At 37.6% G+C, this 72,089-nt stretch overlaps 1 protein-coding gene across 3 annotated transcripts; it reads right to left on the bottom strand.

Moving 5' to 3' along the window:
- Positions 1–23,064: 23,064 nt before the first annotated feature.
- On the bottom strand, positions 23,065–69,000 carry DYNC1LI2 (dynein cytoplasmic 1 light intermediate chain 2). 3 transcript variants are annotated; one of them, XM_044663233.1, is made up of 13 exons: positions 68,894–69,000; positions 68,003–68,076; positions 66,040–66,156; positions 61,676–61,906; positions 52,958–53,127; positions 47,015–47,108; positions 45,336–45,471; positions 38,705–38,816; positions 36,950–37,009; positions 33,250–33,291; positions 32,522–32,639; positions 31,012–31,128; positions 23,065–26,052 (listed from the first exon to the last, which is right to left on the bottom strand). In XM_044663233.1, exons 1-13 carry the CDS (start codon positions 68,998–69,000, stop codon positions 25,949–25,951), a joined length of 1,482 nt encoding a protein of 493 aa, XP_044519168.1. In that variant the 3' UTR covers positions 23,065–25,948. The 3 variants fall into 3 exon arrangements, with proteins under 3 accessions (XP_044519168.1, XP_044519170.1, XP_044519169.1); XM_044663235.1 differs by lacking the exon at positions 61,676–61,906; XM_044663234.1 differs by lacking the exon at positions 66,040–66,156.
- Positions 69,001–72,089: the final 3,089 nt, after the last annotated feature.

The raw sequence follows: 72,089 nt of genomic DNA, 5'->3' as shown, positions 1-72,089 counted from the left end.
TCCCAAAGTTTCCCAATACCAATGAGCTTTGGGTGTGTTGGATTAATCATTCATATACTTAATATGATCAAAAAGTGGATTGAGAGCCAGGCCTAGAGACAGGAGGTCCTAGGTTCAAATCCAGCCTCAGCCACTTCCCAGCTGTGTGACCCTGGGCAAGTCACTTGACCCCCATTGCCCACCCTTACCACTCTTCTACCTAGGAGCCAATACACAGTATTGACTCCAAGATGGAAGGTAAAGGTTTTTTTAAAAAAAAAAAAAAAAGGGAAATGATAAATGTTGGAGGGATGTGGGAAAATTGGGATACTATTACACTGTTGGTGGGACTATGAACTGAGACAACCGTCCTGGAGAGCAATCTGGAACCACTCCCAAAGGGCCATAAAACTATGTATACCCTTTGATCTAGCACTACTGCTCTTGGCTCTGTATCCCAAAGAGATCAGAGATAGGGGGAAAGGACCTACTTGCACAAAAATATTTTTATCAGCTCTTTTTGTAGTGGCAAAGAATTGGAAACTGAGGTGGCGTCCATCCGTTGGGGAGCGGGTGAACAAATTGTGGTATATGATTGTAATGGAATACTATTGAGCCATGAGAAATGATAAACAGAATGAATTCAGAAAAAGCTGGAAAGACATACGAACTCATGCAAAGTGAAGTGAATAGAACCAAGAGAACAGTAAAGAGAAATAATATAAGTCGATCAACTGTGAAGGCTTAAACTGGTATCGGATAAAAAAATGCTGCCCGCAGCCAAAGAAGGAACCGTTCGTTGGCCAATTGCAGATCAAAGCGTGCCATCTTTCACTTTACTTCCTTCAAGGATTTTTTATTGTATGTGTGAAGTGTGTTCTGTCAAGGGACAGGGAATATGGAAATATTGCATGGCAGCTCTGGTATAACCTATATTTGACTATTTACCACCTCAGGGAAAGGGGAGGGAAGCGGGGAGAAAATAGGAATTGCAAAATGTCAGAAAGCAATTGTCAAAAATCATTTCTACATACAATTGAAAAAATAAAATAAAAAATCATACATATATTTATTTGATTTTTATTGCAAAAAAGCATTATAGCTATTATTTCAGGTGAACCTCATAGCAAATCTTTGAGGTAGGTACAAAAGGCATTTGGGATTAGGAACTGGACCTGTGATTTAATGGATAAAGGGAATTCCAAGAGGTAGAAGGTCAGGGACTCCCACAAAATCCTTTGCCTTTTTAGGCTTCATTATTATAAAATAATTTTTGGAAAGTACTTTAAAGTCTGCAATCCTTTGTCTAATGAAAATAAGAAAACATTATTAAGCCTTTCTTCAAATATGGAGGAAACAAACCTGGCACAAAATCCTTTTTCTTCCTTACTAAAAGCCTAACCTGGGAATTCTGTATTTTTTTCTGAAGGTAGAATTAAGAAATGACTAGACAAAGGCAAGAGGCCTTCAACTGAAACATTTCAGGGCAGTATACATTCTTTCCCCATGCCTTCACTGAACTGGGCTAATGATTTTATAGCTAATAATAACAAGCATTTATATTGTGCATTAAGAATAGCAAAGCACTTTATATGAATTATCAATATCAACGATTCTCAGAACAATTCTGAAAGGTAGGTGCTGTCATTATCTCTACTTTGTAGATGGAGAAAGTAAGGCAAACAAGAAGTGACTTGCCCAAGGTCACACAGCCAGTGAGATTGGATTTGAACAGTCTTCCTAATTCTAAGTCTGGCACTCTGTTACATATTAGAGCTGCCCATTCTTGCTCTAAAAGGAATAAAATTGTTATTTCTCTAATTAATGGAAACATCTTGAATTTCACCTTTGACCAGGTGTAAAAGAGAGCCTTTGGAGGGACTGGTCAAGAAAGAGGGGATGGAGAGGTTTAGTGTAATGTGTCAGTGCACTTCAGGGCACCATGACATTTTAAATTACTATTGTTCTGAGAACTCTGCTCCCTTGCTAATCTTTTTTTTTTTTAAACCCTTAACTTCTGTGTATTGGTTCCTAGGCGGACAAGTGGTAAGGGGAGGCAATGGGGGTCAAGTGACTTGCCCAGGGTCACACAGCCTAGAAGTGTCTGAGGTCACATTTGAACCCAGGACCTCCCATCTCTAGGCCTGACTCTCAATCCACTGAGCTACCCAGCTGCCCCGCTCTCTTGCTAATCTTGACTGTGGACTTTTGTCTGTTGTTTGAGAATAGAATGGCTTGTGTTAAGATTTTTACAAAGGCATATAGAAACTCTGCTCTGTCTCTGTCTCTGTCTCTCCTTTTCTCCCTCTCTTGAGCTCTCTCCCTTTCCCTTTAGAATGTTTAGAATCCGTTGTTGTTCAGTCATTTTTTCAGTCATGTCTGACTCTTTGTGACCCCATTTGGGGTTCACTTTGCAAAAATCCTGGAGGGTTTTTCCATTTTCTTCTTAGCTAATTTTCCAGATGAGGAAACTGAGGCCAACAGGGTGAAGTGACTTGCCCAAGGTTGCATAGCTGTTAAGTGTTTAAACTCAAGTCCTTCTGACTTTATTCATTTGATAAAATTGTTTCTGGCCAGCTCCGGCTTAAAATGAAGAGTACAGTCTTTTCTTCTACACAGGTAAAGAAATTCTCTCTTATGGCGCAGGCCAACCCTTTCTCTCAAATACTTTGTTTTAGAAAGCTGCCTAGAACAGAGCTGTCACACATGGGACCAACATGTGGTCTGAACCAGATTAAAATGATATTGGGAGTATTTAAATAAGGAAAATGCAGCCAATACGTGGCTCAGTGGATAGAGAGCCAGTTCTACAATCAAGGGGTCCTGGGTTTAAATCTGGCCTCACACTTCTTAGCTGTGGGACCATTGACAAGTCACTTAACCCCAACAGGAATCAATAGTTAATATCCATTCTAAGATAGAAGGAAAAGGTTTAAAAAAATAAAATAAGTAAAATACAATGAACCCTAGATAATCCTGTTATGTGGTGTTCTAATTCAATGTGGCCTCAGGTTCCTTGTGTCCAATTTAGTGGTTTCTTTTTTTTCTATTTAAATTGGACACCATTGACCTATACCATTGACCAGGGTCACCCAGTCACTATGTCAGAGGCAAGTCTTTCTGTCTCTGAGACTGACTCTATCCACTATGCCATACTGCCTTTATAGGGTTTCCCCCCTTATTTTAGGAAAAAGGAAACTGAGACAAAAGTGGGGACATGACATACTCAGGGTCATGTAGCAATGAGGGTCAGAGGTGAAACTCTAACTCCAGATCCATTTTTCTGTCTTCTCCAAATTCCTAACTTCTCCTATGGAGGACTTTCACTGTACAAATCAGGGCAGGTAGGTGGCACAGTGGAATCAGAAAGGCCTGAGTTCAAATCTGACCTCGGAAAATTAACTACCCATGTGACCCTGGGCAAGTCACTTCACCCTGTTTGCCTTAGTTCTTTCATCTATAAAATGAGCTGGAGAAGGAAATGGCAAACCACTCCAGTATCTCTGCCAAGAAAACCTCAGATAGGGTTACAAAGTCACCCATAAGACTGTGATGCCTGAACAACAACATGTACATTTAAAATCACTGTGACGAAGGTCCAATGGTATAAAGAACTGTTTTTGTCCTCAAGGACTTTATCTCACAGGTAGAACCAGATGGTCTGGGTTTGAGACTCAGCTCTTGACTATTTGTGTAGCCACTTCCTTTCTCTAAATCTCAGTTCATCCATCTTTATAATGGGGACAATATGTGTACTCCTCGATTCCCAGGGCTAAGAAGGAGAGAAAAGTACTGTCTGAATGTTGAGTATAACAATTATGAGACAGGATAAATTCTCTATAATCTCTTCCCTTGAACACACCCTGGAAACCGTCTCTAAAAATAATTTGCTGGGATTTCCCAGTTTGATATTCTTTAACTTTTTTATGACTCAGGACAAAAACAGTCAATCTTTTTGTACTGCAGACACTCTGGAGGAGTCCCACGATTCTGTGGGTAAAAATAAGAAATCTAAGGGGGAGATGCCAAGTGACCAGTGAAGAGCCCTTAAGAGTTCAGTGGAAAGAATGCTCACTGTGGGCTAAAATGATCCAGAGGAGCTTCCTAGGAAGAGAGGAGGCCTGAGCTGGGCACTGAAGGATGAGGGGGGGCTCGGATATTCGGGGAAGTGGGACTACCGTTGTTCCGCTCACACAGGCTATGTTCCAACCTACCCAAGTTACTGACACAGTAACTCTAGTCTCCAAAAGCCCATCTGCTGTGGCTGGAATTCACTCCCTCTTCATCTCCTGTTTTTACAAGTCTTCCTCTTCCTTCAAGGCTTACTTTAGGTCCTATAGCCTATAAAGCACAAGACCCTCCGTGATAACCCCTGGCTGAAGATGTTCTTCCATTGCTTATACTGTCCTAGAGCATCTAGTTATTAAAAAATTTGAATTTAGCAAATACCAATGAACATAAATATTTTATATACAAAGAATAGAAAAAGATTATCTATGAAACCAGGACTATCTTTTATGTACACTTTAAAAAAAGTATATATTAGGGAGTAGCTAGGTGGCCTAGTGGATTGAGGACCAGGCTCAGAGATGGGAGGTCCTGGGTTCAAATCTGGTCTCCGGCACTTCCTAGATGTGTGACCCTGGGCAAGTTGCTTAACCTCCATTGCCTCTTCTTTACCACTCCTCTGCCTTGGAACCAATACAGAGTATTGATTTTAAGATAAAAGGTAAGACTTTTTAAAAAATTAAATTAAATAACATATATTAAATTTAACAAAACATTACCATGTTTGCTGGTGTCCCCTTCTGAGCTTCCTTTTGCTCTCTTCTATTGTTTCATTAATGCTTTTTTCTTTCTCTTTCCTTTGTTCCTCTGTCTCTCTGTCTCTGTCTCTGTCTCTCTCTCTGTCTCTGTCTCTGTCTCTCTGTCTTTCTCTCTGTCTCTCTCCCCGCCCCTCCCTCCCTTCCTTGCCTTCCTCTCTTTTTCTATCTCATCACTATTACTACCTATCCACTCTCCTCCATGACATCTTTCCTTCTCCTCCTCCTGAATAAAAGCCATACATTGTAACAAAAACAAGCAAAATGAATAAAAACACTGGTCATGTCTTGGTTCTGTACATCTACTCAATTTGCTCTCTGCCAAGAGGTGGAAAGCATGAGTCACCATTGGTCTTCTGGAACTGTGATAGTCCCCTGCGTCCATCAGGGTTCTCAAGTCCTTCAAAGTTGTTTTCTTTTACATTGTATTGTTGTTCAGTTATTTTTCAGGCATGTACGACTCTTTTTGAGATTTTCTTGGCAAAGATACAGGAGTAGTTTGCCATTTCCTTCTCTAGCTCATTTTACAGGTGAGGAAACTGAGGCAAACAGGGTGAAGTGACTTGCCCAGGGTCACCTAGTTAGTAAGTGTCTGAGGGCAGATTTGAACTCAGGAAGTTGTCTTTCTGACTCCAAGTGCTTCATTGTATCCACTGCACCACCTAATGGCCCTTACATTGTCATAATCATGTTATAATTGATCCCTTGGTTCTCTTCACTTCATTCTGTATTCAAACACGTCTTCTCACTGTTCTCTGAATCTATCCTTTTTATCACTTCATAATAACACTCCATTACATTCATATACTGGATAGAGGAGTACCCTCTTGAATTCTTTGCTATTAAAAAAGTGCTGTTTGGTTTTTTTTAATTTATTTTTTTATTTTTTAAAGAAAGTTGCCTCTAAGTGGATAAAGAGCCAGGTTTAGAGATAGAAGGTCCTGGTTCAAATTTGGCCTCAGACACTTCTCAACTGTGTGACCCTGGGCAAGTCACTTGATCCCCATTGTCTACCCTTACCACTCTTCTGCCTTGGAGCCAATACACAGTATGGATTCTAAGACAGAAGGTAAGGGTTAAAAAGAAACAAAAGATGGGTGCATTTTCTCAGTCTTTGCCCTCTTTGGGGTATATAGTAGCACTGAGACAATGGATGTGCTCAGGTGAGTGTTGGAGTATAGTTCCAAACTGCCTTCTAGAATGGTTGATCAATTCCATTCATCCAATCCATCCAATAATGGATCAATTAATTCACAGCTCCACTTTTAGCTTGCCTTTCCTCCATAGTTTTCTATAGTGTCCTATAGTGTCCTTCCTTCCTTCCTTCCTTCCTTCCTTCCTTTCCTTCTTTCTCCATTCTTTTGGTCATCTTTGCCCATCTACTGGGGGTAAAGTACAACTTCAGAGTTATTTTCATTTGTGCCTCTTATTATTGTCCTAGAATATCTTCTGTGGTTCTCCTTTGTGCCTGTCTCTCTGTACCTCATATCATACTTACCTACATAGATATTGTATTTCCATCCTTCTCTGAGATCCCTCCCCACCTGCAGGAGAATGTAAGCCCCTTTGGGCAGAGACTGAATTATTTTTTATCTTTGTATCTTGGGATGCATCCCAGGCCATTACTAGTCATCTTGACTTTTGTCCTGCCTCTGGACTTTGATGACTCTAGAATATAGAGTGAGATGGATAACTCTGGGCAACTCTTCCTCATTTAAATCCAACTCAAGAGCATGTCAAGACATCACCCTGTAACATCACTGGTCCTCTTTGGAAATGGAAGATGAATAACAACAATCTGCATTGCCAACTCCTTGGATTGTGTAAATGTTTGCTAGAACTTGGTAAATGTGGAATTGAGAACATCCCAAAGGGCAACAAAATGAAGTAGGAATATTTGTGGAGTTCACAGGACAGTGAACACAGAGTCAACCTAGAAGGTAAGTTTGTAATGAGCAATAAAAGAGATGAGCCTGAGAATGCAGGTTGGAGTTAGACAGTCGAGAACCTGGAATACCAAATTAAGAAGTTTGGATTTTGTAGCCCAAGAATTGGGGGAGTCAATGAGGAATTTGTGGTAGAGTGTTTTAGCAAGACTTAATTTGGAGAACTTCGAGAGAAACTAATGAGGTTATTTTAAAAGTTCTGACTTCCAGTACCATTTATTCAAGCACTACCTCTTCCTTTCTGGCCTGAATTATTTAGAGCTAATTATAATAGGAAACCAGGCATCCAGGAATCTCTCTTTCACCATTCTCTCCCTCAGACTGAAAATGGTCTTTTTCTCCTAGAGTTTCTCATAGTCCTTTGGCTCTCTTTGTATTTATCTCATTTCTCTTGGTTCAACAGTTATTTGTTCACTGTCTCATTGATTGTTAACTCTTAAGAGAGCAGGGTGTATCTCCCATTTAAATGGAGTGCTTTCCCATGTCTATTTTTCTATCCCAGGTTCTAGCAGACTACTTTCAATTCAACCAGCATTGTGTTACAAGCATGGCACTGTGCTAGGTGGCAGAGATACAAAGTCAAAAAATAGTTCTTGCTCTTGAGGAGCTTACATTCTGCCAGAAAACATTTTATATACAATATTTCATCCAAGCTCTGTGAAATAGGTATTAGATTATTATTTCCCCCATTTTACAGTAAAGAAAACTGAGGTTGAGGGAAGTTATGTTACTTTTCCAAGGTCACAAACTAAGAAGTGTCAGAGAAGTGATTTGAATCAATTTTCCCCTTGAATCTAGTTCCACTCATCTTTCCTCTATACCAAGATGGCTTATAGTTTGTTTGCTTTACCAATTACATGTATTAATACATTTCCACACAAGTTTTTCCTAAGTTATATGATCAAACTTATCTCCTTCCCTCCCTTTCCTTCCCTGTCCTGGTGCTGGCAGATGATTCAATCTGGGTCATACATGTATGACAGGATACCTTATAGTAAGCACTAAGTGTTTGTTGAATTCAATTAGTGAGGTTTGAGGAATGCTGAAAGGTCTCTTTCCCCACAGATAACTTCACCATCTGTCTGGCTGATTACTGGACCTAAAATCCTATCATTTTACATTTGGCCATTGAGCTGAAGACACGACTTCTCCAGATAGGCCTTCTTAAACAAAAATTCTGGGAAGAGAGAACCTTTGGGTTTCATTCCAGTTCTAACACTAATTTTCTCAGTGAAGTTGCACAAAGCCCTTTTACTACTTCATCATTGGAGGAAGTTAGGGTAATGGATCAATAAAATTCCTTCTAGATCTGATATCCTATGTTCGTCATTAATGAAAAGATGCCATTGAAGCCTCTGAAATAAACTTATCTGATGATTCTCTGCCAAAGTCCTACAACGAATAGGATCAAGCTGGCATATTTTATGAACGAGAGGCCAAAAAGATCCCTGAGAGTTTGCAAGCCAATCAATCAACAAACATTTATTAAGGAGAAGATATGTTAATAGTTTGAAATTTCCCTTTATTTCAGTCCTAACAGACTCTCCTCTACAGTTGTGGGTCTGGTGCTAAGCTGCTAGGACATGCTTCTAAAAATGCTTCAAAGTCATCAATCAACTGAAAAACATCTCCTAAATGCCTACCACTGTGCCAGGTGCTGTGGGAGATATAAAAGAATTACAAAATGTAGTCCCTGCCTTCAGGAGCATAAAAATCTAGATGGGGGTGTCCAAGGGATTTTCTGAGTTTTAAAATCCTATTGCTTTGCCTCCCATTCCATCTCATCTATAAAGATTCATTAAAATCCTTTGCAAATTCCTTGAATGGTGAAGTTGGGAAGTTAAAGGAAGAACAGAATGGGAAAGGTGGTATCTATGGCAATAACACATTTATATGGAGTTTCTTCCCACTGACTCTGTTATTTATATATATACCACATATACCAGTGGTTCCCAAACTTTTTTGGCCTACCGCCCCCTTTCCAGAAAAAAAATATTACTTATCCCCCTAGAAATTAATTAAAAAAAATTTTAATAGCAATTAATAGGAAAGATAAATGTACCTGTGGCCATCACCGCTTCCCTGGATCGCTGCAGCACCCACCAGGGGGCGGTAGCGCCCACTTTGGGAATCACTAGCATATATTCTTGTCTCCAGTTAATATCTGACTATAGAACCCAGTTCTGGGCCCAATGGCACTGTATCATTTCCCTCTTCTCTAAGAAGCCCATCTACCCTGGAGACAACTGAAAGTGACTCAATCAGATTCCTTTTCTCACACAATTTGACTCTGAGGAAAAAAACTGCTAAAGGCTCAGGTTTCAATTCATGTCTAAAGTCTCCCCAGAAAGAGATAAAATGGGGGTAGCAAGTATGAGAAGGTAGGTATATATTTCTGATACATAAAAGAACATGCAAAAATATTAATAATTGCTTATTGAAAGACTTTAAAAGAGGATAAAAAGGATTTGGTAACAGCACAGAACTACTGTCTTAGTCTCCAAAAAGATTGAAACTTAGATATCAGCAGATTATAATGCACTTTGCAAGGCTGCTGCATTTATATTTCACTTGGGCTCTACTATTCTCCCCCTTGAAGTCCATATCTTTAGGCCAACTCTATCAGGGCTTAGGGTCCTCCTCTAATTGGTAGTTGTCTTCTCTGGTGCTCCCAATCACTTCCACCAACGGATTCAGGACTACTGGACCTTTCAAACTCATAAGGTGGTCTCCAAGTATTAGTATTCAGTCATCTCTGGGAAGAAAATACAGAGCTGAAAAAGTAGCCAGGGTCCCAGTCTCAAGTTTGCTTAGTTGAGTCCCTCTGTTCTAGCTGGCCTTTGGGATCAGGACCACGATGTTGGGATAAGGGAGGGAGGGACACTCTGGAGACACTAGATGGGTGTTCATATATTCTAAAACCAGGAGGAAAAGAATGGCTGATAGCTTCCTTTAAAATTCCACTGAATTCATCGGTCCTTCCTGCTTAATATGGCTAAGAAAGGGACTGCTTTTTTTTTTTTTCAAGATCAAAGTAGTCTTTAGAAAGGATTCACATATGGAAGACAGCAAGTAGGGCTTCATCATTCCTAGAGTACCTAAATGCTGAGCTAGTACACCTGCTTAGTCAGAATCTAGAAGTGCAGCTCTGCACAATCTCCAGTTACATATAAATGAGGAAACAGGGTCAGAGATCAACCAAGCGCTTTAAGTTAGTTGCCTATGGTCTAAAAAAAAAAAGGTAATAATTTAGGAGCCAGAATTCAAATTCAGTTGTCCTTTCTCTAATACCAAAAACGTTTCAGCACTTTTAACCATTATGCCACCTTTCTGACAGTATAGCACAATATAAAAGCCTTTAACTTTAGCTCAAGGATCTCACTGCTGGGCATATACCTCAAGGAGGCTGAAGACTGAAAGAAAGATGCTATATAAATCAATACATTATAACAGCACTTTTGGTAGTAGCAATAAACCAAAAACAAAGTGGGTGCTGACCAACTTGGAAATGGCTAAAAAAAAAAAGTATGAATGTGAAGAATTCGGAGAAATGTGGGAGGACTGGAATGAACTGATACAGAGCAAAATAAAGCAGGACCAGGATCATAACACGATGACTATAATGATGCAGATGGAAAGAATGCTAAAAGGATGCTGAATTCCAAATCATTCTCATAACCAACCGTGACCTCAAGAAGAGACAAGGAAACACACTTTAGTTAGATTTGAAGAGGGGTAAGGGTTGGGTGAGTAATCAGTATAGAATGTCACATCTATTGTCTGAAAGGGTTAATGTTGGGTAATTTTGCTTAACTGTTATTTGCTTCAGGGGAAGCTCACAGGATGGCAGAAGACCCAAGAAGAGAAGCACAATTCATCCAGAAATTATTTTGATGTTTAAAAAAAAGGTATCAACAAAATTTTTAATACAAACCCCTGGGACTAGAAGTCAGACATTCTAGATTTGTCCTCGCTCTCTCTGGCTCTGTGATCTTAAGCAATTCATCTTCTTTCTTTAGATTGTAAACTCTTTGAGAATAGGGATTGTTTGTTTTTTAATCTTTTCCCATCTCTAGCATTTAGCATAGTTCCTAGCATATAGTAGGTGCTTAATAAATACTTACTGATTGATGCTTTCCAGTTCCCCATATGTAAAATGAGGGTGGGGATAGAATAGAGGCAATATGGGGGCAGAGGATAAGGCAATGAACTTGGAGTCAGGAAGACATTGGTTCTGAGAATGAGGTGTTTGATAAAAGATTTTCATACTATCCTAGCAGGCAAGAGAAAGACCTGAGTCAGTGAGAGGGATTAATTCACAAATGGTTGAAGGATTACACCCAAAGAGAAATCATTCTTGGTGGAAACTGATGTCACTTTGGAGGGAGGTCTCTAGTTTAGCACCTCAAAGATCAATCCTTTGTCCTTTGCTGCTTAATGTTCTATCAATGACTTGAATGAAGGTGTAAATACATGTTTTTTTAAATGCACAGAAGAAAACTAAGTTCAGAAGGAAACACAGACAAGCAGGAGAGATTTGAAATTAATACAATGAATTAATATCTATATGTAATATTTTTCTGTTCTTCTTTATACGAGGAAACATTCTCTTTTGGGACATTCCTGAAATTCAGAATATAAATAAAATTAAAAAATAAATGTATGCTTATAATATTTGCTAATGACATAGTGGGAAGTATGAGCAGTATGTAGAGAAGACAGGATTTTAAAAGATCTCAAAAGCCTAGTATGATGAGCTGACTCTAATAAGATAGCTAGATATTTTCCCCAAAATGACAACTTAGTAAATATAGGATTTTGGAAGCATAACTAGCTAATAGTTCATGTGAAAGAGATCTGGGAAGAAGGTAACACAGACAGAAAACCCCATTATATACCAAAAGAGACACAGCAGCACTTTTTTGAGGTAGAAAAAAATTCAGAAGCAAAGTAGATGCCCATTGATTGGGAAGAGTTGAACAAACTAAATGTGATGACATGCTCTTTATTACTCCTTAAGAAAGGAAGAACATGAAGAATTTAGAGAAATATGGGAAGCCTGATGACACTAATCAATTCAGAGTAAACAGAATCAGAAAAACAATAACTAAACAATATGGCCAGAACCAACATGAACTCTAATTATAATGATTAAATTTGGCCCAAGAGAACAAGTAATGGCACACATATCCTTCCATTTGGTAGAGGAGGGGAGGCCAGAGGAGAGAATGCTGCATTTGTATCATTTGGTTTTGATTAGCTATTTTTATTTGCTTCAAGGAAGGATTCAATGTGGAGAGCCTGTCTGATGTGAAAACCAGTCATTTGTTTTTGTTTTTGAAAGAAAAAGATCTGGGAATTTTCATGGGCCTCTTGCTCTGTAGAAGTCAAAATTGTGACATGGTAGCCAACCAAGCTAACTTGATAAAGGGAGATGTAGTGCCGTGAAAAGAAAACTGATTCTGAAATGACAGGATCAGGGTAAATCCTGCCTGTGATGATGACTTGGTTGACCTTAGGTAAGTCACTTAAATTCCCTTGGGCCTCAGGTTCCTCATATATGAGGAGATAATAGTGATTGCTCACATTTATATAATGTTTTAAGATTTGCAAAGTGCCTTAATTTTGTTGATATTTAATTAATTCACTTGATTTAACTGATTAATAAATATTAAAATATTATGCGAAATATTATTTCATTAGATCCTTGAAACAACCCTGGAAGGTAGTAGGTGCTATTATTATTCCCATTTTACAGATGAGGAAACTGAGGATGGGAAAGGTTAAATGTTTTATCCAAGATCCCACAGCTATTAAGTATCTGAGACTAGATTTGAACTCGGGATTATCCCAGCTCAAGTTCTAGGTGCCTGGGAATTTGATTGGATGGTCTCCAAAATCCCTTCCAGCTCTGTTGTCCTAGTTTGAACTGAGAGGTGTAAGGTCCAGAACAAGAGAGAAGATAGTTCTGATTAACTCTGCCAAGGCATTGGGAGTTTGGTCCTGACTGAGGAAGGACAAACTGATATGATGGAGCTTGTCTACGTTGAGTGGCCAACGGAGTGAAGGCAATGGAAAACAAACCACTCAAGGAGCAGGTAAAGATGGTGGATGTTTGGCCTGAAGAAGACACTTAGTAGGGAAGGAGAAGCTATCACCTTCAAATAGCTGAAGGGCTGCCATGTGGAAGGAGCAGATAAGAATTATTCAGCTTGTTTCCAAGGGTAGATGGAGGAGCAATGGGTGGACATTACAGAGTCAGATCTGGCTCAAGGTAAGGAAAATACCATCCATGTCCCAACAATGAGATCTAGTCCAAAACAGAATGAGTTGCTTCCATAGAGGGAGGATATCCTATCTCCGAGGGTCTTTAGGCAGATGGTGGACGACTATCATTTGTCAAAGATGAATAGACGAGAGGCAGCTAGGTAGCTCAGTGGATAGAGCTCTAGGCTTGGAGATGGGAGGTCCTGGGTTCAAATTTGGACTCAGACACTTCCTGGGCAAGCCATTTAACCCCAGTTGCCTAGCCCTTACCAAGAAGAAATGATATTAAGACACAAGGTAAGGGTTAAAAAAAAAAAAAGATGAATAGATTACTGTTTAGGTACAGATAGTTTGGGCTAGCTGATCTCTAATCTGAGAATCTAAGAGCACTGGACTTGAAGTAAGAGCATATGGGTTCTAGTTCTAGTTGCAATGTTTATTGGATGTGTGACCTTGGGCATCCTATTCTCTAGATCTTAGTTTTTTCCTCTATTAAAAAAGAAAAGGGAAAAAAAACCTAAATATGTAGAGATAGATTCAAGATATTTTAGGTTCCCTAAAATGGTCACATTCTATATTTAAAGCCAAAAAGGACCTCAGAGCATCTAGTCCGACCCCTTCATTTTATAGATCAGGAAACCAAGACCCAGGGATTGTGCCTTGCCAAAGGTCACACAGGTAGTAAGTGGCAGAGATTGGATCTGAATCCAGTTCCTAAATTTACCACTGTGACATTCAAGGATTCTGTAATTGCCTCTTGACTCATTTTTATCTACTGGTGAAGTTTAAATATAGTTAAGGCATATTTGTTTTCCCACATATTCCAGAGCTTAATCCCAGGCTAGTATTTAATATATGACTCAAAGCTTGTGGGAAAAAAAAAAAGAGTTCTCCATTAAGCTGGGCCAAATATTTGAAATATCAAGGACAGATGTAACATACCACAGGCTGCTGACAGCTCTACCAAAGCAGCAGCAGTATTTAAAAATGATCTGTTGCTTACCAAAAAGCATACACACACACACACACACACACACACACACAGGGAAATTGTTGAACTCTTCCCAAAACACAAAATTAAGATGCTTATAATAATCCGAGTTTAGCACTCAGTTTGCCTGTGGAAACCAAGCTTTAAATAGTTCTTTAAACAGGCAAGTTGTTTTTTCCAGTGTGGGTTGATGCCCCTTGCGACTTAAAAGGTTTGTTTGATCAGTGCCAAGAATGCATACTTCCAAATGTAACTGACAATGGACTTTTCAAAGGCTCCTCTGTGGAGAGGGAAAAGATTCTTTATCGCCTCCTTATTTATAAAAAATAAAGTGAAATATCCTAAATTTTAGGATTAGAGTCAGTCCATCAGTCAGCCAATAGATAAACATTTATTCTCCTGAATTTTTTAAATTAAAAAAAATTTTTTTTACCAATTCCATGTAATACAAATTTCCACACAAGTTTTCCTAAGTTATATGATTGAATTTATCTCCTTCCCTCTTCCCAGTGCTGGCAGGCAATTTGATCTGGGTTTTACATGTATTATCATGCAAAATATATTTCCATATTATTCATTTTTGTGACTAATCTTATAAAACCAAAATCCCAAAATATAAACCCAAATAAAAATAAAACCAAAACCCTAAATATAACCCCCCCAAATCAAATGCTTTCATCTGTATTCTGACTCCAACAGTTCTTTCTCTGGAGGTGGATAGCATTATCATAAGTCTCTCAGAAATGTTCTAGATCATTCAACAAGTATTTATTAAACAGGCACAGAAAATGACAAAAATAGACCTTGCCCTCAGGGAGCTCACATTCTATTTGAGGGGCACGGGTGTAAATAACTGGGTATATACAGGATGGCTATAGAGTAAATAGAGGGTAACGTCAGAGGAGAAAGGCTCCATTAGCTGGGGGAGACAAGGAAAGGGCTCTGGCACAAGGTAAGATTTGAGCTGAGTCTTAAAGGAAGCCAAAGATTGCAAGAAGTGAAGGAGAACATATCAGGTATGGAAGCCGGCCCTGGCAAAGGCACAAAGAGTATCATGTCCAAGGAGGTCAGTGTCTCTGGACGGCAGAGTATATGGATGAATAAAGCGTAAGGAGGTTCCAGAGGTAGAAAGGACCCAGGTGAGGAAGAGCTTTAAATGCCAAATGGATGATTTTATATTTGATCCTAGAGGTCATAGGGAGAGGCTGGAGTTTCCTGAAGGAGTGAGGGAGAAGGAAATGGTCAGACCCATTTTTTTGGCAACCAAGTGGAAGACAGATGGCCTTGGGAAGAGACAAGTTAGAAGGCTTTTGCAATCATCCAGGCTAGAGGGGATAAAGGCCAAAAACTAGAGTGAAGAAGGCATATACAAGAAATGATAAGATTTATAATTGATTAGATTTTGTGGAGCATGTGAGAGTAAGGAGATGAGAATGATGGCTAGCCTGGTGGCTAGCCTGAGTGAATGACAGGATGATTTTGCCCTCAAAAGGAATTAGAAGAGGCAGGTAGGTGGTTCAGTAGATAAAGAACCAGACCTAGAGATGAGAGGTCTCAGACACTTGACCCTGGGTGAGCCACTTAACTCCTATTGTTTAGCCTTTACTGCTCTTCTGCCTTGGAACCAATATTCAGTATTGATTCTAAGACAGAAGGTAAAGGGTTAAAAAAAAGTAACTGGAAAGTTTGGAAGGGGAAAGGGTTGGAATCAAGAATGGATTTCTAATTTGGATTACAGGATAGTCAGTCCTAGATGTACCTCCAGGAACTGATGCTGAGTGAAAGGAGCAGATCCAGGAGAACATTGTACACAGAGATTGATACACTATGGCACAATCGAATGTAATGGACTTCTCTACTAGCAGCAATGTAAGAATCCAGAGCAAGGCTGAGGGGCTTATGAGAAAGAAAACTAGCCACATTCAGAGGAAGAGCTGTGGGAGGAGAAACACAGAAGAAAAAAAACTGCTTGAACACATGAGCTGATGAGGATATTATTGGGGATGTAGACACTAAACAATAACTCTAGTCCAACTATCAATAATATGGAATTAGGTCTTAACCAATGATACATGTAAAACCCAGTGGAATTGTGTGTTGGCTAAGGGGGTAGAGGCGTTTGGGGAGAGGGAAAGAACATGAAACATGTAACTATGGGAAAATATTCAAAATTTTAAAAAATTAAAAAAAAAAAGAACTACCAGCCTAATGAGGGATGAGGAGACCAACATACAAGTAGGTACATAATAAATTAATTTTTTGTTTAATGTACTGGATAATCAATGGAAGGAAGCCACTGACATTAAGGGAATTTGGAAAGAATTCTGGTAGAAGAGGAGATTTTAACTGAGACTTGAAGAAAGCCAAGAAGCCAGTAAGTGGAGATGAGGAGGAAGAGTATTCCAGGCATGGAAGACAAGTCAGTGAAAATCCCTGGAGTCAGGAGATGGGGTATCTTGTTGAAGAAACAGCCAGGTCCAATCTCTTCTTTTGACAGATGAGAAAACTGAAGCCCAGGCAAGGGAGTAACTTGCTTAAGGTCACTTAGTATGCCATAATAGAAAAAAGCTCTGGTACAGTAGTTCCAGAACCTGTGAATATATCCTGGATATATTATCACTCTTGGGTCTCAATATTTTTCATTTTCAAAATGAGGGGCTTGGTGGATAGAGAGTCAGGACTATAAAAGGTCCTGGATTCAAATTTGACTTCGAACACTTCCTAGCTATGTGATCCTGGGCATGTCACTTAATCCCCATTGCCTAGCCCTTACCACTCATTTGCCTTGGAACCAATACTTAGTATTGATACTAAGATGGAAAGTGATGGTCTAAAAAAAAAAAAAAATGAGAGGGTTGGAATGGATCATCTATGCCTAAGCCCCCTTAACTATGATCTAAATTCATAGCAGAGCAAGGTTTAGGAATATTAACGTCAAGGCTTCCTACTTCAGTCCAATGTTCTTCCAGGTTGTTTTTCTAAGGTACTTTTCAGAGAGGAACTGCCAGGGAGAGTCAGGAAACATTAGAAATGACTATCTCAAAAATTATATAGAAGGAAAATGTCTTCTGTTAAAAAAAAAAAAGAGGGGTGTTAGATTGACATCTGTTAGAAATATTTTAACTGCATCTTTTCCAGAACACAGAGAAATAAATTAGAAACCTCTCAAAACCTTCCAATAATTCATCTGAAATCTAGAATGATCTGGAATTTATATAGTTTTCCCTCACAACAATGCTGTGTGGTAGATGATGTAGGTTTTATTATTCTGCCATTTTACAGGTGAAAAAATTGGGACTCTGAGGTTTAAGTATATGCTCTTCCCCCAAGTCTTGTAGCTAGGTTGGGGTAGTGGGGCTTAGTTTGGGAGTCAGGAAGCCCTGAATTAACATATTGTTACTGATGCTTACTACCTATGTGACCTTGACAAATGGCTTAATTTGTTAGTCTCAGTTTCCTCATCTGTAAAATAAAGACAATAATACCTAATTCACAAGGATGTTTGGAGGCTCAGTTGAGATAGTATGTATAAAGCACTTTATAAACCACAGAATACTATATGTTAGCTATTAGTATGCATCCAATTCCAGATTTGAATTTAGGTCTTTTGTCTCTAAAACTAATACTTTTCTCCCATGCTTTTACAATCAAAACTCACACTTACATAGTTGATATTTTTTTTGTTACAAAATGCTTTCTTCAATAGCAATCCTGTGAGACAGATAATATATTATTAACTCCATTTCATTGATGAGAAAATTAAGACTCATATAAAGAAGGTCATAGGGTTCTCTGCTAAGACTAAAACCCATTTCAAATTCCAAAGTCCAATATTCCTTCAATTCTCCTTTTTCTGTCTTGTTTTTTCTCTTGGGCAGGCTAGCCAATCTTTTGCTGTCTCTTTTTTTCATTCAGACTGCCCCATCTCTTAAATCCATCTTCCTTTACCTTACCCATTGTTGACCCACTCCAGCTCTGCCTATCCTTGCCTCTGTATTCTCTGGAATGCTTGTTCCATAATTAATAAGCTTGCTTTCATCTTGAACCTTTCTCTACTCCCTCCATCTTCTGGCTCTCATCAAGACTTGGCTCCCTCCTGATGACACTATATTCCTGGTTGCCCTTTTCAGCACTGGTTGCACTTTAATTCATACTCCCAACTCATTGGTCCCGGGGGTCAGGGAAGTCAGAATACTGTCTTGCTCCTCAGTGACATTTTCACTCTTCCTTCCAGCATCGCAGAACAACCATGCTTTTGGGATTTGAGTTATTCAAATTTATCACCTAATCCAGATCTGTTAGCCATTATCTAATGACCACCCAGGACATATTCCTTCCTTCCTTCCTTCTTCAATTAGTTCAGTGCTTGGCCCACAGTTTCTTTTCCACCCAAATTTCTGCCTTCATATTAGGGGACTTCACCATACACATGTGATACGCCCTCAAATACTAAGTCCTTAATCCACATAGTGCCCATGAGCAGTATACTCCTCCACTCTCCCTTAGCTACCAGCAGTAATACTATTGATTTTGCTATATATAAGCATTCCACTTTGTTCATGAACTCTGAAATTTCTTTATCTGATATTAATCTTTTATCATTTCCTCCCCCAAGCCGTATGATCCCTGAATGTTCTTCCTCCTCATTCCCTTCCTTTGGCCCTTCAGTTTTTTCCTCCAGGATACTACCTCTGTAATGACTACATTCTCCTCCCCATTGCTACCTTCTGATTAATCAGTTCAACTCTACAATATCCTCTATGCTCAACTCATTTTCCTTTATGCCTTGCTAACTATCCCAACCTTGGATTGCTCCCATCTGCCTCCTTCATTCCTATTTATATACTGCTGAATGAAGCTAAAGCAAATCTAAAGACTGCTTGTCAGGGAGAATCTCTTTTAGACATCTGGCAAGGGGCAGTGGTTCCCAAACCACAGATCTAAGACAAAGGACTTATGATGAAATATATCTCCAGAGGAAGAACTGATGGAGGCTAAATGAAGATTGAAGTATATTTTTACTTTATTTTTCTTGGGGTCTTTTAGTCTGTTGTCTTTCACAACATGACTAATAAAGAAATGTTTTGCATGATTGTACATGTATAACCTATATAAGATTGCTTGCTTTCTCAATGAGGGAAAGGGAGAAAATTTGGGACTCAAAAAAACCTCCCCAAAACCTTAAGTGTTCAAAAGTTTTTACATGTAATTAGAAAAAAAAATTTTAAAAGACAGTCCCTACTCTCAAGTGGGGAGGAGCAGGCCATGAACTTGTTTTTAAAAAGTATTTTGATAGATGGAAGACTACCTTAAGATAGGAAGACTTTAGAAACTAGGGAATGGGAAAGTTATCTTGCAGAAGGTGGTTTTCGAGGATCTTGAAGGAAACGAAGGCTTCTAAGAAGCAGAGGGTTAATCAAGAGATCATTCTAAATAAATATTAGAGAGATGAGAAAGTAGACATTTGTATCCATAGTGCTGATCTCCTTGGTTCCCCCTTTGAGGGCAACCTGTACTACTTACCTCATAGAGTTGTTATGAGGAGCAAATAAGATTATATGTATTATGCATAATATATATAAGGCATTTTATACTTTAAAACTCTATATAGATTTCAATTATTATTGTAATATATAAGTATGTGCTTTGTATACATGTAAAATATACATATAAAAATGATTATATTTCAATAAAATCAGTCTCCTTTGTAATTCTATGTTCTTCATTTCATTACTTTAAAACATTATGCTGAGGAGATCCAAATTGCTTCACCAAACTGCCAGAGGGGCTAGGACATTTTAAAAAAGGTTAATAATCTCTGCCTTAACCCTAAGAACCACTGACAAATTGATCAATTCCTTTGAGCTCTATGATTCTATGAAAACAATTATTAAGTATGTTCTGTATGCAGGGTAATGGATGGGATGGGGCACTGTTATGAGGAAAATTAAGAGTACAATACTCCCTTTATGTAAATAAAAACAGCCTCTGCCTCTTAGTAGCTTAAGGTCTAGTATGGGGATAGGACACATATGTAGATATAAGTGGATTGTGGAGAGTGATGGGTAGAGGGGCTTTATCTAAACTTTCAGATGGACGAGGGTAATTGTTCATGAATGCTTTCCTTGCAACAAATCTATGAGCTAACTTTGTGCCATAAAAGAATTAGAATGAGGGAAAACAAATGGTCACATGACTAGGTCTCAGGGCTGGGATTTGAATCCAAGTTTCTAGATTTTAAGTCTAACATGTCTCATGATGGTTACTGGGGATTTTTCTACTTATTGGGAGGATTAATTGACATTATTCCAATAAAAATGGATGTCAATACCTTAATATTATTTAAAGAGGATATTATTAATGCTTATTAATAATAGGATATTATCAATGTTTATAAATAATTAATACTACTTTTTAATAACAAGAAGCAGATCAACACATCAAAAGGAAAAGGTATTTCAGGCATTTTTCCAAAGCAAGGAATATTTACAGAATATTCCCACCTTCCAGCTTTGTGAATGTGCCTATCTTAAAGGCCCAAGTCAAATATCACTTTCCTTTTTTAAATTCCATTAAGCTATGAGTGATTTTTTGCCGCTGCCCTTGTCTTAGGGACTTCTCTCAATTTCCCCGTTTGTCCAAACAAAAATAATATATCCAGGATAAAGAAAGTCAAACAGAAAAAATCTTTGTATCAAATCCTCAAGGATTTTAAGGGTTTGATATGAATACACAAGTGTATGTGAGAATGTGCATGTGTGTATGTAAACACACACATGTATGTATGTATATGTTGTTTATATAAAAGACCAAAAGTTATTCTCAATAAGGTTAAGAACAGTTTCTCAAAAGAACTGCAAATTATTACAACTAAATGAAAGATTGCTCCAAATCATGAATAAAAGAAACGCAATTAAAAGAACCCTAAACAATGTCACAAAACTCACATTCACCAAACTGGCAAAGATGACAAAAAATGGGAAGTTGATGTTGGAGGGTTGTGTAGAAAGAGGAGTACTGCTGGAGGAGCTGCGTATCAGTACAACCACTATGGAAAATAATGTGGAATTGCACAAATAAAGTGTTAACGTCCATACCCTTTGACCATAGAAATCCCACTGGTGGGCTTATCCCCAAGAAACTCATGGATAAGGAAGTTCCCCCACAAAAAACATGTAGCAACACTTTACGTTACAACAAAGGATTAGAAGCAAAGAAGATGATCATTGATTGGGGAAAGACTAAACAAATTGTGGTATATGTGTATAATGGAATATTACTATCTTCTAAGAAACTACAATTAAGATAAGGCTAGAGAAGCCTGAAAGATTCATGGTATGATGCAGAGTGAAATGCATCTACAACAAAGTAGAGAGAATCAGAATCAAAAGAATGTTGCAAAATTAGAACAAGCGTAACTCCAAAGAAAAGATACGACAGCTCCACTTCACTCCTTTGCAGAAAAGGAAATCTGCAGGTGGGGCACAATGCATTTATTTTCAAATTTTGTTTTTGATGAATTGGCCAGTTTTAATTTTTTTCTTTTTTCCTTTAAATATGATTTACTATATGGGATGGTTCTTGTGGAGAGAGGAGGAGAAAGGGCAGTCAGTAGTCATGTTAAAAATAAAGTCCAAAAGGTGAAAAATGTTTTTAAAAGGATAAAGAATAAGAAAAGTCCATTTTAGCAATTGAGACTGCTTATGACTTTGGAAACAGCAATTTTAGAACCTTTTGGCTGAAAGGTAAAGGACTGAGAAATATGTAGAAAGAATCAGAGGCAACCAGCAGAGAGACAGCTTCTTCTAGGAGTCCGTTTAAGGGAATGGTATTAACATGGGAAGATTAAAGATGGTGGAGATAAGAGCTTGTCTAAAGAAAGCAGGGAGAAGCTCATGGACCAAGTGACTGAAAACTAGGGAGAGAAGGCTGTCTGAGAGGCAAGCTGCCACAGCGGAGGTTGGGAACAAGTAGAGATGATGGCAAAGGGCTCTGAGGTCTAGGGAGGGAGCTTGAAATGGATAGGCTAAATGAGGAGGAAATGAGGAGGAAAGGTCTTTTGTTGAGATGGGGTAGAGAGTACAAGGGGGAGGGGAGAATGGAGCTTTGTCACATGACAGTCAGTGAAGAACAGTAAAGAATTGGAAATTGGAACACAGCAATAACCAATGTATAGTGGACCCAGTGAGCAAGCTGGATGACTTCCTCCACTGACACGCAGTAGAATGCAAGTAGGCCTAGAGGTGGATAGTGAGACTGAGATTTAGGAGGGGATGAATGGTGACATGGGGCCTTTAGTAGATAATTGCAAGCAGGATGTGTTGGATAAAGCAATAAAGCTAGATGAAATGAACCTCTGAGAAGACACTATGGACTAATGGTGATAGGGGAAAGTGGAAGTGGGCATGGGCACCAAGAATCATGCCATGTGTAAAAGGGAATGAGAAAAGAGTGTGGCCAAGGGTAGAATACTGAATTTTAGGGGAAGTCAGATTTCTTTAATTGCAAGAAGGAATGAGACAAAATGAATGGAGTGTGAAAATTAAATTTAGCCCACAACAGGACAAGTTCTAGATGTGAAGTCAGAAGCCCTAGGCTCCAACTACAGCACTGCCACTTACATGTGTGACCTTAAACAGGTAACAAGCTATAGGCCTCAGCTTCCTCATTTTTAAAATGAGAGACTAGAATTAAAAATGATCTCTAAGTTACCTTCCAGATCTAACATATGGCTCTTGCTCAGGTATGGATAGGGATCTATGACCTCTAAAAGTCCTTCTATCCCCAAAATGCTCTTCTCCCATATAATTTTTATTTTTCTTTTCTGAACCATTATCTTCTTAGTAATGACTAAGACAGAAGGACAAGGGCTAGGCAATAGGGGTTAAGTGACATGCCCAGGGTCACATAGCTAGGAAGTATCTGAGACCAGCTTTGAACCCAGATCCTCCTGGTTCCAGGTCTGGTGCCCTATCCACTGAGCCATCTACTGCCTCTCTCCCATATAATTTCACTCCTCCCCAATATGACATGCAATAAACAAAATCACACAAAACAATGCCAGCAGTCTGGATTCGTGTTTATTGAAGCCAGTAATTAGAGACATCTCCATTCTGCCAGCACTAGAAAGCGAGATTCCACATGACTGCATACTGCACCTGGTTAAAGCCATACAACTGGATTAAGATTTGTGGCTGATAAATCTGCCGCTCTAACTGTAGGTTAAAAAAGATCAATGAGACTTAGTGTACAAGACAGCATGTATATTGTTAAGATTCATGATGTACAGAGCAGTCACTTCCCACTTAAATAAAATAAAATATGACAGTTTAACGCTGGTTTTTAAGATGCCAATCAGAAACAGCATAAGCTTTAAATGAAAAATAATAAAACGTAAGCGGCTGTCTGCAGCGTTCTTGTGACCAGTCAGTTCTAGCCTTTCTGACTCATTTTCGACTTTAAACAGGAACAGCAGATGTAACCACTAGAATGCGCATGTGTAAATAGTCACAGAGTTTTAAACAGTCTACCACACAAGCGTATTCTGCAGAAAAAAATAAAGGTTGCTTGCTACTTGGCCTTTGGTTCCAATGTTTGGTGACACCCAAAACAGGAGAACAACATGAACAAAAGAATACTTGGCAGCTGCCCAAAGCTGGCTGACTCTGGCAATCACCAAGCACACCAAGTTACTGACAAGTTTCTTCTGACACTAGGAGCACTCACTTGCAACAAAGAACTGGCATAACATGGTTCCATGAGAAACTTTCTTTTACAAGACTGGGACATTATAAGCGTTTGCTCAATATTTTCATCAATCTTATGACAAATAATGAAGATACATTAGATTGATACAGAAAGTGCTTATCATTTAAAATGACAAAATAAAAAATAAAAATATCATTGTGCTAATTTAAAAAACCATACTGCAACAATCAATAATAAACATATGCATTTCCAATAATTCCTTCTTGTTCCTAAAGTTTTCCATATAAAACTGCTGGGACAGAAAGCAATGACCACTCGTGGTATGGTCAGAGACTTTCCAAGTTTCACTTACTCCCAGCATGTATCCCCTCTGGAGACGTCTTAAATCAACCTTCAAACCAGTCAGTTCACAAGTGTTTACCTAGGCAACTTTGTAACTTGAAGCCACAGTACATTTTTTTTAAATGTTAAAAAACAAAACAAAACATATACTGTATTCCCAACAATATAAATGGCACAAGAAAAAGGCTTTTATGTTAACATTTGTTAGAGACAAGTAAATGCTCTTAGTTTTCTAGTTAGCAGTTTTGAGACATTTACAAAATACAATAAAGGTCGGTCTCCTGATAGAACAGGATTCAAAATGATTCCTGGATTCCTATTAGTGGTTAATATAACATAGGAGGTATAAGTAATGATATATATGTACATATATCATATATATACCTAGATAAGTATCAGGGATGTTATGCTCAGACATTGTAAAAACTAGTAAGTCCACCTCCATAAAAAGTAAACGCAACATAATGAAATTGTGGTTTTTTTCCCTTCAGTTTGACAACTAAGATGCTTTGTCCATGACATTCATGGTAGTGTTTTTATGTTTAAACGATCCTTATCATACATGAAATAAAAAGTGCCACCTGAAGACCAAACACATCTTCTATGTCACAACTGATGTTGTGAAGTGACTATGAACTTGAAAAAAAATATACATATATAGTGTTGGGAGACAACTGAAATCCATCTTTCCACAAGAAAAAAAATGCCATGTTTTCAGAAGCACACAAAAGAAAATAATTATTTCCATTTCCAATGTGCAATATCCACACAGATTCTCTATCTTAAATAGCTGCAAAGCAGACTAGTGAGTTGGGAAAAATCTTTCACAGAAAACCTTTGAAGGTTTCTACTATCCATAAGGCAGGAATCCATGCTAGCTTAGTAGCCAGAGTGCAATTATTTAAAATATCTCTCGAACATTCTGTAGCATATTTCATTATGGGAAAATGATATGCCACCCATTACTCTATTAATATAGGCCAGCCTGTTGGTATTAAAAAAATTAAAAATAAATTTAAAAAAAGGCAGTATAACTATTAGAAAATACAATTTTAAATTAAATAATTCCATAATTATTCACTTTAAACTAAAACCAAACAGTGACTGTCTGCATTACAGTGCACATTAAGTCCAAGCACCTTCTAAGCCATCCCACAATGTGCTGGGTACTTGGATTTAAGCAAGCTGGAGTAATTTCCCCCCTGCATCAGGTACACTGAAGGGCAATCCCACATTGTATACATCTTTTAAAAACTAAAGACGTGATTCGTGACAAGAATAATTCCCAAGATGTTTAGTGTTTTGTTTAGACTTTTCTCTAATTTATCTTTAACAAGGATTATTAGACTCCTACTGAACACATAGGGTTTGGTAACACTGACTTCCTTCTATCTTCCTCCATCTCATCCACATTCGGTTTTCCTCCAGGTATCCAATCTCATCCTCCCTCTTTAGGCCTTCTTCGCCCTCCTGGACTCTGCTGCCACCTGCACCTTCTTTCCAGGCACAAAGGAAGTGGTTAACATACAAGTGCTTGGACTCTAGCAACTATCTGAAAGTTGGTCCCTCCTTCTGTCCTTGCATGTCACCATTAGCTTCACTTGCAGTTTTTTCCTTGGTGTTGACCACCAAGGCTATCCTATCTGAACTCTAAGGGGTTATCTGAAACAGAGGGATTTTCCTAGGCAAATTTCCTGAATGTGCATTTTACACTTGGACAAACCAAAGAAGTTGATTGGTTGTGTGTATGTGGGTTTTTGTTTTTGTTTAAAGTTCAATCTCCCCTGCCCCAAGAAAAACTGATAGCATGGGCTGTATCAGAAAAAATCCTGGTCTTGTCAGATCAATATACAGAGTTATTTGGTCATTTACACAGGTATGTTTAAGTATTATCAAGCTTCATTTTCTGTCGAAGAGTTTGCTGTTACCATGGAGTCAGGCTTGCGAGTCATTCGGTCTAGTTCTTCTTGAACATTTGTCAAAACAGTCTTTTGTCCTAAACAGAAAGGAAAATAAAGTATTATGTTACATTTTAAAAAAAATAACTAACAATCAGGAAGGAAAAAAGACACCATAAAGGAAAATTTCTTATATCCTAACAATCTTTGGTGAACCTAACAGGGAAATTAAGGAATCCAACAAGTACCCTTTAAACTCCAATTACTAGGCACTCTCTGCTCTTAACTACCACCAATGACAGAACGTCTTTTTTAAAAGTTTGTTAAAAAACATTTGTCTTTTTCAACCAGATGATGTCGTATCCTTTTTGGAAACCATTTTTCTCATCAATGGGCAGTAAATATCAATTCAGTCTGCATTACCTAATGCTCAATATGAGACCAGCTGGCAGGCAAAAATGCCTAAATCACCACTCTCGAGAATCTCGTGATCCAAAAAGGAGGCTCTGATGTATTTACCAGTAAGTATGACCCAAGGTAGGCTGTTTACAGTGGTGGTGGGTGTCTCCAAAGTACACAAATGTTTTCCCATGCACCATGTGCACTTAAGGGGACCTTCTAGAGTATGAAAACTGAGGAAAAATGCCCAGAAATCCTATCTGTAGCTGCCTGCTACCTACCTCAGATACTCTTTCCCCTGGCACTCTCCTAGTATAGGCTAGACTAAACCAGCTCCTTTTCTCTTCCATCTCCCTATTCCTACTCCCACCTACACCTCAGAAGCTCTCCCAACAATTATTCCCTGTTCAGCCACATGCATTTCATCTTCTGCTCCCATTGCAACAGCAAACCACACTTTGTGCCCTTTGTTTGAGGCTTTACAGACCACCAGGACCCCAGGGGCAGCCCAGGATATCACAGGGACAGGTGGGTACTTCTTCCTATAGAGCAAGGACCCTGACTGCATCTAATGCTAGCAGAGAACAAAGATGAATGCTTCTTTGTGCACCTAGCACCACCCTCAGAATCATGGAGAAGCTCAGGCTATTCGGGAAACAGGGCGACCCTGGCTTGCCCAGAATAGGTACCCTTCTAGAGTGTCATCCACAGATGGAGATATTTGCTCCACAACCTGATACAGATAGGACACACAAGGAAGAACCTGCTTGCCTTCTCAAGAGATAGGAGAAGGAAGGACAAGAGAGAATTTAAAACTCAAAAGAATTTTTAAATGAACACTAAAAATAAAAATAATAATTAAAAAAAAAAAGAAAAACAGAGTGATCAGCAGAATCAGTGGGAACAAGGAGGAAGAACCAACTACTACTAACAGGCATGTGGCACAAGGAGTCAAGCCTAGAAGCCTTTCAGATCTCCAATGTGTTCCTAAGATTCCTTCCTCTCCAATCCATCAATTTCTGTAAGCAAATGAAGACCATCCATTCCCAGGAAATACAGACTACAACAACACCTCATCATTTACCCTTCCACTGCCCTAACCCAGCCCATGACCTCCAAAGACCATATTCCTCCTCTCCAGATATCAAGGAAGATGGTAATTTATTAGCAAAATTTAAGCAAAAGTCTTTGCATAAAGCTATGGATGGGGCTGAAAAATGGATGTTATGATTTAATCTGTGTAGCCAATGAGGCAATTCTCCATCTGGAGTTATGTATCTATGTATCTTTTTTTTTCTTTCTGAAGCTATGACGAACAATAAAAGCCAAATGTCAAAATACATCAAGTTTAGAACCTGACCTTGAAACCAAAATACCACAAACTGTTAAACCCAGATTTAAAACAATTTAAAATATTTAATTTTCTTATCCTTTTTTTTTTACAAATGTGCTATAATATACAAAATATATTTGCCCAGCAAGTTATATATAATTTACATGTAAATATATACCTCTGATAGGAGAAATTATGTACTCAAAAATTGACAGGTGACCAAAAGAGATTGGATTTCATTGGCATAGAAAGTCATAGGGACAAAGGTGAGATTCAGGAAAAATGATTGAGGAAAATTTGGGAAGGAAAAAATCACTTTCAATGGTGAATATGTGTGTGTGTGTGTAAGGAGAGTGGATTTGATGGAAAATATAGCAGATGAGAAGCAGGCCTTAAGGGTTCAATAGGCAGAAATAAGGAAGGAGAATATTGCAAGGAGTGTTCAGGACAAAAACTGGAAAGAACTAGGAGGCATCACATGGGAAGAATGAATAGTGTATGAAGGGTAGACTAGTTAGGCTAAATAAGTAGGCTGCAAATAGTCTGTGGTAGCCTTTAAATGCCAAAAGGAGCTTCTATTTTGTCCCAGAAGCAACAAGAAGCCAATGGGAGTTTGCGGAGCAAAGGAATTATATGTTAAGAACTGTATCTTGGGAGCCTATTTTGGTAGCTGGACCAAGGATGGATTGGAGAAAGGAGACGGAGGCAGGAGACCAGGGAAGAGACATGTGCCCAAGCCAGAGGTGGAGAACCTACTTCTTCCTCCCACTAATGTGAGCCTAGCAAATACTACACTGCTTCCCAGGCCTCTCAAGTTACAATAAATACATGCTATGCAAAAGAACAGTCCAGAAATACTTCTTCTATTTCAACAAGCAAGAAATGATTGACATAAAAAAGGGGTTAATAGAAATGTCAACTGACACTGGACTCTGAGAAAGCGGTGGACTCAAAGTCACATGATCTGAGTCCTAGGACACACTCAGCCAATAACTAGCTATGTGGTCTTAGTGTATTACTTACTATTCTTCCACACCTCCTACCCCCGCCCCAACCCTTACCTTCTCTACTAAATATTACTTCCAAGGCAGAGGAGTGGTAAGGGCGAGGCTGTGGGGGTCAAGTGACTTGTCCAGGGTCACACAGCTAAGAAGTGTCTGAGGCCAGATTTGAACCTAAGATCTCCTGTCTTCAGGCCTGGCTCTCAATCCACAGAGCCACCCAATTGCCCCTTGCATTCTTGATGCAGTAACTCCTCTGTAAAATGGGTGCCCTAGCCCAGATAATTTCCAAGGTCTCTTTCAGCTTTGACATTCATATTTTATATCTTCTTCTGTACTTTAATCTTCAAATATTTTTCAGGACACCAAATAAAGGGAACACTTATAAATCATCATGTCTATAATGTGCTATTTGAGAAAAGCACCACTTTTTAATCTAAAAGGTCATTATCATTAATCAAAGAATTTTTCCCTTAAAAATGTGCTTTTTAGTATAAGATAGAGTTTTAAGTTATAAGAAAGGAATAGCTGGTTAAGAGGCACAGATCACAACAGATTCCACTAGGGAAGGTACAGTTGTACTATTTTAATGCATGTGGTCAAAAATAATAAACTGGCAAGCAAGTTTTCAAATGGCTCTTCTACTTATAAGACAACACAGGTAAAATAAGCCTTTCCTTTCCTTGGCCTCAACTTCTGCCCCTAAAAAATGAGGAATGCTTTATCATTCACTATTTGTTGATAGATTAGAAATAATTGGTTTGTTATCTTAAAGAATTATTTAAAAAATTAAAAATTATAGCATTATCTTTAACTTTAAAAGAAAACAGCTTTTAAAAAAAGGCCAAAGAATTTAATAAGCATCTGTTTTCCAGCTTAGACTTGTGTGTGAAACATTAGAGGTGGATTTTTTCCAGGAGACATGGTGAAAACATTAAGACAAGACTAGTTTGCTGAGTTGCAAATGTTTTTTCCAAAGTAAATAGACAGCAATTTATAAAAAACTCTTACTTCAATGTAGCCTCTTCTACTCCCCCTACTTCACAAAATGAAACTAGGTATAAGGCTTGGGGTAATAGTATACTATAAAGAGTGCCTGACTTGGACCCAAGACCTGGATTCACACTAACTCTGACAACTATTATCTGAATGATATTTGGCAAGTCATTTTCTCTATTGTGCCTCCACTTCTCCATCTGTAAAATGTTGGAGTTGGACTAGATGGTTTTTAAAAATTCCTTTCTAGGTTTATACCCCAGGAGATGATGAAGGCATCTTCAAAACCTTAAAACACTGCAGTTATATGAACTACTATTATTACTTAAAACTGAAAAGAAAAATGATTAAATATCCAAAAAAAGGTACTCTTTAAGAATATTTGATTCAGGGGGCAGCTGGGTAGCTCAGTGGATTGAGAACCAGGCCTAGAGATAGGAGGTCCTAGGTTCAAATCTGGTCTCAGACACTTACTAGCTGTGTGACACTTAACCCCTACTGCCTAGCCCTTACCTCTCTTCTGCTGTGGAACCAATACGCAGTATTGATTCTAAGACAGAAGGAAAGGGTATAATAATAATAACAACAACAACAATATTTGATTCCACCTATGAGTACAACCTACAGCTTTAAGGAGGTAACAAAGGGACTTCTGTTTTCATCTCTATTACACTCTTTCCAAACTGTTTCTGTTTGCAAACACCTAGAAATATAATCTATCTTATTCTGATAAGAATAAATTTTTTTTTTAAAGATTTCCAGATGATTCCACTACTTCAACACATGCTAAACAAAAGTATATCTAACTTGTTAAAGGTGTAGCTAACTCAATTAACCTAACAGGTTCATTCTATAAACTTTATGTTAGTAATTAAAACACTATTTCAAATGCACCTAATTTAGATGTGGTACATTATAGTGGAGAGCATACTTTGTTAGAAGTCAAGAGGACCAAGGTTCAAATTTCAAAAACCAAACTACCATTTATTTGTGTGTAGATGTATCTCCTTCTCTAGATATCTCATCTTCCTCACTGATATAAATAAGAAATTATAGTAGATGATCTCTAAAGTTACTTTTAGCTCTAAATTTTGATCCCATGTGAAGAATTTTATAAAAAGAAGCATCCTTAAAAAAAAAATACTGCCTATCTAATTTAATCATTTTTGGTAAACGTGAATTTTTCCTTTGTTGAGTTTGTGTTACTGAGTACATATAACTAGATATGGTCCAAACCAAACAGTAAACAAAACCAAACCCCAAGACCACCCACTAAACCAACAAATCAGTCCAACATCAACCTTAGACAAAAGGAAACCCTTCAGTACCTGACTTTTTGGCTGTGCCTTGTACTCCCCCAGCTCCAGGACTTCCAGGAGAGCCGGTCTTTTTACTCAGGAGGCTATTAAAGAAGCTGGCCAACACTCCTTCACTTGCGGCATTATCTAAAGAGATGCAAACAAATAACTAAAACCAGAGAAACCGGTTTTTAACTTGGAACTTAAACATCTTACTGTGGAACTTCTTAAAAAGTCCAATTCCAATATATGCTACAGATGACAATAAATCTAAATGCAAAAGAAAATATATACTAAGTATGATTTGATGTATTTTGTGTGGACAGCTACCCATTTGTTGGTTTTAAGTAAAAGCAGTTCTTATGACAGAAATAGATAGAAACCTGGCAGGTGTATAAAATTCGTTATTAGTTTTCAAACCAGCAGCCAAACTGGGCCAACACTGTCATGTGCAGGAACCAAGGCTTCTCGATCTTTGGGAGCCCTAATGCCCAATAGTGACTAGATTCTGCTAAATCCTCATGCAAATGCATGGAAATGGAAATGTAGTGATGGATCACTTATGAAAGACACCTAAACAAGGCATAGCAGGAAGTGGATCTGCATCTATAAAGCAATCAACCACACAAATAAATGCAGGAATCTTTGGAATACAAAACTGGAATTCTCCAATATAAAAACCTATAAAAGGTTCTATCATTATACTATGAAGCTGCTAAGCATTTCTCTTTTGCAGCAAAGAGCAGAGTTCCCAGGCCTATACAAGTAGATCAGCATTAAACAAATCCAGCTATACTATTACCAATAAATTAATAACCAAATAGTAACTATTAGTCATTAAGGTGCTGCTTGGCATGGTAGCATACACCTGTAACCCCAACCACTGGGGCTGATGGGTGGGTCTCTCTGAGTTAGGGAGCTCTAAGCTGCACTGGGCTATAGGGACTGGGAATCAGTATTAAGTTTGGCATCCACTTGAAGCATCCTAAAGTTCCCAGGAAAAGCTAAACCAATTCCCTTATCACATGTGCAGCTGGACTAAATGTTCTCTAGGACTTTCTAGCTATAAATCCAATGAGTTAGATATAGTATTTTAGTTAGAAATAATAATTTTTACTTTCAGATTGAATGTTTAAGTCCAACAGAAGAATGCGGCAGAGAAAGCATTAGATTTGGACTCAAGAGACTTGGATATAAGGCCTATCCTTCTCACTTATAAAATGAGAGAACTAAACTAGATGGCCTTTGAGGCCACTTTCAGAAATAAAATCTATTAGGATTATTAGTAAAAACACCCCAGGCCTGTGTTGGTGAACCTATGGTACACTGTGCCAGAGAGGGTTGCTCCCCTCCCCCTCTCCACATCACCTGAGGATATTTCTCACATGATCTGTCCCTCTGCCTAGCATCCAAGAAGTGCTTCCTCTCTCCCCTGTCTGGGGAAAGGTGGGGGCTCACATGCAGCGAGAGGATTGGGGTTTGGGCACCCAGTCTCTAAAAGGTTTGCCATTACAGCCCTAGTCAATTCTGAAATACGTACTTTTAATATTTGGATCAGCCTTCTTAACAGATGTGATTGGTGAGGCACTGGGGACATTGGTAGGTCCAGCTCGGCCCTGTGTTCTTGGAGAGCCTGTAGGTCCTCTAGCAGGAGATTCCTTAGACCAAAGACAATTTATTAGTGTCAATAGAACTCCAAAAGGCACAGAGATTACAGAGAATGCAAATTCTGAAAATGATTAATATTTTTTTGTTTTAATTTAAAAAAAATTATACTTCCTATGTGATTTTGATCAAATCACTTATCTTTTCTAAGCTTCACTGTTCTCTAAAAGGAAGTGGGGAGAAATGGATAACCTCTGAGGAAGTCCCCTCTTGCTCTGAGCTATAATCCTACAATGATTCTATCATACAAAAAGATCATTTTCAATAGAGTTCTGTGTTATATAGTCAAAAAAGAACAGGAATCATCATCAAGAAACTTGGAATCCTGACCTACTGCCAAATAGTCTGACTTCAGTTTTCTTATCTGCCAAATGGGAAGAATGATATTTGTCTTAGTCTCTTAAATGAATATTGTGAAGAACAAATCAGAAAACTGAAGCATTTTTAACTACACAAATGCAAGATATCCTAAGTAATGACAAAAGCTGAAAGATCTAAGATAGTAATTCACTTGATCAACATTACTACTTATAATTTTGCTCTATTTGTCTACTGTTCATATTATGCAAGACTTTTCTTCATTGCAGCAGAAATATTACTTACTGATGCTCTTGTAGGGGTGGCGGGCTGCTTCGCAAGGAATGACTGCAAAGAGAAGGACCAGTTTACTATCAAACATTATTATTTTACCATAAATTAAACAAAATAAACTCTTAGAAAATGTGCTTTAATGAAACACACTGAATCCTGAACTGGAGATTCAGGAGAGCTTTGGGTTCTAATTTCTCTCAGGGGAAGTCACACCCCATATTCTGACCCTTTACTCCCTTCTGAACAAACTACTCTCAAAATCCCTGCAGCTCTGTCACTGAGTCAAAGATTTGTTGGATCCCAACAGGCACTGCACTCTTATTACTTCCAACTACAGTTTCCAAAGGAAAACAGTAGTAATGAGGTGCAAATTGCAATGAAGCAGGAGGCCAAAGGCCAGGACTTGTCTCTTATCTATAAAATAGGGATGACAATACTAGCATCCTTTATTTCATTGGGCTACTGCAAGGAAATGGTAAACTAGGAAGCATCATAAAAGATGAGGTATTTATTATTTACTTTAAAACACAAGGCTTCATCCACATGAGAACAGCTGGAGAAATCCTCAACAATCTGCTTATCCTTGCCACTACCAGTAAGCAATATTTTGCAAGCATCTCATAAGTCTTAAGATAAAGAGAGAAAACTAAAAGGAACTTTTTCTAGCCCTATCTCCTAGGTTTCTGACTGTATATTAGAAGTTCTTCCTGAGGTGATAGTAATTATATATAATTCTGTTATAAGCAGAATTTAAAGCATGCAACTCAGAGCTTATTTATAATTCATAATTTATATCCAGGATCACTAATCATGATCATAGTAGTTCAATACCCATTTTAAAGTGGTTGATTAGGGGCCAGCTAGGTGGCTCAGTGGATTGAAAGCCAGATATAAGAGATTAAAGCTCCTGTGTTCAAATCTGGCCTCAAACACTTCCTAGCTGTGCGACCCTGGGCAAATCACTTAACCCCCACTGCCTAGCTTATACCTAGCTATGTGACCCAGGACCTCTCAGCCTGTTTCCTCCAAGTATATATAAAGTTAGTTATTATTATTCTCCCTTGGAGTGAGAATCCTGGAGGATGGTGAGTATATTTGTCCTGTTTGGTTCCCTTTTTTATTTTCTGGTTCTAGGTTTGATGGAATGACAAAGTACAATACATTTTTGGGGGCCCATTTCTTCAACTGTAAAAACAAACAAAAAAACCCAATACAAAGTATTGATTAAAAGAAAAAAAGTATGGGCTTAAAAAAAACCTGAATGATAATAGAATTGATGCCAATTTAGAAAAGCACTCTTAACCTTAACTTACATGTCTACTTTGGTAAATATTGTACATTTTACAAGGCAGATAAAAGATTCGGCCTTTTGAAGGTATCTCTATTAGATACAGAGTTTAGATAAAGAAACAGTAAGAGGTACATAAAAACTTGAAAGTCTCAAATGAACTATAAGTTCCAAATTTGACATTCTTATAGTTCTGCTATTGAAAGGATTAGAATCATAAGGCTTGAGCTAGATTTCACTATGTGAACTAATTCGAAAAGTAAAATTTAAGATGACTATGAAGTGTATTCAGATCAATTTAATAAAAATTTTTAGCAAAGACACCTAAGAATACAAGTTAACCTGAACCAAAAAGCAACTCTCTTCAGAACTTCTCTGAGAATAGGCCTATTTCAGAATATCCAAGAGTAGCTGCTTTCAGAGATCAGACAACTGCATGGATCACCTAGGGACCTAAGAGAAAATGTGCTGATTAAATGGACAATGGTAGTAGGTTACTAGGATACAAGGAGACTTGATATTAGTTAATGTTAATGATCATTATTGAATTGCTTTGACTTTTTGCTCCACAACATCTGTTTGCTGAGTTTTCTTAGTTATTTCAGTGACTTATCTCTCCTCTAATGATTTTAGATATTCTTATTATGGCTTATGCAATGACTAATCAATCTTCTTGTTCTTACATTAACTAGTAAGGGAAAATTGTGACAGGCCTACAATAAGATTCAAAAGATTCAAGAAATTAGAGCAAAGACTCTATAAAATAACTACCCATTCCAGGTGACCACTGATGGAATCACTCTTTGTGATTCACTTGCCTATTGGGAAAACAGCCTATTACCCACCCTTGGTAAACTGGCTCTTTATCTTATTATTCCTTTCACATTTTCCTTTGTATTAGTTCACATATTCCTTTGTATTAGTTGCTATATAATTTGTTCTGAATTTACACAAAAAAACCTTTGTTAACGGTTTCTACTGGCAATGAGTTGTTCAAGATCTTACAGTATTAGCTTCTAGAGAAGTGAAGGGAGACACATCTCCAAATGATCAAAAGGGGGAAACTGAGAAAATCAAATTGATTCTGATTCCATTTTTAATTGATTTTACTCTGTATCACCCCTAATATATTGTAAAATTGCCTAAGCCATGATTCTTTGTTTCTGAACTAAGTTCAGCTTTCTTCTCTGAGTTAAGGTATCCTATGAATCACCTGAATTCAAAGGAATATGTAGTCTCTACACATCTTCCTACTCATGTACAATTAACTGTTATCTCACTAACAAATCTTGCATGATTCAGGTGGGTACCAGGAAGTCTGTTATCTTTGCAATGCTGACTGTCCTTCCAAGTCCTAATCATTATTGCTGTGATTCTAAGTAACTATGCAGATGGACACCACAAACGAGCTTTCCATAGCAACAAAATGGAAGGAGCTACTACTGCTAGTCCTGTATTCTTGACTTCCATCCAATAATATTATTTTCCATTGTCTATGATACTTCAGATTTTGTGACCAATCATACTGTTTTATGCTTCCTGTATTTGTTCTCTTGTACTTCCCAAAACTACATGGTGGCTAGTAAGCTCTACGGGTCTTTGGCCTGAGAAGCTGAGATAGCTTTTTATTGGTAACAGTTAACCTTACCAATAAATTGAATGTTCTCTGAATTTTGTACCTCAGTTTACCTTAATTGTAATTTTAACAGAAGGACTTTAAAGGTGCAATGTGGGAAGTCGTTGACTCCTTTCATAATTCACACCTTTCTTTAAAAAGCAATATAGTCTTATCGAAAAAGCTTTGAACTCTCAGTAAACCAGTAGGAAGAAGATTAATACTGTTGGCCAGAAATGCAGCTGCCTGGTACAGCCAAAGCCGAACCCTTAGCAGGGGCATTTTGCGCAGATTTAAAGTAAACTAATGGGTCTCAAAAATATTGTTTAATGCCATCAAGGCTGAGAAAATTCATGGGCTTTCCATCCTACCAAAATGCCCCAGCCTTCGCTTAATAATAACAAATATAGCTGAAAGTCCAGCCTGGTTCTTATCTTCACCTTCTAAGCTTCTAAGCCTGTTGTATTGTCTATGTTAAAACTACAGCTTTGTGTAGTTGTGGATAACTATCCTTGTGCTTTTGGGTTAAAGGGAGTTTGAATTTCTTATGTAATAAATTTGTGACTCAATGGCACTTCGGAGAAGCAGCTATGAGTTAACAGTCAAGATTGCCTCCTGTGTCCCGTTATTTCCTTATCAGCTAAGCCATCTATCAGAATATCTGGAGATGATAAAAAGATCTCGAGAGTGCAATACTTACTGAAAACTAGATAGCACCCATGACCCTCCATGCCCCAGAGAGGTTATGAGGTGCAAAAAGTGACTATTTGTATAATGCCAACTGACTTAGAACTCTTGAGTGCCATTACCTGCTGCTTCATTAGAAATACTTGCTCATCTTCTGCTGCCAATTCTTTATCATGGACCAACTGTGGAATGACATGTTTACTTTAGTCAATAAGGCATATAAAAATATAAAAATATCACAGAATTTTCTAAAAAGAACAGAGAATGTTAGTCCTACTATGCATCTGGGAATTAACTTACACATAAAGAAACTCAAACTTGAAGCCAAAGCTCTCAATAGGCTTATCAAATTAAGTGGTCTGAAGTATAATGGAAAGAGAGATGAAATAGAATCATCTTACAGTTTAAAAAAAAGGAAAAAAAGGGCAATGTAGAGAGAATGATGGAGTCAGGAAGACTTGGTTTCAAATTCCAACTTTAAAACTTATTAGCTATATGATCAGAGACCAATATAAACTTGTTTCCTCATCTATAAAATGGGGATAATACCTGTAGTACCCATTTCAATATTGTTGTGACACTCAAATAAGGTAATATATATAACGTGTACATCTGTAAACCTCGAAGTGCTATGTTAATGATGGCTATTATTAAATTTGTGAGAGCTGCTAGACTGAAAAAGCTTAAGACATTCAGGATAGAACACTTAAATTTTATGCAATGTCAGAGAATTATATTTATAATTTTTTTATAATTCTGAACTTAGTCAACCCTAAATAAAAGCAACATCTCCATATACAGAAAGAGAACCATATGCGAAACTACCAATCTCTACTATAGGCACAGTTTGTTAAGAATTACATGAGGCAAGCGTGAGTGAGCAAAAATTTAAACAGATTTCTTTGGTGGAAAACTGAACATCACAGGAACTCCAAAACACTAAAAGAATCATTCCCAGACATTAAGAGATATAGAGAGGGGGCAGCTGGGTAGCTCAGTGGATTGAGAGTCAGGTCTAGAGACGGGAGGTCCTAGATTCAAATCCAGCCTCAGACACTTCCCAGCTGTGTGACCCTGAGCAAGTCACTTGACCCCCATTGCCCACCCTTACCACTCTTCCACCAAGAGCCAATACACAGAAGTTAAGGGTTAAAAAAAAAAAAAAAAGATATAGAGAGGCAATAGCATGGTATGGTGAAAAAGCTGGAAGTCCAGCAGTGAATAGCTATGAAGCCATGAACACTTTCGGTTTCCTCACCCATAAGATGCCCTTTACTGTCCCTTCTGCCTATCTCAGGAAATCACTAAGTAATACTACATGAACCTGGAGTTATTATTAATGACGAGAATCAACTTAATGTTTTCTGCAGAAATAATACCTACAGCATTCAAAAAACTTTTTTTTCAGAAATAGGGCTTCCAATAGGTATAATATAGATAAAACCTTGTATTACAAAGTGAACATCCTAATGTTAGCATAGAAAAGGCTGACTCTAGGGCTCCCAAAACTAGAAAACCAATTTATCCTGCAACATAAATTCAAACACTGTCACTAGTGAGAGGTCAGGTAGACTTCAATATTATTTTGAATTTAAATAAGTCATTTTCATTTAAAATAATTATAATGATTATGACCATGAAACTTTATCTGGTGGGTGAAAATACTAAATAATATCTCCAAGTTTTGATCTAATTAGTAATTTATAATTGATACTGAAGTCTGTCTTAGTTAAAATCTCTCTTTAAAATAAATAACAATTATTTTATTCCATAATATCACAATGAATAAGAAACCAAAAAACCAGTAGATAATTTCCCTTACTATAACATTTCCTTGAAAACAACTATGTGAAACTCTTTAAAATAAATTTCAGTACCTTTCTTACAGGAGGTTTTACAATGAAGTCTTCATAAGCATCATCTGGTTTTACTGTTGTGAAATTTTCATGTAAAATAGCTATTTTCTTTTCATTGTCCCAACCAGCAGGTCTAAAAGGAAAATAAGGAATGATTTTTTTTTTTGTGGATATAATTCAATATATTAATGAGTTTGAGGAGAACTATTATATAAGATCCCAGCACAAAGGACAAGTACTTGTTACCTAACAATCACTGAGCACCTGGTATTTTTAAGAACTAGAGTGAGTATATTTCAGTTCAATTTAAAAATTATTTAAATGGAACTGAGGATATAAAAACAAAAACTATGTTGCACCTGTCCCTATAAACATATGAAAGCCAGGTTCCTAACCAAAAGGAGCTCACACCCGCAGAGGACAGCATTTTATGGGCTAGCCCAGACAATAAAGCTCAAACAACCATTTCATTTGAAATGAAAAGCCCCTTAAGATCAAGCTTGGCGCTGCCTTTTAGAGATGATGAAACTGAAGCCCAAAGTGGTCACATAAGACATGGAATCTTGGGAAGGCAGCTTGTTCCACTGTGAGACAGATTCAAGTTTTAGGCAGCTTTTTCATATATTATGTTGAAAGCTACAATCTTAAAATGCCTCCTTTATCTCTGGGAGAACAAGGCTAATCATTCTTTTCCATTATAGTGATCATATCTACCCTAAGGTCCTCTCTTTTTTCTCAGTTCCTTGAACCATTCCAAACTCCTCAAGATGAACAAGGTAAGGTTTTTGTGTGATGTCACAGAAAATGTTCTCTCAATGTAAATTTTTTTTTAAACCCTTACCTTCCGTTTTGGAGTCAATACAGCATATTGGCTCCAAGGCAGAAGAGTGGTAAGGGTAGGCAATGGGGGTCAAGTGACTTGCCCAGGGTCACACATTTGGGAAGTGTCTGAGGCCAGATTTGAACCTAGGACCTCCCATCTCTAGGTCTGGCTCTCAATCCACTGAGCCACCCAGTTGCCCCCTCAATGTAAATTAAGACAACTGTGAGGTACCACCTCATATTTATCAGATTAGCCAATATGGCAGCAAAGGAAAATGGTAAATGTTGGAGGGATGTGGCAAAATTGGGGCACTAATGCATCATTAGTGGCTCTGTGAACTGATCCAACCGTTCTGGAGGGCAATTTGGAACTATATCCAAAGGGCTATAAAACTGAACATACCATTTGATCCGGTAATACCACTACTGTGTCTGCATGCCAAAAAGTTAATAAAAAAGGGGAAAGGACTTGCTTGTACAAAAATATTTACAGATGCTCTTTTTGTGGTGGCAAAGAATTAGAAATTATGGGATAGTCCACCAGCTGGGAAATGGCTAAACAAATTGTGGTACATGTTGGTAATGGAATACTATTGTGCTATAAGAAATGATAAGCAAGATGGTTTCAGAAAAAGCTGGAAAGATCTGTGGGAACTGATGCAGAGTGAAATAAGCAGAACTGGTAGAACATTGTACATAATAACAGCAATACTGGACAGATGATTATCTGTGAAAACTTGACTACTCTCAGTAATGTGCTGATATGGGATAATCCTGAAAGACATGATGGGGAATGCTACCCACTGCCAGAGAAAGAACTGTTGGAGTCGTCTTTCATATAAGTGTATATATGGTTTTATTTTGGGGTTTTGGTTATCTATGAACTTGCTCTTACAACGATGGCCAATATGGAAGTGTATTTTGCATGACAATAAAAAAGAAAACGTTCTCTCTCTAGGAGGTAAAAAATGACACAATAAAAGCTTCCTCATTTCAATAAAGAAAGCTTAGAAATATGAGTTAACGCATTACTATATACATTGCTGAAGGTAACAGTCCAAAAATAGCCTCTTTAGAATTGTGCAATTAAGACCATATGTTAAGATCTGATTGTGCTGGTGTGATTTCCTATACAGATTAATGGAAATGACACATATGAAATCACTCTCCTTGTTTGGGAGGGTTAGGGAGAGCTTTACTTGTAATATAAAACTTAAAATAGTCTCCAAGACTTTTGTACAAACACCACTGCTGCCATTTTAAAGAAGCTGTGATTTCTTTTTGAGATGGCAGAATGGTTTGGTGGAAAGGGCCCTGGATCTGTGGGATCTTGGGGAAATCATTAACTCACCAGTGATCTCAATTTCCTCATCTATACAAGGAGTTGAAACAGACAATCTGTAAGGTTTGTTCCAACTCTAAATCCTAAGAACACATGTCTTTTACCAGGTCACAAATTTCAAAGGTATTAATTAGGGTTGGGTGCAGACTTGGGTCTTCTGAGTCCTAAGACTAGTGCCAGGGTCTTTTTCAACTATTCAACAACTGAGAAATATGATGTCCTAAAGCATAATGACATAGAAATAAAGATAATGATATAGAGACTCTACAAAGAGAGATATATTTGATAAGTCTTGGCCAATATCTTGCTGATGGGATCAAGGGGAACAATATGACAGATTATACCTACACTGAGCTTAATAAACAATTTTCTTATTCCTTAAACATATGAAATGCTATTAAATTAGACCAGACACCCTGACTATTCCTCTGTATTAGGTTTTCATTTGTCCTGTGATGATCAGGGCAATTTAAAGGAAACAAATGCATTTAATAATTATTTACTCTTGTTATGGAACTAAAAGGAGTTTATACCTCCCTTTTCTGGACTACAATTTCAAAAACCAGCCCAAAAGTGCATACTAGAATGTAACTAGATTCATTTCAATGGAGTGTGTAAATGAATGTTCACTAATGTGGATACCATTTCTCTTGCTTGGCCTAGAACCTGACATAATGCTATGTACATAAAAGAGTTTAACAAATCTTTGTTGTTGATAATAGACTTCAAGGAACACAAGAAAATAAATATAACCTGTTAAAATATTGAGGCAGCTAAGTGGTACAATGCATAGAGAAGTAGGATGAGTTCAAATTTGGCCTCAGTCTCTGGGCAAGTCACTTAACCTGTTTGCCTCAGTTTCCTCAACTCTAAAATGAAGCTAATAACCATCTATAACCTAAAAGAGTTGTTTTGAGGATCAAATGAGATATTTGTAAATCACTTATCACAGTACTTGGCACAAGTAGGTGCTTAATAAATGCTTCTCTCTCTCCAAATGCAAGGTACAAATTTTTCCAGATTATTATTTAATTTTCATCATTAATATGTGTTTGTTATCAAGTTACCCATGCATAGCACTACTGAAGGCCCCAGTGAACCAGGGGAAATACTTGTGAATCCTATCAAACAGGACTGAACAATCTGGCATAGATAGCTCTTGAAAAAAAGTGCATAAAAATAGTCTAAATACTCAGAGAATCAAAACCACAAGTTATCCAAAGGATAACGGAGATATTCAAGTGGAGCTAAATAGACTACAACCTAGTCCTATTGACAACTTGGGTCTATTAAGTAATACAAAGTAATATGACTGGATAAAGAGGCTGGCAGTCACATGACAAGAGGGGAAAAAGACAGTCAAAATATTGCAGAGGTGTTCATGAAATATGAAATGACCTAGAGAAAGGCCTCCAAACAAAAACCACACATGTCCAAACTTCATTTGTATATATTGTCTCCCACTCTTATAATCTTTGATCAACTGTCAGAAAGCAACAAATGTGACATAGTCACAACTTTACTCCAAGAATGGATGGAAATATTTTTTAAAAGGTTAAGTGAAAGGAAGCATGACCACTTTGTAACTGTTTTAAAGTTAGATACTGTAAGATCACCTCTATGACAGCTTTTGTTTCAGGTGCCCCTTGATAATTTTGACTTTTCCTACAAAAATTTTATTATAACTTTATTCAATTCTATAAAGAGTCCGCAAAGTACTTTTTTTTGAGGGGGGAAGATGTCACAGCTGTGATTTCATCAATGCAGGGAACAACCAGTTAGGAAATTCCCTCAAGTGATGAAGATCAGACACTGCAGACTGTTGCTAATCTTCCACTATACCATGCCCTCTGACTAATATTGCATTATATATACAAATACATTTAGAGGACTATAGTTATTTTTACATTGATGAACACTAAATAGTCTTCCAACTATTCAGTTCTTACTTTATTTCAGTTATCATTTTATAGTCATTCTTATACAAGTTATGGATCTCTAGCCTAGGTAGAACTCATTCTCATATATTTCATAGATTTTTTTAAACTAGGGATGACTTTGGTGGATTAATCACATATTCTATGACCTCATGAAATTTTTTTATCATCTGAATTTTCTGGGTGAGATGGCTGAACTGTCTAGATATGCCATTATATAACTTATAAATAATGATATTTTGAGTTTATTTTACAATGTTAACTTCTGTCTTATTGTAACTACTATTGCTTCTAAAATTGCCAAAGAAAAGTGATAAAAGCAGGCACCCTTGTTTTTAGTTGGAAGGCTTCTAATGTTTTTCCATTATAAATTATGTCAGCAACTGGCTTAGAATAAATCTATCTTTTATTGTACAAAGTAAAAAAATCCTCTTTTCCTTTTTTTGTTTTTAATTATGAATAACTGTTGACTTTTTATCAAAGGTCTTTCTTTTAACAGAAAAGTTTTGAAAAGTTATCTTTTTTTAACTGTCACATGATTATAAATTTAGAGCTAGGAAGGACCTGTGAGGCCAACAAGTCCAACCTCTTCTTCTTTAGAAATGAGGAACCTGAGACTAATTTGTCTAAAGTCACACAAGTAAGCAGTAGAGCCATATTCAAAACACAGGTCCCTTGATTCTATACCTCAAGTCCTTTCCATTGTACCATACTGTGTCACCACACTGCTCATTTCTTCTGATGTTGAAAGAGCCTTGCACATGCAGCACTGGGTTATAAATCATTTAAAAATGTAATGCTGTATTGTTAACAAGGCAATGGGGAGTATCAGATCTGAGTTCACATCCTACCTCTGGCTATGTGATGCACTGGAGCCTAAAACAACTCTCTAAGATTCCAAGCTGGACAGTGGTTGTGACATATGTCAGCAGACAGAGTTGTTACACAGATGGAATCTCAGGTCCTTAACACATCATTATAAACAAGGGCACTTGGGAAAGCTGGTGAGTACTTTGTAAAGGAATAGGTTTAGAGTCACATATACCATAAACCTTAATGAATTCCAGGTCGATGACAAACAAAAAATAAAGAATGTTATTTATTTCAATAAATCATTATTAAAGAGAAGGAATTACTGGGGGAGACATTTGATTACATAAAAACTGTGCAAAAATAACAAAAGAAAAAGAGAAGGGTAAAGTGTATTTGTGATAAAGATAAAAACCGGACACCAAAAATATATGGTAGTGTTAAAATTTAAACAGGAGACTCCCAGTCTATAAGGACCAAATAGTCAAAGGATCTGAACAATTTTCAAAAAAATGGAATATGAAATATTAATAATCCTTTGGAAAAATATTTAACCCTTCTAACAATAAAAGTGATGAAAATAAAAATTAATGGATGCTACCATATATACCCAATTAGTAAAGTTAATTAAGAGCAAAAAAGCTCAATGGTGAAAAGTTGTAGAAAAAAAGTCACTTAGTATTGGTTAAACTGTAAATTGGCAGAATTTGGGAGGGGGACAGTAATCTATTAGTAGCCAGTAAAGCTACAAAAATTATCATTGTACTTGCCCCCTAAAATCCTACTGCTGGGAATATATTTTGAAAGTGTTACTAAAAACAAAAAAAGACATTTTCAAAAATTTTCAAAAAAAAATTCATTATAATTTTTAATTGTAAAAAACCAGAAGCAACTTAAATGTACAACAGAGGAATGATTGGATAAACTATAAGTAAATATAATTAAATGTTTATATAATTAAGATAGACAAAATAGGAAAAATAAAGAAATAAGGAAAGATTTTTATGAAATACCACAAAACAAAAAACACACCAGAACAGGCTAATTATGACCCCAGAAAAAAAAAAGTGAATGGGAACAAAAGAACAAAATATCTTGAGGAAAACTAAGAAGGTGATTGAAGTCATCTTGTAAACAGAAGTCAATTTTATTTAAATAAATGTAACCAGTAGCAATCCAAATTTAACTGGTTGTACTCATGATTTACTACCTATCATTTTTAATGACATAGGTGGGCAGCAGAGTGAATCATAAGGATGATTTCGAAGGGGAAAGCAAGAGAGAGAGGAAAGCTAGTGCACTGGCTAATCCACAAAGTAACATGCTCTTAAATAATGCAGTGCTTTATAGATATTAAGAACTTTATAGATATTAAGGGTCCTAAGAAAAATGACTTTTCTTCCTAGGGTCATAGCATAGCAGAACTGGGATCTGCACCTGGATCTTAAGTGTTCTTTCTACTCTACTATACAGATTATTAACTTCATTTCATAGATGAGGAAAAAAAAAAAAAGGATAAAATGAAGGGACTGCTCCAAATAGCTGGTTAGCAACAAAAAGAATCCAGGTCTTCTGCCTGCTGGTTTAGGACTCTGCCCATTATGCTATATTGTCTCTGTGTAGCCAAACAGGAGGTAGGATAAAGAGAAGTAGAAAAACACACCACTTGGGAAAACACTACATTTTAGAGGGATAAAAACATTTAAATGTTAAAGAAAAAAACACCTTTAAGTGAACTTACATAAAAACTGCATCCTTTTCCACCACTAAGGCAGGTGTAGTGAAGTGAAAACCATATGTTTTATGTACAATATACTTGTACAACAAGTCAAGGTTCTTTTCTTCCTTAACTGATGTATAAATCAAGGCAGCTCCATCTATTCAATTTGCTTAAGGAAAGCTAGGTCAGGATAAATGTTTAAATCAAACATGCACAATCAAAATCTGTCCAAGCAGAAACAGGCCTAATAGTATTGATCCAGATACATTGGAACTTTTGAAACATCAAAAAGGCAAAAATGGTTACAGAATCATCATAAAACATTAAAGCTGAAACTAAAAGACCATCTAGTCCAACCTTTTTTTTAATATGAGAAAATTAAGGTCTAGAGTAAGTCATTCATTCATGGAGGATTTGTAACTTAAATTCAGGTATTTGGGATCCCAATTCAATGTTTTTAACCAAATATCTGTGAAATAAATTATTCATGTATTCTGTTTACATCTTCCTCATATATCTTAAACTATTCAAGAAAGCCTAAGTCTATGTAAGGAAGCTGTCTGGTAGATAAGAGCCTAGTAATCTACTGTGGTTCTAGAGTCCCATCTGCCAGATTTATAAAGACCCAAGATTGGTGCTGACTCAGTCTCTTATCCCCTACTAAAGCCAAAAATTAAGTTCTGCTGGACAGCAATGGCAACAGATAGCATTTAAATCGTGTTTTTCAATTTCTAAAGCACTTGGCATTCATTATCTCATTAGACTCTCACAAGAGCTTTCTGAAGTACCCAGAGTATTATTCTGTCCTTCTGAGACATGAAGAGCTGAGGTGAAAGGACTTAGCTACAAAAAGATGAAATGTTGAAGCTTCATGCAAATCCCAATTTTTTGACTTCAAATCCACATCTGCTGATAATTTAGACTTTAACATTAAGCCTGGCAAATTTAAGTTTTAAAAGACACCTAATTTGAATTACATTTGACAGCAGAACTGTCACCTCTTTATTTCCCACTGATGCATCAGACCACCCAGTGTAATATTAAAAAGCCCAGCTTACCACAAGGAAGAATGGAATGCCTTCAAATGACTCAGAATTACAAAAGAAAGCCTATTCTTTAAGAGAAGACTGAATTCTTCTTTTTCCCTGCCCTTAAGATGGCCATAGTATTTCACATTTCTAATGCATCAAACAGTTTACCAAGAGCTCCTGCACCCCACACAGGAAGTACAAGTATTATTGTTCTCATTTTATTGATGAAAAAAACTGAGACTCAGACAAAGTTACATCCTTTGTGAGATATATATATGATATCTATATATATAATATATATATTATACCCTTACCTTCTGTCTATTGACTCCAAGGCAGAAGAGTAGTAAGGGTAAGCAACGGGGTCAAGTGACTTGCCCAGGGTCACACAGCTGGGAAGTGTCTGAGGCCAGACTTGAACCCAGGACCTCCCCTCTCTAGGCCTGCCTTTATGCTATACTTAGCTTTGGGGATTTGCTTTTTATTGGTGTAGGAGATCCCTGAGAAGGAAATCCTCTCTCCTAATGATGATCAGCATCTGTTTTGCAAATTATACAAGAAAAATATTTAACCTCATGCTATTTTAAGTTGTGTAATTTTGAAGGGCTGTCTTGGGAAAAAAAAAAAAAAAGAAAATAGCAAAAATGACATCGCCTTAAGTGAGGATACATTGTAAGCAGAATTTACGGACATGTGACTGGATGAAATCAAAGTGCTCTTCTCGATAGTCATGTTCCTTTTCTAGGACACTCACTGCATCACACTAAAAAAAAAAAAAAATGAAGGCAAAGGGTTAGAATAGCAGCTCTCAAGCTTTGTGGTTTCAGGATCCCTTTATACTCTTAAGTTATCGAGGACCTCTTCCCCAAAATCCTTTTGTTTATGTAGGTTATCAATTTATTTTCAACATATTAAAAATTAAAACATCTTAGCATTATTATGAAAAAGTTTTGAAATTAAATTAAAAAAAAAAAGTTTTGACCTCATGGTCTTTCTAAGTCGCAGAGACCCTTAGGATTGCTTGAACCATACTCTGAGAACTGGGACAAAAGATGATTCTTATTAATATTTATTAGATTATTACTTACTAATTATTCATCAGGATACTCCATTTCAAGTTATATTTTCCTGTCATATTATCTACTAGCTGTTGATAAAAAAATTTACATTACTAAAAAGCTTGCTATCCACAAAGAACCAAACTATATTCAAAGAGGAGGTTGAGCTAGATGATTTCTAAGGTCCCTTACAGCTAAATGTGTGATCCTACAATCTCATCATTAAGTGAACTGGCACAATGAAAGAACTGATATAATGGTATATTTTTTTTTCCTTTAACCACTGAATCACGAATGCTACCTTTAGGAAGTCAAAGATTCTATAACTAAATCCAACCTCTTGAAAAAAGAAAAGCTTTTTCACAAAATGATTAACATAGAAATATGTATTGTCTGATAACATCTGTACAACCCATACCATATTAGCTGCCATCTTGAGAAATGGGGAAGAGTGAGGAGGGAGAAGATATGGAGCCCAAAATGTCAGAAAATAATTATTAAAAATTTTATCAACATGTAATCTAGAAAAAAAGAAAAATAAACAATTTTAAAGAAAAAAGTTGAGCTTACTGGTTTTGAGAGCTTTACAAGAGCAAAGTATTAGGGTAGCTTGGTGGCCGACGGACAGAGAGCCAGGCCTGGAGATAGGAGGCCCTGGGCTCAAATTTAAACTCAGATATTTCCTCACTGTGTGATTCTGGAAAAGTCACATAATCTCAATTGCTTAGTTCTTACTGTCTTTCTGCCTTGGAAGCAATATTTGGGATCAATTCTAAGACAGAACATACGAGGTTTAAAAAAAAAAAGAAAGAAAAGAAAAAACTACCTACCCACAGACACAAGCATATTGTATATATATATATATGTCTGTATATTTTATTTTAAAATGTCTTTTAAAACTTTAAAAATTAGAAATTCAAAACCATAAAATTTAATCAACTTAAAGTAAAAATACATTCTCAGAGGGCAGCTAGGTGGCTCAGTGGATTGAGAGCCAGGCCCAGAGATGAGAGATCCTGGGTTCAAATCTGACCCCAGACACTTCCTAGCCGTGTGACCTTGGACAAGTCACTTAACCTCCATTGCTTAGCCTTTACCATTCTTCTGCCTTGGAACTAATATACAGTGTTGATTTTAAGATGGAAGGTAAGGGTTTTAAAATAAAATAAAAATAAAAATACAATCTCAAAGGTATAAATCAAAGTTACAATTGTTTTGATAGCAAATTATTTCTGTCATTTAACTATTTCCCTTTTTGTCTAGTTCCTACTGGTCCTTTCTTTAAATTCAGGACTATTCGAGGGTTTGTTGTTGTTGTTTTGTTTTTTAGGATTTACTTTTTTAAAAAACCATTACCTTCTGACTTAGTATTGATTCTAAGACAGAAGACTAGTCAAGACTATGCCATCATGGTTAAGTGACTTGTCCAAGGTCACACAGCTAGGAAGGCAGAAGTCTAGGGACACATTTGAATCCAGGTCCTCCAAACTCCAGGCCTGGCACTCTATCCACTGTGCTATCTAGCTGTCCCATAGGATTGATTTTTATAGAATTTTTCAGTTTCTGCTGTTACCAAGGGAGAATGTACTTTTTATACTTTTAAAGATCAGATTCCTGCTCCTACCCCATCAAACTATTTTTTGAATACTTAAGTTTTCATCAAATTTTAAACAAGACGCATTATCTAAAAATAAAGTCTTTCATTAAAATCTTCCTCTAATATCTCCATCTTCCTCTAAAATCTCCAAGATTTAAATTAATATCAACAATTACAAGTATTATATTTTATAAAATTTATTAGCAATCACTTGAAGTAGAAGAAATAGAAGAACAAAACTTAAGTATGACAACGTGAATAAATTTCTAATGCCAGGATCTCACCCAACCTACACAACCATCTTACCGGGAGCAGAGAGAGCGAGGGAGGAGCTACACTCACAACTTAAGTACGTAACATGAGAAGGAAAATGAGAAGCTGGGAAAGAGTTCTGGGGAGCAAATTCTAATTACACACCATCACGGTATGATCTTGATCTAGGATTCTCAAAGACTCAGTGATTTGGAGGGCCTTAAAGCAGTTCAAAATTGCATTACCTTTTTTTGAATGCCTTATCAAATTCTCCTCCGAATTGAGCTTATGGGTCACTTATCTACTAGATCTTTTTCAGATGCATTTCTATCTAGCCAGCTTACTACCTCTAATATTTGTGAAGTTGAGTTTTTGAGGATTTTCACATATGATAACTTTAACAGCATGTTCTAGAATTTTGCTAGAAACTGAAATAAATAGTTTAAAGGCTAGTCTCTTCCCCTTTTTGCCCTTCTTCAATCCAGCTTCACTTCTCTCTCCAACTCAGCAATCACAATGACTACCCTAGAGGTAGTTTGTTCTGGCTCAGTGATTTATGCTATCCAAAGGCAGTTTGGTGTTCTCTTACTATTTCCCTACTTCTCTTGTGTTTCAATCCCTAATGACCATTTTTTCATTCAGCCATTTCTAAAGACTATCTTCCCTGGCAAAGGGGAAAAAAACACCAAAGCAAAATAAAAGAGTTGAATAGCTCTGTATTCTATCTACCATCCATCATCATTATCCTATCTATCTACCCTAAAAAGTGGAGTCCTATACTTTATTTCTCTAATATTACTTTTAGAACAACACCTGTTATGTTTCTTGACAGTATTCTTATATTCCTTATCCCCACCTCCCAACCACGGTCCCATCTAATTAGCTTTCCTCCACCACAAAAAAAACCCCCAAATACACCAACAATGAAAAGAACCCATCTGCCTTGTATTTACTTTGGATATACTTTGCATTTATTTATATACACACAAATTGTTTCCTCCCAGTAGAATGTCATTTGACAGTAGCAACTTTGTTTATTTATCTTTGTATCCCCAACACTACTATGACATTCCATAGGGCAAATTATCATTTTTTTAAACCCTTATATTCTGTCTTAGAATCAATACTGTGTATTGGTTCCAAAGGAAGAAGAGTAGTAAGGGCAAGGCAATGGGGGCTAAGTTACTTGTTCAGGGTCACAAGGCTAGAAGTGTCTGAGGTCAAATTTGAACCCAAGATCTCTCATCTTTCGATCTGGCTCTCAATCTACTGAGCCACCTGGCTGTCCCTGGCGCAAATATTATTAACTCCATTTTACAGATGGGGAAGCTGAGGATTAAAAAGGCGAACTGAATTGTACATTACACAAAAGTTAAGTAATGTAGGCTATGTCTTGAGCCACCATGGTTCTTTCTACTCACATAAAACTAAAATCTGCATAGACAGCAAAGAACTGAAACCAAAGAATCAATTGATTTTATCCTCCAACACTATGAGCACATCACTAAATCTGTCTACATTTAACTGCCTCTTCTTCCTTTCCTCTCAATTATTTTTAAGTCCTTTGCAATATAGCTCCCAATCTCAATACTCAAATGAAATAGCTCTCTCTCCAAAACTACCAATTAACCCCTAATTGTTGAATCCAAATACCTGTACCTTGTCCTCATCAGTCCTGACTTTTGTTTCTGCAGCATGAGACATTTTAGACAACTCTAACTTCCTACATATTTTCTCTTCTCCTCTGGGTCTCTTCCTACCTACTTACCTATTCCTCACTGTCTTCTGATGTGGCCCCTAACTATAGTTATCTCCCTAGGCTCAGGCCTGATTCCCCTTCTTCTCTATATATTCTCTCACTATTGACCTCATCAATTCCTATAATCATTATCTAGGCTGACTCTCTCCTAAACTCCAAGCCCATATAATTAACTGATGATTAGACATGTCAAACTGGATGCCCCAAAAGCATCTCAAACTCAATGAATTTTCACTCATTATCTTTCCCACAAAACTCTACATTTTACCAAATTTCTCTTATTTCTGTTAAAGGCATCACTATCTATTCTTCCAGACCTAAAGCTTCACTACCTCAGACATCCTGGAATCCTTGTTCTTCCTCTCTTCACAGAGCCACTGATTTGCCAAATCCTGTCAATTTTACCTCCACATCTCTTGCAACTAACCTATTCTCTATTCATATGGCAACATCCTTTATCAGGCCACTAGTGTGCCTGGACTATTCCAACAGCCCACTGACTGGTCTCCCTGCCTCAAGTTTCTTTCCTCTGCATTCCATTCTTTACACAACTTGCAGTGTTTATCCTTGAGCATAGGTCTGACCATAACACTTCCTCACTTAAACTCCAGTGGCTACCTATTAACTCTAGGATCACATAAAAATCCCTCTATTTAGCATCAAAAGTCCTTTATATCCTGGCTTCAAATGACCTTCAAAGCCTTTATTTTTACATACACACACACACACACAGCACTCTTTTTTTTGCACTTGATAGTTTAGCTGAACCAGACATAGTCTTCTTACACAGAACATGGCGTCTCATCTCTATGCTTTTGCAATGAATGACCTCCATCCCCTGAATGCTCTCTCTCAATTCCACATCTTAGAATTCTGTTTCCTTTAAGACTCAGCTCCAATACTGACTTCTACCTGAAGCTTTTCCTGTTTATTCTAGTTCCTTGTGCTCTCTCTCTCCCTCTCTTATTACCTTCTATTTATTTTGTACATACTTATTTGTTGTGTCCCATGACAGAATGTAAGCTCCTTAAGGGAAGAATTTCATTTTCCAATCTTTGAATCCCTTAACCAGTGTCCAACACATAGGAGGCACTTAATAAATGCCTAACTAATCTGTTCTCTTAAAGTGTAGGCAACCTGTTTTTAGTTCAAGGCCATTAGTTTAATTCATTAATGAAAACAAATATTTCAGCCATTCATTCAACAACCACTGCTCAAGCATCTGCTACATGTGAAGAACAAGCTTGCAAATAGAACAGAATTGGGGGCGGAGGGGTGATTCCTGTCATTGAAGAGTTTACCTTCTACCAGGTGGACTATATTTGAATGAGTCTAAGTATAAGTGAGAATATTCCATTAGTGACATCAACTTAAAAAGTAGTGGTTATAGCACACTATATATGTACTATGGGTAGCATTTTACAAAGGCTTTCAAACAAATTCTCTTGTTTTTTCAAACAATTCTACTGTGAGAGTAGGAGGGCCAGCATTAAAGATGAAGACTGAAACTCAGAAAAGTTAGCTGATTTACTAAAGTTGCAGGGCTAGTCAGTGGCAAATCAAGGACCCAAAGCCAAATCAAAGAAGCACAGAACTTCTAGGTGATTTAGTCTAACCCCTCCTATTTCTGTAACCCATCCCTCAAAAATGTCTACCCAACTATCATTTACATACTTTCTGGAACAATGGATTCACCAGCCTTGAAGTAATCCATTCTAATTTGTCACAGCTCTAATTGTCAAGATGTTCTTTGTTATATTAAACTGAAAATTATTTTTCTGTAGCTTCTAGTCATTAGTCCTGGCTCTATCTCAAAACTTTTTCTACTATAAAGTAATTCATCCAATCATATACAAAGTCCCAAATTAAAATGGACCCAACTGTTAGGGACTGTTTTCATTAGAGAACCTTAAAAGTAAGAAAGATTTTAATTTAGCTATGCTCACCTTTGTGCAAACTACCAAGACAGGGATTCCAAGGTTATGTGTGAGCATGTTGTCTCCAAGTGGCAAGATAACATTTTCACCATCTTGTGCTGAAGCTAGAGGTCCTCTCCTTTGTGGTGAGCCTTGATAGCCTTCCTCAGGTTCCACATACTCTTGAAAATCCTTCATAACTATAAAAGACAACACATTTCTAACAATATATTAGTCACCTTTTAAGTAACAAGCCCTGAAAAATTAAATCACCCCTCTATTCCTTCCCACCTCCCAATAAAATCAAAGGAGATTAGAAGATGTCAATAAAAACTTTAAGTTTTAAACAATTCAGCTAGAACTCTATCCTTTTGGAGCAACAAAGCCATTCTTCCAGACATCTTCATTGCAACTCTTTCTGAAAACTTAAAATACATCCCCCAGTGGTTTCCCATAATATACATTTTAAAGTCAATACACCTCAAGATAAATTTAAATAGCTCAGACTTTCAAAATACCGTGGATAATTAAACCACACTAGTTATAAGACATCTGAATCTTTAAATGACTTAAAACACCTGAAACTCATTTACACCATGCCAGTGAGACGTCCTATTTAAAGTCTACTAGAGGGAAATAGAGTAAACCATTTCTAAATTGCTGTGATATTTATCTACTATAAAAAAGTTGAATGTGCCCTAAATATCATCCTTGTTGTACATAAATAATAATATGGAATAGAATACTCAGCTTCCTCACCTGTAAACCAAGAGGGCTGGATATTCCTTCTAGCCCAAATCCTATGATCCTATTGAGACCTATTATTTAAGATACTCTTCTTTATAATTTGCAGTAACCTTATAAGCTGTCCTGTCATAAATATAGCAGTTACTAAGAGTAGTTTAACCAAAAAGGGAGTGTGTTGTGCAGAGCTCTCCACTCTCCTTTCCACTACAGCTTATTAAACAAGGGTACAATTTTCTGAAATAGTTATTGTGGGGAATAAAACCTATGATCTCAGCCTCATTAGCACAGTGCTTTAACCAAAAGAACTAACCAGCCACAGGCAGGAAATAACATCATTATTTGGACTCACTGCTCCTTGATCTAAATATGGAACAAAGGAAGGGGAGAAAGGATACACAGCATGATAAAATTTTAGTCTTAAAAAAAGGGACAGTCCAAAGCCCTCATAGTACAGAAGAACTAAAGTTGGAAGAGGGAACTAACTTAGTCAAAGTGACAAAAACTAGAACTAATCTAATTCTTGACCACCAATTTTATGTACTTCCTACCTCACCACCCTCTCTCTCACACTAGAAAGATAAAGTTGCCAAATCATCCTTTCTTTCCACATCCAATCAAAAAGGGATTGGGATCTAGAGAAATCTCTAATCTTTTGCCTTCATAAATATCACAGAATCCAGTTAGAAGAGAAATTAATGATAATCTGGCCCAATCTCTTTTTCCCCCCAAGAAGCGAGAAAGTAAAATCAAACAACTTATTATGAAAGGGTCCCAAGAGATGATATTACTCCTTTTTAAGATTTAAAAATGCAAATTTGACAAACTGTTTTCAATCATCATTATGTTAGCTTTGGATAGTGTAATTTGCAGAACATGGCTCTCTACACAAAGAGTGAAGGGGTTGTTCAAATGTAAACTGTTTTCTAATTGATGAAGCCCTCTGGATGGCATTGCAGTGCTTTGTATTTACACCTAATTTATAATGAATTTCATTCAGTAATTTAGGTTTCTAATATAAATGATCCCCAAGAAATATTTGTAGCTATACTATGACCTGAAAAGAAACAGTTTGATCCCAACTGGAAACACGATGTATTCTAATATATTCATTAGGTTTATTGAGTACTGCACCAAGGAATGCCTGGCAATTTTGCTCCTTCTAAAAACGTAACTGTAGTAACATAGAGTATTAAAAAATATTGTCCTTTAGAATACTCAGCAACTTATGGCTAATTTTATGATGAATATGAAATGAAGGAAATTTCAACCTTAAAGAAAATTCCATTTGTTAGAAGAATAATTTGCATGTAAAGCGTGAAACCTAAAGTGGTTATATTATTTACACCATGATCATTTTATGTTTGTTCATCATTTTCAAAATATGGTCACTTATGTCTTTTCTTCACAACAAACCCCTGAAGTAAACAAATAAAAGTTATTATGTAATTTTACAGAGAGGCAGCATGGTACAATGGATAGAGAAATGACCTCAAAGCAGAGCTTGGAAGACCTGAGTTCAAGTACTGCCTCTGACATATACTAGATATGTAACCCTGGGCCAATAATTTAATTTCCCAGGGCTCAAAGCACCTAAAGCAATGAGTTGCAGGAAAGATGTCAACTAGCACTGGTAAAGGAAACCTAGACTAGAACAGAAGTCTTGACTGTTAAGTCATATTCTTGCCTTCACCATAATGTTTCACTGGGTAATGCTCCCTATTGTTTCTCCTACTATAGGTTATCATTGGTCTTAACTGAAGCAGTTTCATTTTATCAAATTGGCAAAAAGAATACCATTAACTCTATTTTTGTGTTTTATGTATTAGAGAAAAGATAACTTGATAGAAATAGATCCTGTCAGGTTACAATCATTCAAGTTATTACCATCATGGAAAAAGCATAGGCTTTGCAGAATTCTTCAAAAAATATCAGAATAGCTTTAAACATTATAGGACTAGTTTTTCAGAACTTGGAGAATAACATTAGTATCATGTTAAGTATGTATTAAGATAGAAATCAGAATAAGCACTACTTCCAAACTAGAGCAGGGATAAACTTAAGGATGCATACCAATGGCAGAGTAACTCATTCTGCTTATCATGGACTATATAATTTAAGTTTAGAAAACAACAGTTCAGTACAGCTATGGCATTGATGGACCTGTTCTAAAATGAGATAAGATGAAAGACATCCCACACTTCTAAAAATAGGAGAGCTTAAGAGTATAACTGAAAATGCTTCCATTAACTACTGGTTCATAATAATGAGAAGTCAGAATAACTAACTTCAGTTCTCTTCAAAGAACACCAAACCACTACATTTGAGTAAGTAAAACTTCCAAAGAACTTTGGACAGTCTTTTGGAATTCTACATTCAAAGAAATTTTAATTAAATAATTTTGTAGTAACTAGGTGAAACAGCAAGCTTGAACATTTTATGATCTATTAAGCAAGCTGAGTTCTCTGATCATCAGAATGTTTCCATTACTATCTAGAAACTTCACAATTTAAAGAAGAATTTCAGCTATTTTCCAGGTTTATAAGTTTAAATGTTTTAGAAAACTATGATGTTTAACAGTCCAGCATAACGAACAAGGAACATTAGAAAACCTACTTACACATAAAGAACCTTTTGAACTCACGTTCTATCTAAATGAAATCATCTCTGTGCTGCATCTTGTCAAGTATTTGAAATGAAGCATGCATGAAATAAAATATCATTCTAGTAATATGGGAACTACACCTCACACCTAGGCCCAAGGCAACCAATGAATTCCTACAGGAAATATGGGAAAATAAGTAACCTCTCTAACACACTTTTCCAAACACATATCTTTGGAAGGGTTTTGTAATTTTAATTTACTGCCTACACTTTAAGTCCTGAAGGTGACCCTACAGACACAAATGTAGCTGAAAAGAATAATTTAATTTTGATAAAGTGCTTTAGGCATATTATTAACCAACTATCCCCAAATGCTAAATTACTCAAAACCACTAATTATTTAACTTCTCACAAAAGCATTTTGGCTGATTACATTCTTCAACGGCCCTTGCTCTATGACCATGTCCAACTTTATGCTGAGTCTCAACCTATAAAACTAGGGTTGAACTATGTGACCCCCTAGAAGTCCCTTCTAGTTTTGAAATTCTAAGATTCTATGAATATTTTTCTCTTTGCCTGTTCAATCTCTCTTTGTCTACTGGCTAATTCATAAGGCATAGTCTATGTTCATATCACATCAACACGGGCGGCTATTATCTCCAGATTCAAATAAAAAAATCTTGTTTGGTTTTTAAAGACCTCCATAACCTGGTCTTTTCCTACCACTTGAGATTTCTTACTCTTTACTCACCTCTATATACTCTGATTCCTGGGACACTGGCCTCCTCACTGTTCTACCTCATCACCCAACTCTGGGCATTTTACAGTGGCTACCTCCTAAGCATGGAATTCTCTCCCTCACCTCTATCCTCACGCTCCCCAGGCTTCAAGTCCCAGCTAAAATCCCTCCTTCTATAGAAGTATTTACTGGATCCAACCTCTGTTGATGATAGTGCCTTCCCTGATTATTACCCCAAATTTGTCCCCAATATATTTTATTTATACATAGTTATTGGCATGTTATCTCTACCATTAGACTGTGAAATCCTTGAGTAGAAGGCCTTTTCTTTACCTTTCTTTGTATCTCCAGGGTTTAGCCCACTGCCCAGCACACAGAGTACATTTCATAATTGCTTGACGATTTGCCTCTGAACAAGTCCAAATTTACCCCACCCTAAAAAAAAACCTTATCTGATCCATTCAGTCCCACTTGCTATCTATCATTCCATATTCTCTCCAGCCTTTGCAGTTAAACTCCTTGAGAGGGTTATCTACAATCCATGCTTCCACTTCCTCTCATCTGACTCTTTTAATTCTCTACAGTCTGGCTTCTGTTTTCATCATCTAACTGAAACAGCTCTCTCCAAAGTCACCAATAATCTCTTAGTTGCCAAATCCAATGGCCTTTTTGCGATCTTATTCTCCTCAACTTCTCTGAAGTCTTTTATACTATCAATCATCCTCTTCTCCTTGATACTCACTTCTAGGTTTTCACAACACCTTTCTGTCCAAGTTCTCTAAGCAACTGTATAGTCCATCTGGGTCTGGTCAGGAAGATCTGAGTTCAAGGCTAGCTTCCCCATCACACTAGCTGTGACTCTGGACAAGTCTTTAGTTTCCTCCACAACAAAATGGGAATAATGGCACTTACCCCCAGGTGAGAATCAAATGAGACATTTGTAAAGCATGTAGCAGAGTGCCAGGCACACAATGGATACTTAATAAATGCTTGTTTCCTTCCTTCTTTTTATCTGCAGGACTGCCCCTTAAAAGTCTCCTTTGTTAAGTCTTATCCACTTATAGAGAGTATCCCTCAGGGCTCTGTCCTAGGGCCTCTTTTCAGCTCTCCCAGCTACTTCCCATCTACTTCAATTATCATCTCTATGCTAGTGATTTTCATATCCATTTATCCAGTCCTAACCTCTCCAGACCTCCACTCTTAGCATCTTTAATTGCATAGTAGACATCTTGAACAGGATGTCCCAAAGACACCTTAAATTTAACATATCTAAAACTGAATTCATTAACTTTCTTCCCAACTCCTCCTGTCTTCTAAACTTCCTTATTACTGAGGGCAAACCATCCTTCCACTCAGGCTCAAAACCTAGATGCCAGCCTTAGCTCCTCACTCTTTCGCCCTTTCCCTTCCCTCATTCAAGAGATTGCAAAGACCTATCAATTTCACCTTTGTGACATCTCCACTTTTGCTTCCCACTCTCTGTGGAAGACTCCCATCATCTTATGTCGGAGCTACTGCAACAGCCAGTGATTGGTCTCTTGGCCTTAAGCTTCTTCCTACTCCAGTCCATCTGTCAAAGGGATCTTCCTCAAGTGCAGGTCTGACCATGATACCCCCTCAATTCAACGACCTCTAGGACCAAATATGAAATCCCATTTAGTGTATGAAACCCTTCATAACCTGGCTCTTTCTAACCTTTCCAGTCTTTTTACATCTTAAATACCCCTGACACTGGCTTCCTTGCAATTCCTCAAAGAAGTCATATCTCCCAACTCTGGGGATTTTCCCTGGATGTTTTTCATGCCTGGTCCCTCCTCATCCCCACCTTCTGGCTTCTGTGACTTCAAGTTCTAACAAAAATCCCAACTCTTTTACAAGAAACCTTTCCTGATCTCCCCCTTAATTCTAGTGCCTTTTCTGTTTATCTCCAATTTATCCTCTATTTAGTTTATGTGTATATAATTGTTTGCTTGTTGTCTTCCTTATTAAATTGTGAGCTCTTTGAGGGAAATGTCTATTTTTGTTGTGTTGTGTTGTTTTTTGTTTTTTATCCCCAGCACTTAGCACAGTGCCTGGAACATATTCGGCAAAATTTAATAAATGTGTGTTGATCTGAATTGTTGACTATTCAAAATTCTATCCCTTTAAGGCCTTGCCCAAATTCCATTTTAAAGGCATGTCACTTGACAGAAGTAAGTGACTTACCCATGATTACACAATAAGACTTAGAGGTGGAATCCCTAATGATTTCAAGTTAAACCCTCTTTTCTACTGCCAGATATTATGGCTACTTCTTCACTTCACTTCTGGGTTTCAAGTAGGGCCAAGTAAACATTCCAAAACATCTCAAAAGATACTGCCTGGTCCTGTTCTGGCTCAAACATAGGAAGATGCAAATATACAACTGGAAAGAAAAGGGATCTTTAATGTAAATACTATCTTTCAATCACTTCCCCTTCAAAAACAGAAAAGCACAAGGATGGATAATGAAGATAATATAAGATAATTCAACATCTGGGAGAATATACTACCGATATGAAATAGTCAGCTAATAGAAGCCAAATCCTTCATTTCAAAGTTGAGGGAACTGAGACTCAGAGGCTAAGTACTTTGTCCAAGACCATACAGGTGACTCTCTAGCCTGAAATAACAACTTTATTAATATGTGGCTTAAAACTATAGACACTTTAGCACACATGACAAAAAAATTGCCATCCCAAATGTTTGATATACTGGAATAGGGATGAGAGCCAAGATTAACCAGAATTAGAATACATTTACAGCACTGGACAGGACAAAAAAAATCCAACATTATAAACATTTGCACATAGTGATAGCATGTCAGAGCTAGAAAGAACCTTAAGAGATTGCCTAGCATGATCTCGAATGAGAGCCCTGAGGTGTAGAAGGGAAGGGAGTGAAGAACAGCATGCCCACAATCACATGGCTAGGAAGTGGCAGGGCAAAGTCTTAAATACAGGCCTCCTAATTCTTACACTGGGGATTTTGCTACCTCCAAGCTTGACTTAAGTTGTCTTGAAAAACAAAACAAAAGCCAAAAATGGAGCATCTTTGAAATGTTATCACACTATGAAGATGAGCTCAGAATAATCAATTTATTGCAACAAATGAGCCTAAATAATTATGAGCCGTATTATATGTGTATAGGCTACAAAATTCCCCCATGTTTGGAAGTTGTTTGCTTTAGTGTCTAATTTTGGGCAAAAAAAACCCCTTATTATTTGTAAAGATCAGCTGTTTGATCCTAGCTAGCTGGAGTGCATGGCAATTGATGCAGCAAATATAGCTAAGAAAACTTACAAAAGACAGGTTGAAAGGATCAGCTATAAAGCTCCCAGTATCTGTGGGATACTTTAACTGACATGTAACAGAGGGCACAGGCAAAAATGAAGAGCGTGACAGGAAAACATGGTATGTGGAATTTGATTTGAAAAGCAAACCTAATATGCGAGAACCATCATTCTGTGTGTCGTTAAAATGCACGAGTAAGCAATGTGAGGATACTGTATACCATGCCCAAAAGGGCCCTCATTAATTCACTGGAGTGATGTCATACTGTGGAAATAAGCCAGTTTGAGCAGAGCCAACCCTTGTCAAAGACTGTTGCTGCTGCCGCGGCCACTCCTACTCTTCTGGCAAGTGGTCAGATGCTCATGTAACTGCACAGAAGCAAGGGAGAGGAAAAACAATCTTCTGAACCACATATATTTGAAAACAAAAAAATAATCCCCCCCACCCAAACTTCCTTCAAGTTTGAAAATCAAGTTCTTTATTTTAAAAGAACTCAGATTTTAATAAACATAGTACAGTCTACCATCTAACAATAGAAAATGAACCTTTTAAATACACTAATTTTATTTCTTGGATTGGGAAACAAACCACTCAATCACTGGCTTATGTTTGAATTCTTTGATGGAATTATGCTTTTAATTTCTACTTATTCTCCTGTAGGTTAATGAAGGAAATGAGTTTTCCTCCAGCCAAATAATGTAATTCCCAGAGGGTGCCTCAGGCTATACTGACCACATTACAATTCATAGACTCAAAGACTGTCAGAACTATATGGAGCATAACAATCACCTGGCCTAGAGGCCATAAGCTGAGTTAGAGCCATGTGTTAGAGCTGAGATCTGGACCCAGGTTTTCTTAACTGCAATACTAGTGCTGTTCCCACCCTAAACTGTGGCCTGAAAAAGAATTCTGAGGCTATGCATGCTAACAACAAAAAGACCCACATATTAGATCATGTTTAATTAAGGAAAGCCCTATTATATATCCTTCCCTTTGAAAACCATAGAAAATGACCTGAATCTTCAGGTCAATGGGGAAAGCAAAGAATACCAATGAAACTCACTTCATACGGAGAGAACACCTGGGGATATGAGGAAAGCCTTGAAAATGTTCTGAGACCTTAAGCTGCAAAGGGCCGAGCTCTCAAAGAGCATCTTCAAGGAAGAGAATGTAATCATTCCACTCAACAAACATATATTAAGCACTTTCTAAGTGCTCACATCTTCAGAGGATCTTGAAATGTCCAAAATATTATCCACCTACTAAAATAAGGGGGGCATTCAAAGAATCTACCATGAAAACAGGCCCATTAAATTACATCCTAACTCAGAAAAATGCATTGTACTTACACTTTTGCTCCATGTCCCTCATTTCTTCTGGTGGGATTTTCATTTTATCAATGTGTTCCCGCAAAACACTGGCCCATTTCTGTAAAGATTCCATAACAGTCCAAGGCCTAGACATATCTGCTACAAAGATGACTAGAGTCTCTTGCAGGGTTTCTGCAGAAACAGCAAATTTCAACAGGCCTTTATGGTACAAATCTCCATCCAGGATCCACACATTGCAACGTGTGTGATCTGTGGAGAAGTGAAAAAATGTAACCATTCAACACCCAAGTTGGCTATCATTGTAAATGCATCCTAGAAAAGTATCCGACTTAATATGAGTCAATGTTAAAAGAAACAATAACTAGAAATACTTTTTTTAAAACATTTATTAATATTCGTTTTTAACATGGTTACTAGAAATACTTTTTTACAAAGGAAATGTAACCAAGAATCATACATATGATCTGCTTCATCCCTTAAAAAGTAGGGATGAGGATAAGGACATCTATAAATATTCTCAATGCATCCTGAAGGGTGTGTACAATTTAAAAAAACAACAACTAAGCTCCTGGCTACTACCTCTATTAGAAATTAAGGTTTTGTTATAAGGGAAGGATATATATAGAGAAACATGTGGTGAAAAAAAAGACATCTACAAAAGAAAAAAATGAAAGTGCATTTTTTTCTTTCAAATCTAAAAGTTAGAACTTGAAGAAATAAGATGGCAATTGCTGATAATATTAAGCTTGTACAACTAAAAAGTGCTTTACATGTTATTTTTTTTATTTTCAGAACAGCCCTGTTAGGTAAGTAGTACAGTATACATTTTACAGATGAAGAAACTAAGGTTCAGAGTTTTTCAGTGCCAATAAACAAAAAGATCAGAAATCTATATGCAAGTACTTTTCAACAGTGCCATTTCTGTAAAATAAAACTGAAATGTAAGATTCCTACATTAACATTTTTTTTTAATCTCAAAATTATGGGGTATTTTAAGAAAGTGTTTTTACATAACATTACTTCATTTAACCTTCATCTCAAAGTTAGGGCTTCATTACTCCATTTTTGGATGAAGAAGCTAAGGTACAGAGGAGATAAGGAATTAATTCTTTGGCATGAAGTGTCAGGATGCACTGAGTACATCCTCCTCTGAAACAGAAACTCAAAAGACAGTAACTTCTTTCTATCATTGTCTCTTCAGCACATAATAAATGTTCTCTGAATGGAAATGGACATTCTTGTCCCATTCCCAGAATTTCCAGTCTGTGAATCTTAAAACATTAAAAATGCCAGCTACTATTACAGTTATTAATATTAATAGCATAATCAGGCCTAGCAGATAGATCCATGGTTTGTTTCTTATACATTGCATACTCTCAGTTCCCACCACCACCCCCTTCACTGTGGCCTTGCTCCCCTCCCCTTCATCCTAGTTCCCTTTAGGGTTAAGCTCAAGCATTACCTTTGTGTCTACCAAAGGTCTCTCTTCATGCCCTCCACCTCCTCTGCCATTATTAGTAGTTTATACCCCTTTCTTCACCTCAGATTATTTTGTATTTATTTTATATATCCATTATTTATTTCTTGTTGGACATGCTATTTACCTTCAGTAAAATGTAAGTTCTTTGTGGATAAGGACTATTTTGTTTTTGCCTTTATATACCCAAAGACTGGCATAACATATGCACTGAAAATTAAATTAAACTATTAGCTCTTAGTTCACATTCCAAATGAGTGGCTTAAAGAATGTCTCTAGTGAGAACTGAAACCAATTTTTCCAACTCTGTCAGATATTGGGTTGATTTTTTTTTTTAAATTAACAGTTCTCATCACATCACAATCACCTTCAAATACATACATTTAAAATCAAAACCATTTCATTATATGCTTATATCACTCAAGCAAAAAAAAAAATTAAGAGAAATGGGATTTGCTTCTAGTCAGGATAATGCTTCAAATAAAGCCAAATTGACAACTAGTAATATATCTTAATATTAAACATTTACTATAATTCATATTTACAGCAACAAATGGCTTAAAAAATTTTTTTCCTCAACAATCTATATAGTAGGTACTGAAAGTAGTATCCCCATTTTATATATGAGTAAAACAAAGCTCAAGGAAGGAAAGACTTGCCCAAAGGTAAATAGCTAGTAAGCCAGCCAAAACCAAGTTACTTGATTCTAAGACCCAAATTAATTATATTAAACTAGGGTGCCTACAGAATTAGCTGTTAAGATAACCTTAAAGAAAACTGAGGGGGCAGCTGGGTAGCTCAGTGGATTGAGAGTCAGGCCTAGAGACAGGAAGTCCTAGGTTCAAATCCGGCCTCAGACACTTCCCAGCTGTGTGACCCTAGGCAAGTCACTTGACCCCCATTGCCCACCCTTACCACTCTTCCACCTATGAGACAATACACCGAAAGTTATGGGTTTAAAAAAAAAAAGAAAACTGAAACACTACTTGTACTTAAAGGAAGTAGAGTGTAGAGGAAAGACCCTGGTAAAGCAGATTGAATTCCAGTCCCCATTAATGTGCTGTGTGACCCAGGAGAAGTCGCTTACCCTCTTTATAAAATGGAAATAATAAAAACTTATATTAACCTCCCTCCAAGGATTTTAGTGAGGACCAAATGAGGTAGCCCAGGTAAAGGCACTTTGTAGTCATAAAGTCCTGTAAGTATAAGCATTAGTACTGTTACAAAGACATGGAAATGCTTTGGTTACTCCACAAGGAAAATTGTGTCCATAATAAGTATTAAAGAAAAATAATAATTAAGTTAAAAACCAAAAAGCAAGAAATATATACCTTCTCCTACCAGCAATCCAATAAACTAATATCCAAAAGGAGCATTAAAAAAGGTTAAAACATATCTAAATTCCTGATATGCTGTCTTGGGAGCTCTTCACAGGTAAATAACAGGCAATAAGATCCAGGTAAGAAGGCATACCCCCTGAAAAGATTCAATCTGCATCTGAACTTAAAGTAAGCTTTCATTTCTACAACTTAATAAGCCTACAAGCACAGGAGTAGATAGATTTTGTTTCTATATTTTTCAAAGGAATGATAGAAGAAACACTATTTAGTATCAACTATACTTAAATTTTCATGTGAATTCTCTCCCTCACATGTTCTATATGCAGCCAAAATATGAACTACTCTTAACCTTTTAAAACCTATCTCACTTTCCCACCTTTTTACTTTTGCTCGTATTACTCCCTATACCTGGAAGCTCCTCATTCCCCAACCAAATTTTGCCTGCTGAATATCTACCTAGCCTTCAAGGCTCAACTCAAATGCTATGTCCTCTAGGCATCCTTTCATGGATCCTCAAAAGTGAAAGTGATCTCTTCTTCATATGATCCTACAGCAATATGGGATCCAGGCCTCAAAGGAGTGACTGGTAAAGAAGCTCACTCTGTTTAGGTGAGCTGAGAGTCACTAACTCTAATCCTTCCGGTGAGAATGAGGACCACCATGCTTTATTAATTATCGTACTACTAATACCCTCCTAGGCACTACCATCTGATACACTTAAAGGACCCCTGGGCCTTGCCATCTGACTCATTGCTAAACCCTTAGGACTCTTTCTAACTGCCTCTGAACACTTCTTTCCCCAAAGATACTATATAGATAATATGTGTCAGTTGGAAGACTTAGGTTCAAGCCTGTCCCAATATATATAAACTGGGTGATCCAGGGCAAGTCACTTTACCTGTCAGTGGTATAGACTAGAAGTGTTGTTCTCAAATAGAAATGGGGACCATTAAACTATACATAAAGATCCTTGTGGGATGCATATAGACTTAAAAAAAAAATTCAGAGAGCAGCAAGGTGGCTCAGTGGATAGAGAACCAGGCTCGGAGACGGGAGTTTCTGGGATCAAATTAAGACCTCTGTAATCCCAGGCAAATCACTTAACCCCTGTTGCCTAGCTCTTACCGCTCTTCTGCCTTAGATCCAATACACAGTATGATTATAAGATGGAAGGGGTTTAGAAAACAAACAAACATGTTAACATGATCTAAGTTTTATTTTATTTTGTTAATATTTTCCAATTATACTTAATTTGGTTCGGGCTGCATTCAGGAGTGTGTATGTTGGGGTGGGTGGGTGGGGTCGTTACTACTGCTCTAGGGAACTCTAAAGCATGCCAGTCTGCATTGGACAAGTAATTTTCTTCATAATAAATAATTTTCTATACCAAAACAAGGACTGACCCTAGCCCTAGTCTATTTTCCTGCAATGTAGCAAGCTCCTTGAAAATGGTAACTCTCTTGCTGTTCTACTTGTATCCCTGGCACTCAGAACAGTGCTTGCCTTGAGATATATACTAAGCACCTAAAAAAATATTCTATTCATGATGGGTTTTAACAACTTACCATCTCTATCTTCATCATGAATGTTCAGGTATAGATATTCTAAACCTCTTCCTTTTTTGCTGTGTTCTGCTCCTTGTAATTTAGCCAAGAGTGTTGTTTTACCTGAACCATCTTCACCTACAAATGACATTTAGGAGAAAAATAAAAGAATATTAATTATTCAGAACATAGAAACAATGTTGCTATTCTGAAAGAAATAGGCATAGCTTGAGCATTTAAACAAATGTCTTTACATAAAAGAATCCCTTTAAAAAGGAGATTTCAGAGCACAGGACTCAAACTTACATTAACAAACTAATTATGTTTTGGCAGGACCTGATTTAGACATGGCTAAAATGTGACAAATAAAAAACTATTAAAAAAAAAAAAAAGAAAACTAAAGGATGTCATCCGAGAATTATATAATTGTAAAAGAGGAGCTGAGGAGCTGGTTACCTGGCAAGAGACATAATCTAATGGGCAGTTTATGTATATTCCACTGATATATGGTAAGACGTAGACAAGACTGCCTCACGAGACAGCAGACATGGATGGGCTACAATATGCTTTGTTGGAAGGATCATCCACAATAAGATCACAGATCTGCTTAAGTATGTTAAATCTGAGAATTTTAAAATGGGAACATCCAAGATCACCAGATCTAGACCTTAATCTTCTGCAAATAAGGAAACGGAGGTCCAGAAAATGAGAGAGACTTATAATATAAGGTTACATACTAGTAAATGCATTTAAAATGTAACAGTCTTTCTGATTTCCAATTCAATGCTTTTTTCTTTATATCACAAATGTGCCTCACCTATCCAAGGCATATCCAATCTTTGTAATTATAACAACCCAAATTATAACCTGTTCTTTCCCATAGGAAAAAAAATGAAATTGGCTCTACTTACAATTTATAAAACGTGTAATTGAAGAAGTCAAAGAAAAAGTTGGGGTCAATATCTTACTAGCAAATATGTTAAGAAGGATTATTGAAAAAAACCCAAGAGTTATGAAACAAAGTAAATCTAAAATGCAATCATAAACTTTCAGGTTTAAATTAAGGTCTCAGAGTGACAGCAATGATCATAAAGAGAAAATCCAGTCTGTGGAAGGATAGAGCTCAACATCTACTTTCAACTTCAGCATATGTTCTTCACCAACACTGTGAAGGCTGGGAAACTAATGAAAATAATTACAGCCTTAAGCAAAACTATATGTCTCATGCTGACTCTGTAATTATCTCCAATTTATCACGTATCTATCCTATTTATACAATTGTTTGCATGTTGTCTTGTCCATTAAGAATGAGTTTAAGGGGCAGCTAGATGACCCAATGGACAGAGGGCCAGGCCTAAGCAGGAGGTCCAAGGTTTAAGTCTGGCTTAAGATACTTCCTAGCTATATGACCCTGGGAAAATCACTTAATCCTGTTTGCCTAGCCCCTGCCCTTCAAGTTGTTACTGAGACACAAAGTATGTGTTAAAAAAAAAAAAAAAGCTCCTTCAGAGCAGGTGATGTTTCTTCCTTTTCTTGGTATTCCCAGCACTTAGCACAATGCTTGAAACATATTAGATGCTTAATAAACCCCTGATGAATGGACCTGACTTATTGTTACTCTTCCTCTTCATTCACATTTTAGTAAACTTCATCACTGTAATGGAACAATTCAATAAAAGGTCAGAGAATATTTAAAACAAAAAAAGGAGGGGGGAGGTAACCACATAACCTAGAAAAATCGGGAAGAAAAAATATGGTTAATTTAAAATCTATCCACATTACATCAGTTGGAACAAGTTAGTTTCAAATTCTAGTGACCACATGGGGAAATATCACAAAACCCTACCTATCTGCAAAATTCAGCTCTCAAAACCTTACCCCACTTTCAATAATGTTTTAAGAACACCAGCCTCCTGACCCAACAAGCCCTCAGGTGTCACAATTAACAGATGCCTCCCCTCAACTTGCTCCAGAAGCCACTTACCAAAGACAAGGATGTTTTTGCCTGATGGTAACTTAGACCTGGACCGGGTGGAAACTTCACTCAGGATGGAAGACCTGCAGCAGACACAGCACATCCGTTAGCTCTGCGGCTGGCAGAGGTTTCCTGTCTTCCTGACCCAAAAGGCTCCATTTGAGTCCCCCTGATGTTGGGAGTAGGGGCGAGGGAAAATGCAGCAAACCCCAGATTTGCTTTGGAAGTCCCCAGATGTTCTGAAACCACTCATGGCCTTTCCCTCCTGGGGAAGAAGGGAGAGAAGCATACCATTCATCTCCTAACCCTAGCATTCTGCTGGGGGGAGACTGCATGCCTGTGAATCATCGAAAATAGCAAATGATCTCAAGGGCGACTGAAATGCTGTTTTTGAGAACCCTAAGGAGGGAGCAGAAAAATGAGAAGCTGGTGAAGGAATAGAAACTTTAAAAAGAAAAAAGGTTAATAGCTAATATCGTAGAATAGTTAAAGCCTTGCAGAGTTCTCTCTAAACATTGTTTTGATCCTCACAAAAACAACCCTGGGAAGAAAGAGGTGTTTTTGTCGCTATTTTGCAGAAGAGGAAACTGAGACGGGCCGGGATACAATGACTAGTCCAGGGTCATACGGCTAACAAGTATCAGAGACTAGATTTGACCTAGTCTTCCTTATTCCAGAAGACAAGAAAGGAGACAAGAGAAGGATGGGGAAGGGTGTCCAAGTCCCGCCAGCCCCTCAGCACGGAGCTGGGAGAGAGAAGGGAGGAGGGAGGCGGGCGGAGGCTACCCCACCATCCCTGCCGGACAGCCCAGTCCTGCGGCCCCGCCCCACCCAACCTGGCTCTGGTCCCCGAGCCGCGCTCGTCCCTCTCCGCACTCAGTCCGTCAGTCCTTCACTCACCACAGGTTCTGCCCCTCATCCTCCTCGTTGGGGAGGTCCCCGGCGCCTGGGGCCCCGGTACCTTCAGGGCCCAGCAGCAGCTTCTTCTCCACCCCCACCGGCGCCATCTTGCCAACTGCAGCCACAAAGAGGGCCTTCCCCCGGGCCCGTTTAGGACCCCGCGCTGGTGGGGTGGCCGCGACTACGCCGGTCCCGATATAGGATTACCTCACCCTTCCGCGGCCCTTGTGGCTGCCGCCTTTCGCCAAGTCCCGCCGCAGGCCTAGACTCTCGCCTTCCTGAAGAACGACACGATAAGCAAGGTCAGCGGGGATCGAGGCTTGCTGTCAGGCAGTAGTTTGGACAACTAAGGGTGGCTCTGTGACACCTCGAGGAGCCGCCCTGAATCTGAGAAACACGGCAGTGCCCCCGACTGGCCTCAAGGAGGACGGCAACCAGGATCCTCAGTCCAGTCTGGTACCCAGGCTCCTTCTTCCTGAGAGGGCATCACCAATCTTAGAGCCCTCCATGACTGTGAAGGTCAGCCACAAGGTGCCACTGCTAGAAGAAGACCTCGGACAATATATTGTTCTCATATTTCAGAGATCAAAGGGATCCTCGAAACCAGTTCTTCCAAAACCCTTTATTTTTACAAATGGGGAAACTCAAGCCCAGAGGAGAGAGGGACTCACCCAGTGTTACAAGAGGCCAGTGAGAAAGCCAAAAATAGCTTTATTTGGGTCATCTGACTCAGAATCCAGGGCTCTTTCTCTAAGGGGGTGAAGATAATTGGGGTCCCTGATTAATTTGATGAGTTCCTCAGTCAACCTGCTACTGACGTTTATAAAAGACTTTCTTTTTTATTTTTCAAAGTGCTTTTAAGTACATCTTATTTGAGTCTTACAACAGCCCTATGACATATGTATAGTAGATTATGTGGTACTATGGGTATGATTATCTCTATTTTACAGATTGATTGACTTCCTGTTCCATTCCTCTTTCATCTCTGCCCTCTAATTTGTCTTCAGTCTCTGTATGTCTAATATCTGCTTCCCTACATGTAGGACCCTAATTTGATCCACTTATCCCTGCTAGCTGTTACGTTCTGTCTCCCCTGTGGATGAGCTCCTGAAGGAGGCTGTCTCCAATGGGTGCCTCCACATTTTTTTTTTCCTTTCTTCTTAACTTTCTATGGTTTGGCTTCTGATCTCATTATTTGATCAAGACTACTCTCTCCAAGGTTGCTAGTAGTTTCTTGACTGCCAGATCTCATAACCTTTTTTCAATCCTGATCCTTCTTGGCCTCTCTTTCAACCTCTGGTATTTTCAATCACCCTTTCTCCCCCCCCCCCCTTGCTCTCTTCTCTCCTGGTTTTCCTCCTCCTTCTCTGACTTCCTTCTTGGTCTCCTTTCCTGGATTTTCATCCAGTCACACTTGCTTACTGTGGGTGTCCTGTACTCTTTTCTTTCCTTCCTCTGTACTATATTCACTTCCATGAATTAAATTTCTAATGATTCTCAAATCTACTTTGTCCAACCCTGGCTGTACTTGGCTCCTCAACTCTTAGCTCCCTCCCCTACTTCCCAAACCCCAAGTACAATCTGTTGCCAAGGTCTGTTGATTTTACCTTTGTAACATGTCTTGCACATCTCCCCTTCTCTCCTTTGCCATTGCCCTGATGTCTGATGTGGGTCCTCATCACCTCACACCTAGACTATTGTAATAGCTTGTTGCTTGGTCTCTATCCCTACTTCCATCCATTCCCAACTCAGCTGTCTTAGTTATCTTCACTATGTCCAGGTCTGATTATCACTACCACCCTTCAATAAACTCCAGAGGTTCCCTGGATAAAATATGAAATCCTCCTTTTTTGTCTTCAAAGCCCTTCATAACCTGTCCAACCCTTACTTTTTTTTTTTAGTCTCTTTAAACCTTACAGTGATTTTGCCCAGATATTCATCAGTCTAGTGACATCAGCTTCCTTGTTATTTCTAGAATAAAACAGTTCATCTCCTGACTGGGCATTTTCTTTGCCTGTCTCTCATACCTGGAATGCTTATCCTTCTCATCTCTGCTTCCTGGCTTCCTTAACTTCCTTTAAATCCCAGTTAAACTTCTATAAGCAACCTTTCCTGATTTTCTTAATCCTAGTGCTTTCTCTTTGTTGATTACTTCCAATTGTTAACTGTGTATCTCTTATTTGTAGTATTTGCATATTGTCTCATCCATTAGATTGTGAGTACCATAAGAGTAGAGACTTTTCCTTTTCCTTGTATTCTCAGCACTTAGCACAGTGCCGGGCACATATTAGGAACTTAATAAATGTTTATTTACTGGCTTGCTTATAGTTATACAGTTATACAGAGCAAGGGGCAGGATTTTAACCCAGGCCTTCTTCATTCCAAGTCCAGTCCTCTCAAAGCTGGAAAAATATTCAGCCTCAGTCCTTCATTTGCTAGATAGAAAAACAAATGAAGACACAAAGCAATTGTGACTTGCTCATTGTTGAACTCCTACTGGTTCTGCTTATGAAATCAAAGGCAAGAAGGAACCAAAGACCTTGAGAGTTCAGGGCAAATTGTCCGTACTACTAGTCTGATTATTGGTTAGAAAAATGGAGATTCCCTCTCCCCTGGGACATAGGATATTTGCTTTCTGTGACCAGTAAGATGAAACTTGGTGAGGAAGGAGGTGTGGTTGCCAGGAGATTAGATAAGAGTTTGTCCTGATGTAGTGCCAAAGGTTCCGTATGTTTAAGGGAACTCCCAAGAGGTCTTCAGTAGGCAGCTCCAGGCCAGGGTTGCCAGGACCACAGAAGTGGGATGCAAGTAAGGCAAGAAGGTTTATTTAACTCAAAGTTATGTTCAGGAAGCTCTCTAGAAGGGAGACCAGACAACTGGGGTGAGTTGTCCTCAAATGAAGAAGGATATAAGAGATTTATCCATATGGGAGCACTTATACAGGAGTCCAAATGGGATCAGGGTGGTTCCTTCTGTCCTAGTCCTTAGTCAGGAGTTTTAGTTATGGTTAGAGCCTCATACCAAGGCAGGGATGTACTTTCAAGGTACATCTGGAGAGAGTACCATTGGTTGATGTGGGAGAGTAATAAGAGGATGCAAGACTCAGGTTTTGATATGCTATTTAGGCAACCCTCCTATAACAGGAATGGACACCAAAGGTGATAGGAGTGACTCTCATATGAAGAGAGTGACTCCC

Source organism: Gracilinanus agilis, chromosome 2 (genome assembly GCF_016433145.1).
Source record: "Gracilinanus agilis isolate LMUSP501 chromosome 2, AgileGrace, whole genome shotgun sequence".
Taxonomy (NCBI): domain Eukaryota; kingdom Metazoa; phylum Chordata; class Mammalia; order Didelphimorphia; family Didelphidae; genus Gracilinanus; species Gracilinanus agilis.
This window is presented reverse-complemented; position numbering and strand designations above follow the sequence as displayed.

Coding starts and splice junctions, on each gene's coding strand:
- DYNC1LI2 (XM_044663233.1), bottom strand. CDS start 69,000: ATGGCGCCGGTGGGGGTGGAGAAGAAGCTGCTGCTGGGCCCTGAAGGT. Junction 45,472..47,014: donor CCGTAAATTCTGCTTACAAT/GTATCCTCACTT, acceptor CAAATTGAATAG/ATGGAGCTGCCTTGATTTAT. Junction 32,640..33,249: donor CCACCCCTACAAGAGCATCA/GTAAGTAATATT, acceptor CTTTGGTCTAAG/GAATCTCCTGCTAGAGGACC.